Here is a 72089-nt window from a genome sequence, read left to right on the forward strand (position 1 = left end):
GCGGAAGGGTTACAGAGAGGTATCAGGGATCAAATTCCTTGACAGACCAATCTTGTAAAACACTGAATATGCTAATTAAAAAAAGAAAAATTGATACCTCACATATAACAAAGCGCATAGCTATCCATGAGAAGAGGACCTCGGACTTATGAATGCCAAGCTCCTCTGTAACCCCGTACCCTTTCTGCTGCACCAATCTAAACGAATAAATCCAGGAGCAATGGATTTCTTTGGACCTTCTCAGATCATTGAAGGTAGCCAACAGTAAGAACTACAAACCGGTTCAAACACATGTCAGAGGCCAAGACCTCTTGAGTTGCAAAGAGAAAACACCCTTGAGCGAAATGAATTAATTACTTAACAGATCGGATAGCATTTCAAACTGACCATCTGTTGGTCCCAGTGTTAAATACACACATAGACAGGCGGAGTTCAAAATACAAAAAAATTGACAATATTTGTTAGAAATTTGATACTAAATGGGGCTTAACGAATCTAGGGCTAAGATGGGTTTAGAATAGGAAACTTTATCAGTGTCAGGTCTGCCATCTTAACAAATGCAACTAGATCCAAAGCATTACAGACAGACAAACATGAAGTGTTGATGGAACCCCTACTTGGGCTGTAGAATGTGCTTTTCAGGTCAATTGACTTTGCAGCAATACAGATCCAAGAACATTTCTACAGTGGCCGCATACTTGGATACAAAATAAAATTTCTAAATGCCGCTAGCTTCTCCACCGATCAAAGAATCAGATCAGAGCAAATATTTATTCATAATCCAAAATTTTTAATACTGCTAGGCGCTGCATTAGATCAAAGCTAATATTACTCATGATGGGAAGACAGCTGCACAACTTCAACCCCAGCTTCCTGTACTACTCTTCAGCATCCGCAGCAACAGGAATGTGGATGTCTCTGTATTTGCAAACATAAGGAGCATGATGCCCAAGATAAGGCCCTGCCCACCTGCCTTCATCGATGTAGCTCGCATCCCATACAGATGCATAAAGAAACATGGGTTTAGATGGGAAGCTTTCTCCCTCCCTTGCCTCTTCGATCCTCACCAGCTTCCCATCAATCAGCCACTCGATTCGGGCAGGAGACCATTTGATCGTATACTCATGGAAATCCTGAGAGCAATCGAAACCCAGCTGATGAATCTGCTCTCTGTTTCCAGTGCCCACAGTGTAATAATTGGTCTGCACGGTTCCCTTGTCCTTCCCGAGGAATTCGAAGTCAATTTCATCTTGGGATTTATCTCCTTCGAGGGATGAGAGATATAAATTGGAGTTCAGTCCGCTGGTTTCCCCATCTGGGCATTTGATCTTCGCACTGAAAGTGCCGTAGCGGAATCTCCTCAGCGTTCTCCAGCGCGCACCGCCCCTCTCATCAAATGTAATTGAGATTTCGTCTTGTTCTTGATTATGATGGCAGACCTCGGGAGTGTAATCGACTGCGATCTCCTTCAGCTTCTTTGTTTCTATAACAAGATCTTGAGATGGGCAAGTGCCCAACTGGGCTTTTCCTCCATTAATGTCTTCCATCTCCATGCATATGGAGCTGGATTCTTCAGCTGCAGCGGCCATGGCTACGACGGATGGGGATGAAAACAAGGAAAAACAAAAACAAAATGAGACCAAGAGGCAGCAAAGCAGAGTTGTTTTAGCTCCCATCCAATCCCAATATCAAACAAAGGATAGAGGGCGCACCATATCCGGAGATATCTTGATGCCGAGGATTTCTTGATTTATTAAACCTGTAGTTGGTGTCAATTCCTTTCATTTCGATTGTTTTTAAGAATTTTGGGAATATTCGCAACATCGTAATTTTAAGCTCCGTGCAATTCGTTAATAATTTAAGTTCATAACTGGTTTATAATTTAGGTTTTAAAGTCGTATATTAATATTTAAAACTCTTTCTAATTGGTTAATAATTTTGAGGCAGAATGTTATATGTGTTATTTATATATTTCACCACGTGAAAATTTACATCGAAATAGAAACAAAAAAATAAAATAATTTATTTATTATAACTGAAATTACGTCGAAATAGAAACAAAAATAAAATAAAATAATTTATTTATTATAACTAATAATTAAATTAGTTTAGATTTATTTTAATTTTAGGTTTATTAAAGAATCAATTTTTTTGGTATAATTTTTTTAAAGTGAAAATAGATTTTATCTAGAAATTCAAAATTGGATAAATTTAGAATTAAAATGACTCTAACCTAATTAAGAAATTAATAATGTATATTAAAATTTATACCCTTAATTAGTGACTAAAACAAAGTAAAATCTGTGAAAACCCAAAAATCCAAAATCAAGATCCATCGATTATAAATTCCTCTACTATACAAAATAAATAAATTACTTTTGTTGATTAATAATTAAAAACTTGAATGTATATTAAAATTTAAATTATTTATTAATTGATAATTTAAAAATTAAAAATGGCTCAATTTTTTTATTATTAATTAATAATTAAATTATAATAAATTTTATTCATTTTAGTTAAAATTAAAAAATACAAAATTTAATAATTTATAAAGAGTATAGCATCATTTTTATTATATATTTTTTGTTATTAAAATTTATTTCATGCCTATTTGATTTTTTTCAAATTATTTTGTGTTTTTTTGTTTGGTTTTATGTTTTTATATTTCCCCTTTATAAAGTGGTAAAATTTATCTTAATTCATTTGCCAATTGACAATAAGGACATCAAATCTATTTCTGGTTTAGATCGGAAATTAAGATAGATCTATGCTAGTTTAATTTCCCCCTTTAAATAGGCTATATTCCACATGAATATCATGAAATTATTTTGATTTTCATGTTATTTTTTTATTAATTTTGTTTTATGTTAGACCAAATAAAATTGTTTTTTACGTAAGGTTATTTTTATTTTTATTTTATTTTCTGTGAGTTGTGAAAATGACTAATTTTATAGGAAAAAAATAAAAAACATTGTATTAAACAATAATTTATTATTTTTAAGTAAAAATATTATATTCAAAATCTAGAATAAAAATATTACATTTAAATATTATATTCAAAATTTATAGTCCAAAAATATTATATTACTTTAATTTAATTTTAATTGATAATTTTTTTTATATGTAATTTGACTAAATCAAAATATTAAACAGATAAGAGTGGACATGACTAAACTGAACCAGACAACAAATCTGCTCTGCACCCGGGATAACAGAAAGAATTTGTGTAGGCTAGATCTAGAGTGACAGAATTTCCTTAACCCCCTCATCAGATTGGGGAACACACGAAACAAGGACATCTCTCTGGGCTCAATTATTTGCAAACGTAAGTTGATTGATCAACATTATCCAAGAAAAATTAAAATCTTTAAAATTATTTATGGTAATTTATAAGAAGGTAAAAATGTTTCTAGATCTTGAATAATTAAGATATTTTATTATATTGAAAAAGATAACCTTAACTAATTAAATAATTTTCAAATTTATTTTAAAACTAAAAACTATTCAAAAAGATAAATTCTTAACTAATTAAATAATTTTCAAACTTATTTAAAACTAAAAACAATATATTCCATATTATTATAATTAAAGTAACAAAAATGAATTAAAACACTTTGTTTTAATTCTATATATACAATTAAATACTTACCATTTATCTTTTTATATATAAGAAAATTAATTCATATTTTTATATTATACTTAAAACATTTTATTATTATGGGTTGAAATCCCGTATTAATCACATTAGAGATAATTCATCGACAAACTAACCAGTGTGATCCATGGTCAAGACAAGATAGAGAATCACGAGATTAAATAGAGAAACCAATGCAGATACCCTTAATATCTTTAAAGACAAATGTTAAAATTGACTAAGTCAAATTTTGAAAAAGTCAAATATTTAGATGAAGACTAAGTTATTTTTTTTATTATTAAAATATAAATAAATAAGAATAAAATTTAACTAATAAATAATAGTTTATTATATATAATCAAATATTTATATTAAATTATATTAAAATTAAATTTATTAATAAGTAATGGTTATATATTTTTTTTTTCTCGGTGAAAACTATCTATTCTATTATATAATATTTACAGGTAATCTTTACAAGCAGAGAAACAGGCCATCCAGGGCCAGCTATGGCACCTTGGAAAACTTAGCATGACACAAAATGCTCCCTCGCAGGGGCAGCACCTACAGGACTTACTGAAACTCCTCCAGAACATAATAAAACAAAAGACCAAAATGACAAGACTAACCCAGAACTTGCAACAGCATTGAACTAAACAGTAACGAGACGCCCGCGCAGAGGCAGCTAAACAGTAACAGTGAACCTTGTCCATATATGGGACCGACATAAGTATGACAAAATTAAGAACTGAAGATTATCAAACACAGTAACGAGGAGAACCCAAATACCCGCTGAGACCTTTGACATGGACTGGCGTCGACGGAGAAGGGAGTATGCCGGAGTGTGCTTCTGGGGATCAATCTTCGGGCTCCTCCACAATGAAACAGCCCCAATCTTGGCTTGCAGAGTCTCCTGGCCCCATGTCCATAGGCTCCTTTGCAATGTTCTGAGGTTCCAGCTCCAGAGGATGAGAAGGGGCTTGCTGGAGCTTTTTCCCAGAGGTGCCAGCTTCGATTGGTGGCTGCAGCACTGGGCTTTCCTCCCCACTGCCTCCTGTGAGTGGCTCAGCCGAAACTGGTTGCTTTCCTCCTTCATTTCCTTCAGGTGCCTTAGTAAAGAGTACAGAGATATGAGCACTGATAGCTGCATTATCCTTCGAGCTGCCCAAGTTGAAGACGACTGAGCCGAATGCTGGAAGCTGTGGCTCTCCTTCACTTGAGCTGCCAACCTCCATGAACTGCCCAGTCGGAATTGGTGTAGCTCTCGCTCTCCTGTAGCAGTAACAGCAGCAGCAGTGATGGTGCTCATCTGCTGCAGGGGGGCGTGAGGATGCACCTCGCCCAGGTCCCCTTCTGCTCGGTTGCCTTTCTCGCAGTTTGGCCATAGACTTCCCGACGCCTTCCTCTCGTTCCAGAACTGTTCTCGTGGTTTTGAGGTCCCCGTGGAAACTGCTACAGGATGGCAGTTGGTAAGAACAAACACCAAGCAGAATTTGCCAAAGATCACCAACAGGACCGGCGACCTCAGAGCAGTCTTTGCCTGAGTGAAAATCTTCACTCCGCGCTTCCAATATACCCCAATAGCCCTCAGCGAGCCACTCCCACTTGTAGTATGCGCTTGAGTTACTGCTGCGATAAACTGAGACTGCGATGTGAGGTGGTGGAGCGCCCACCCGTCCAGAGTCCTTCTGAGTATGCACCCCCCCTGCCTCACCATAACAATAAACTGGTAGTGCTCCGCCTTCCCCTTGAAGACTCGCATTATTCCCTCGAACAGAGCGAGCATTAACTGCAATCTTCCGTCCCATTGCTTCACCCTGCTCGGCATTGAATGCCAAGAGCTCGGGCAACTAAACCTTAAACCTTGGCGGCGTAGAACCATTACGCGGCATTGTTAGCACGGGGCGGCACATGCTGGGCATGTGGCTCGTCCCTGTGTGACGTGCCATCACCCGCATCCGGGGATTCAGCGTCGCTGCGGAGAAGATTCTCACAGTCCTGAATCTGTTGATTGCTTGGGATGATGTCCAGATTGCCTGATAGGAGGGTTTGGTTATTTTCTACCCCAATATTGGCTAGGAGATCAGCAATCTTATTGCCTTCTCTTCTTGTGTGATGAAAGGAGAGGGCCTTGTGATTTCGCATCTCATGAGCTATGTTGTCTAGCCTTGCTTCTAGTCTCCAGCTGTTAGCAACTTTTCTGGCTTGAGAGCCATTCTGAAGGCGCGTGGCCATGTTGATGAGGATCTGGGAATCGCCTTCCACCATCAGAGGTTGAAAATTGAGTCTCCTGGCTAAAGAGAGCCCTTGCCAGAGTCCCTCCAACTCGGCTGAGTTATTGGTGTCCCAGCCGATATTGCCGAAGTAGATCTGCAGGGGGTTGCCTATGTGATTTCGAATGATGCCTCCAAATCCTGCAGGTCCAGGATTGCCTTTGGAGGCTCCATCAAAGTTGAGTTTGTATGAGTTGATGGGAGGGGCAGTCCATCTGCTGTTTTCCTTGCTGTTGCAGTTCTTTGTCTGATGTATGGCATAATCTTGAGGCATTTGCAGCTTCCAATTATCGAGGATATTTTTCTCATTGTCTGTAGTAGGGAGGTCCTCTTTTGTCCATGATCGAAGAAGCATGGTTTCTCTGAGATTGCTATGCAATCTGCTCCATATTTCCTCAATGGGGGAGCTTTGGTTTTTAAATATGCGCCTGTTCCTTTCCTTCCAGATGTTCCATAATACTGTGCTCGGGATGATGTTCCAAAGGTGATTGAGTATCTCACAGCCATAGGGGCTTTTCGACCACTGTCGGATGGTATCAATGATATCGCCTTCTCCTTTACACCTTTTTTGGCATCTGAAGCTAACCTTTTCCCACAGCTGATTGGCGAGTGAGCAAGTGTCCAGGAGATGTTGCAAGGTCTCCTCATTTTGAAAGCAATTGTGACATATTGAGGGACCGTGGAAGTGGCGTCTCCTTAACCTGTCCCAAGTGAGAATCTTTTTGTGCCCTACCATCCATAGGAAGTGGGAGATTTTGGGCCATGCCTTGAAGCTCCAAATTCTCCCCCAGAGAGGATCCGGCCTATTGGGGAAGTCGCCTATAAGATTGTAGGCTTCGGAGGTGGAGTAGGAACCTTTAGGTAGATAGCCCCATCTGAGAATGTCATCGCTATCCTCATACCTGATGCTTCTCTTCCTTAACTCGTTCTCAAGATCTACTCCCTCCTGAGTGCTTGTGTTATGGGTTATCTGATTGCTCGGCAGCCATTTCCTGAATCCATTTTCCGTTTCCTGTGTCCAGAATTGATGGACGGTTGCCTGCTGCTGCTCCTGCCTGTTCGGAATTATCGCTGGTGGAAGAATATTCGAGAGTTTGGGCATTTGGTTCCAAGCATCATTCCAGAATCGGGCAATATGACCATTCCTAATTTCCCAAAAGCTATGCTTTTGAATGAGCTGATGATGCTGCTTGGCTGCATTCCAGATAAGCGACCCTTTGTCTGTGGGTGTGAGTCTAATGAGCTCTTCTTGGGGCCTGTTGTTGGCATATTTGGCGGTCCATATTTTAGCCCATAGCTTGTCTGGATTAGTCACCCATTGCCACCAGATCTTGGCGTTCATGATGGTATTGTTGTATTCAGGATCTCTCAATCCAATGCCTCCTTTGATTTTGGGCATGCAGACAGTATCCCACTTCACAAGTGCCCATTTGCGGTTGGTGGCTGAGCTTCCCCACAAAAAGTCACGCTGCATATTCCTCAACCTTTTTAATACCCATTTTGGTGCTGCCAGGATAGAAAAAAGATAGAGGGGCATGGCTTGGAGGATGGACTTGATAAGCACCACCCTACTGGCTAGATTGAGAGAGCGGTGAGTCCACAAGTTGAGTTTTGAATCGAGCTTCTCTAGCAGGATGCGCCATGCAGGCTGCTTTAAGGCCGAGGCAGTGAGGGGAGCTCCAAGGTAAGTGGAGGGGAGAGAGGCTGTGTGGAAGCCAAGGATACGGGAAACGGCAGTTTTAACCGACGGAGGGGTGTGGAAGAAGAAGATTTGTGATTTGGAGCAGTTGACCTGGGTGCCTGAGGCTTCAGAGAAATCGTTGAGCAAGGATTTCAAACAAGAGGCTTCCTGGACTGAGGGGTAGCCATATAACATGGTGTCATCAACAAATTGCTGATGAGAGGAGGCAGGGGAGTTGTGGATAGAGATTCCTCTGAGCTGATGAGAATGGAGGGCATGCTTGATGTGTCTGCCAAGTCCTTCAGCCATAAGCACAAAAAGGAAAGGGGAGAGGGGGTCCCCTTGTCTTATGCCTCGGGAGGGCTTGAAAGGGCGGGAGGGAATACCATTGACCAGGATGGAGAAATGAGTGGAAGTGATAAGACTCATGATCCAACGAACCCAGGCAGAACAAAAGCCAAAAGCTTTCAACATATGTTGAATATAGGACCAGCTGAGCTTGTCGAAAGCTTTAGAGAGATCTAGCTTGAGTAACATACCGGCTTGCTTGGATTGTTTGAGCGAATGAATGATTTCATGCGAGAGGATAATGCCATCCATTATCTGTCTGCCCTCGACATAACCCGACTGCTCCGGAGAGATGAGCATGGGTAGGAGAGGTTTTAACCTATTAGCAATGACTTTGGATATGACTTTATAAATGACGTTACAGAGAGCAATGGGCCTGAATTTATCTGGAGTAATGGAGTTCTCCTCTTTGGGAATGAGAGTGATGAAAGTGGAGTTGAGGGAGGGGAGAAGCCAGCGCAGTGCCCTGGATTCCTCTACTATCTGCCAAACCTCCATTTTAATCAAGTCCCAAAAAGCATGAAAAAACGTTGTTGTGAAACCATCTGGGCCAGGGGCCTTACCTTCTTTGAGCTGCGCCATTGCCTCGTCTACTTCCTGGATAAGAATAGGGCGCATGAGTAGCTCGTTGTGTTCCTCTGTGACCAGCTTAGGTATGTTGCTGGTTATTTTTCCAATCGCCCGCTGCCGATCCATTGCCTGCTCTTGGTGTACTTGCTGGAAATGATGGAGGAGTGTCTTTTCTATTTCCTCATGCTCCTCAACTTTTGCCCCTTCTTGGTTCTGGATGAAAGGAATGTTATTATGCATCCTTCTCTGCACTGTAGTTCTGTGGAAGAACTTGGTGTTGCGCTCTCCTTCTTTTAGCCACCTGACCCTTGACTTTTGCCTCCAATAAATTTCCTCCTGTTTCCTCCTCTCTTCAAGCTGATTGTGTATGCGTCGTTCCTGATCCAAGGTTGCCTCCGTGTGCCCTTTATTGATTACATTCTGGTGGAGATCCTTCAATTCCTGATTTAGCTCCTGTTGTGCCTCAAATATGTTCCCAAAGGTTTCCCTGTTCCAGCGTTTTAGGTGACTTTTTAAAAACCGCAATTTCTGCTGAAGCTGGAACATTTTTGAACCTTCTGGTGGGATGAAGGAGGCCCATATAGTTCTGACGAAGTCCTTGAAAGCAGGATGTGTAAGCCAAAATCCCTCGAAACGGAAAGGTCTTTTGGTTCGATCCCCTGGACGCTGCCATTGCAAAGCGATCGGCCAGTGATCCGACCCAGTATGGGCCAAGATTGCAGCCGTGAGATCTCCTCCGAGATGCACCGCATTATCCGAGATCAGAAAGCGATCTAGTTTAGAAGCAATCTGATGCTTGCCACTTCGCCGATTGCTCCAGGTGAAGGTGCCATTACAGAATGGCATATCTATGAGAGAGGCGTTTCTGATGAAGTCCTTGAAGCGATCTACCTCTGGATCCAATCTGGTTCTCCCTCCAGTCTTATCCTCTAATCTGGTTATCATGTTGAAATCCCCTGCCACGATCCAAAGTGGATGTTGCCTGTTTGTGCTTAGTGCTTCAATGGTATCAAGGAGCGCCGTTTTACTTCCAGTATCCTGCGGAAAATAGACATTGGATAGGTTACCATGAATGTTGGTACCTAGAATGTGAAATGCTGCCTGTATGAGGTGATGGGAGGCGTGGAAGTCTGTGAGAGATACAGCTTGGGTGTTCCATGCTATTGCTAGCCCACCCGAAGCTCCCGTGGCATCTACAGCAACAGATCTGCACCCTGGCCAGGCTTTGGAAAGTATGCGACCCAGCGTAGTGCTATTGCATTTGGTTTCCTGGAGGAAACACATCTGCGGTTTTTCCAACTTGATCATGTTTTTTAACATCCTGAGTTTTCCGGGGCTATTAAGCCCTCTTAAATTCCAGGATACAAGCTTCATGGTTCAACTATTTTGGGCAGGACTGTAGTACTTTGTCAACTTCGCATATCTACCTGAATCCACCAGGATTTTTCCAATCTCTATTGTTCTCTGGAGATCTGTCTTCCGTCCTCTCTTTTTGGAATCCTTTGGACGCAGGCTACCATCCCAAGTGCTACCAGGTTGTATACCCAGTTGGTGTTGGTGATAGGCTCTGGAGATGACAACCTCCAACTTTTCTAGATCTGTCTCAGAGATAGATTCATATGCTTTTTTCTTGCAAGCTAGTTCCAGTTCTATAATGTCCAGACCATGCAGATCTATGCTTTCTGGCTCTTCCTCCATTTTATGAACATGACTGGTTTCCTCTTGATTGTTCTCTGAGTCCTGCGGGAGGGATGTTTTCCCATCCACCTCCATTTCCTTGGGGATCTCCGCCGATTCTTTCGGAATCCTGCTGAGGATGGTTGGGATGATAATGGGAGACTGGGACTTGGGGGGAGGGTCGGATGGAGGGGGATGGGTGGAAGAGGAAGGGCGTGCATGGATATTGTCAGAGTCAAGGGGCTGATCTTCAGAGAAATCGCCTAGAACGTCAAAGCTATTCTTGGAAGCAGGATGATGGGGTTTGGTAGGCTGGGGTTTGGACCCATTCTGAGGCTTTTTATGCGAGCGCTTTCGACTGGGGACTTTGGTGAAACCATCCTGAGTAGGGGATTCAGAAGGATCAGAGGAGCTGGTTTTGGCATTGAGGGGGCAATCCCTGAACAGATGTCCCAGAGCATGGCACCTTCTGCACCTGAAGGGTACATGCTCGTAGTCAAGGGGCTGGATCCATTCCTCGTCGCGATGGGCAAGGGTAACAGACTCTGGTAACGCTTCATTCAGACGGATAAAGACACATATTCTTGCATAGGAGATATACTTCCGGGATTTGGTTTCTTCTGCTGCCCTGATGTATTCTCCCACTCCGTTTCCTATGCGCTTTAGGCAATCTTCTTCCCAGTATTCATCGGGGAGTGAGTATAAATGGATCCATACTGGTGCCCAAGTGAGATCTTCCTTGTCAGGGTTGAATCTGGGCACCCAGTCCCTCATGTAGAGACCCGCTGAGTTGAAGAAGTACGGTCCTCCCACTAGGATCCTGTATTTGTCCTCGAGACAGTAAAAGATGGCAGTGAAGAAGCCCTTCGGGCCAAGCTGGAGAGTGACGTCTCCCTTAGGTTTCCATTTTGCCGCAATCCAGCCATTTAAGGCTCTCTCAGTAGGCCAAAACCCTATGAATTTTCCAATGATAGCGTGATCCTTCATGAACTCTATCCTTCTGTCGATCTGATCTCCGGGCAGTTCTATTCGCGGCCTTTCTTTGGCTACAGGTCGGCAGGTAGAGGAAGTGACCTTCGGGTTGGTCTCCTGCGTTTCTTGTTCTTCAGGCGGGTCATTGTCGTTTCCTTGTTGCTTTTTCCCTTTGCTGAGAATGTTCGGATCAACTGATCCAAAGATGACCTCAGGCTCTTGACTGTGCAGTGAGGGGGAGGGCTTTGACGCCCCCCCCTGAGGCGTAACCATTGTCCTTCTCTGATTCCCTTCAGCTCTGAAGCGCTGCAGAGAATCCTGTGCAAAGTCTGGACGCGTACCTCTGTGCTGTCGGCGCCGTCAAGGGTTTCAAGTAATGGTTATATATTAAGTCAAATATTTAGATTCAATAATTAAATTATTTGAAATAAAATAATATAAATTTAATTATTTAAATTTAAATTTGAAAATAATAAATTCAAATCAAACTTAAAGCAAAGCTCAAAAAATAAAAATAAATCAATAATAATAAAATTCTTTGAATAATAAAAAAGAAAGCCTACACATTAAGAATAAAATCAAATAGATTTTTTTTTCCATATATTAAAGAAATAAAAATAAAATTATTAACTAATATATTATTTAATTTAATTTAACTTATTTATTAATTAATTATTATATTTATTCAATTTTTTTTTAAGTAAATTTAATGACTTAAAAATTAAAACTAAAATAGATAAAATTTAAGAAAAGAAATAAAGACTCAATGATAACTAATTTTCTATCTATCATCATTATTTAGATTGAAAGACTTTTTATCAATCTCAATAGCCTCATTTTTATTAAAAATATTCAATCTTTGTATGTCATCATAATTAAAAACTAATTATAATCTTTAAATAAAAATACCATATTTATTCTTTAAATATGGAAATAACATATTTATAGTATACACACTCGTCTTTAAATAAATTAACATATTTATACACTAAACGATTATACTCTTAGAACTAAATAGCATATCATGATAATGTGTGGATGGCCTTATCCAAATATAACATATTTATACACTAAACAATAGACTCTTAGCACTAAATAGCATATCATGATCATGTGTGGAGGGCCTTATCCAACCAGTTTGGGAAGCTTTTCCATGATAAGTTCCCATTCAATGGTTATGGGAGGTTTATAGGTGGATATTTTCCAACCATCACCAACATAAGAGGCTAGAGTTTGACAGTAGTTGTTATCGATAGCAGAGGCAAGACGTGTTGCATTTGTTCCGGTCATTCTTATCTACCAACTTGCTCTTACTTCTTCAGTGAGATTGAAGTAAAGTGAGTTGAAGCCCTTAGTGACTCGTTATACCTACTTGTTCAAGATTAATCAAACTAAGTTGAGAAGGGTTTAGTGACTTCCAACTCATTATGCAAGTATCATATTTCAGAAAGTTAGGATAAATTTAGTGGCAATTTCTTTTATTTTTCATTTTTATTTCTAAATGTGATGATATAATTTTTAGTTAGATTAAATTCTTTTATTTAAAATGTGTTTTTATCATTAAAAATAAAAATTTTACAACTTCATTCTAAAAATATCTATCAAATTTATATTAAAATTGTTTTAAAAAATTAAAATTTAATTTAATTAATTTAATCAATTTTAAAAATCTTTAAAGTATTTGGATTATCTAATTTTTACCATTCAAACTTGTACTTTCCAACAAATCACTACAAAATTTTAAATAAAATTAACAAAAAGGCTTGCCCCATCAAAAAATAAAAATAAAAAATCAAGAACTTATCAATTTATGTTTTCATCCATATTTGTTATTAAGTTATTTACTATAAAAATAACTCAAATTTCACATTTAATAATTTATGATAACAAAATGCAATAAAGAAATAAATATAATTTTTCCCATTTAAATATTCTTTAAATTTAACGAAAAACTAATAAAAAATCATAACTCTATTTAATTAATGAAAATTCAACTATAACCAACAAATTAGAGACAATTTAAATCAGAGAGGAATCCGGGAACCTAATCCAAATAACTCGCTCTGGTGCCTTTGGAAAATTCAAGCTCATGATTATGCAAGGACTCGTGAAGAAGAGCACCAATTGTTGGCCCCTGTTCTGGGAACAAGACATAGCATCACATGCTGACAATGATATTGGATTTTCTCAAGGAAAAGTTGAATTGGACAAGTTATATTCAACAAGCAAACATGATTGGCAGAAAAGCAGAAAATGGAAGGGATAGGCATGTCAGAGTTTCATTAAGGGACATAGAAGACAAGTTGGTTATCCTAAAGAATAGGGGGCTACTCACATGATGACTTGACACTTGAACAACAAGATGAGCGAAGGAGGGAATGGGAGAAAGTGAAATCAGGGAGAGAAGCAGAAAAATGGGTGTGGTTGAAAAATGGGAAAGCCCTAGTCAGTGAAGGCTTAACAAAAAAAATAGGGATGATGGGCTCCCCGGAGTATCTAAACATGGTGAGTTGGAATTGTAGAGGCTACCCATGGAGGAGAGGGGATTGGGGTCTGTTATCACTTAAGAATACTAATGCCAAAATTTCTCAATTTAGTTTGATGCATTACACAGGGATTCATACAATTGCAGACAGCAACACCGTGGCAATGGTTATTATCAATCCAAGCAACCCATGCGGCACTACTTTTACCCATGATCATTTGGCTAAGATTGCAGAGACAACTAAAAGTAATTACTCTTGGGAGAATATCAAAGAAATGGATGGTTCCTGATTGGCACAACAGATATTCCTGATTGGTGTTATGTGGAGGCATATGGAAAGAATGGGAAAAATGTTCACACTGAAGCACCTTCAATAGAAAATACCGCCCTTGACCGCATTCTGCCTTGTGTAGATGTGGCAACAGCTGAACAATCTTTAAATCAGAGCAAAATAGTGAACATTTAGTAGACCTTATGAGGAAGATGTTGTCTTCATTGCCAATGATTGGCATACATCTCTTCTTCCTTGTTACTTGAAGATTCTTTCACAAATGCCAAGGTTACATATTGCATACATACCTTGAAGAATGGGGTCTATATATATATATATATATATATATATATATATATATATATATATATATATATATATTCAGTTTGAAAAGCTTCAAGGCACATGAAAAGAGACATTTGAAGATAGCAAAAGGCTCAAAATGAAAAATTTTGGTTCAAAGCTGTGTTTTTGTAATTACACAGCAGTTTCGTAGCGCGCTACGAAACTGCTGTAAGTGATGCCTAATGATCAGCAGTTTCGTAGCGCGCTACGAAACTGCTGTAGGAGCATATTATGAATTAGTGGACCAATTTTGAGAGACAAAGGGAAATATTTTCAAAGGGGAATCTCTGCAAAAGATCAATTACAAAGTGTCAACATTCAGCAAGGGCAAAACAAGTAGAAGGAGGACATTTTTGTTGAATTCTAAGCTACATGTTATAAAAGTGGAAATTGTTTCATAGCTAGATGATGCTTCAGGCAGCATTAAAGGAGCTATTTGTCTTAATTCAAGTGTGGGATCAGATTTCATGGTTGATTTAATGCATTTCATATGATTAAAGAGACAACATGGTCAGCAGAAGGATTCGAAGATGAGCATAAGAATGAAACTCTAAAAAGGAGGAGTTTTGTTTCCCTGCTTTTACTAGTCAACTTCTAGAAGCGTTTCTGAGCATTTGAAAGCTTATCTCTAAAACGTGAAAGAGGTTTTCATTCATAAGATACTAAAATACAAAAACCTCTTCCACTTTCTTCAAATCCATTATGATTTGAGAGAAATGAATGATCAAACTTGCGCTACGAAACTGCTGTAGGTGCAAGTTTTCCACAGGCATATTTCTCTGTTTGACACATGTTTTTAAAAGAAATATTCTGGACGGTAGGAAAGGTGTTTCAAAAAACCAAGAGAGGTTTCTGTTAAGCATGGATTGGTTCACAAAAGCCTCCTTCAGTTTTTCCAAATACATTGTTTATGAGAAGTTATGAGCTCTGTCCCAAGACCTATTTTTCAGCCAGAACATAGCAAGGGACAATTTCCTAGTTTCTAGGAACAACAAAAAGATGAGTCATCAAGGGCCAGCTGGAAGGTTATTGGCTTCATCAAATTCGACTTCATGGAGTTTTATGTGTCAAAAGGAGTGTTTAATGCTTAGATAAGGTTGTTGTAATCATGATAAGGAGTTACTCCTAGTTGTATTAGGTCTCTAGGACTGGTAGTTAGGTGTCATTTGAATTTAATAGTTAGCTTTGAGTGTCATTAGGTGTCAGGTCAGGTAGAATTCGAATTTTCATCTTCCTAGAAGAGGAATATAAGCATGTAAAGAGCTCTATATATAGCAGAACATCTGATGTACAAAGGGTTGGAAAATTTTATGGAAAAGCTTGTATTTGGCCTATGTAAGACTCATTTTCAGTAATACATGCTTGACTTTACTTCTCAGGATTCATGAAGGATTTTTTATGTTCAGAATATGTGATGTTGTCTTTTTCTTAATTCTTACAGTGGTATGGATGTATAATCACTCAGAATTCACTGAATGTGCTCTGACTTCCTGTATACATTTATAAACTGTGTGGTCCCATATGAGTTTATGTTCTGAATGTTTAAATGCTGAATGCCCTGACTTCCATGTAGGGTTGAGTTCATTGTTATATTGAGGTGTTGTTGACTCCATAAGCCCAATGGATAGTTTTGTTTAATGTGTTTCCACCATTCATATTTTTCACAATTGTTCTATAAGAGTTAGCCATCTTATCTTTAATCAAATCATTAATCCATCAAGAGAGAGCCCTCTCAGGTTGAGGAGGCTAAGCCTCAGCCTAAAGTAGGTTGAAATAGTTACTTAGAGTCAACCTGACCAGCAGCCTATCAGGATCTGATTGTGATATAACATTTTGGTGCATCTGCCGGGAGCCTGAAGTCTATTCATTCCCGAAATTAAGAGGTTGAACTTCTGAAGGTAGCAGGAGCTCAGACATCTATTTGAGGCTGCAAAACTACATTGGCGACTCCACACATCGAATAAGAAATTGGAAGGTGACTCAACTGCTAGAAGATCAGTAGCTTGATGAAGTTTCAAGATGAATTCCACTGCAAGAATGAATGCCAGGTATGATCCTATGAATCGGTCTCATATCCCTGGTTTTTCAAATCCTATGCCAAAGGTTGATTGGTTAGAGGATCTTTTGATATTCAAAGATGAAAAGAAAGACAATGATGCTCTTCATTTGGTTAGGTTTCATATGCATGTATGCAATCTTAAGATTCACTTTCCTGAGGATTGTCTCATGAGGATGTTTATGACCACTTTAGAAGGAAAAGCATGGTCTTGGTATAAAAGTTTGGAAAATGGTTTATTATATTCTCTTGCTGATTTCCATGATGTGTTCTATGACATGTATAAAGAGTGTCATCCCTCCTTATTGCTGGTCAAAGATTGTTGTAAACATTCTACGAGTTTTATTCAATATTTGGAGGATTGTTATGATGATGATGAATTTATGGATGAAGAAATTTTAGAGGCTCTTCATAACAACGCATTTCAACACCAAGAAGAAAGTATAACATCTCATGAAACGCAGCATGAAGATCAGCAGGGGTTTATTTGTGAAAACCATGTTTCATCCTTTGATATGAATGAAAAGATGCAGCAGATTTGTCAGTCTTTTGATCATAAAGAATATGAAATTGATTGCAAACACCAAGAAGAAATACTGGAAGAAATTTTTTATAATCCTCAGGCAGAAGAAAAGGTTGTTCATTTTTGTGATTCCTTGCAGCAGCTTACATCAAAGAATGATCACAATAGTGAGGAAAATTACATTGTCTATGGGAATCATGCAGAAAGGCAGTTGGATAGCACATCAAAGGAATTTTGTGTGGCTAAGGATCAGTTGTCTAAAGAGATAGAATGTTATGATGATTATCAAAATAACCATGTTTTCTTTGACCCTATAAATGAATACATGGCAAAGTTTTGCACATCAGTGTTTCATTTTCATTTGCATTATGAAGATCATATACATTATAGGTTGATTTGGTCATCTCACTACCATGGTTATTTTGAGGTTGAATGCAGTCAAGAGCCTCCAATATCAGAGAGGACAATTGATTGGTTTTATTGGAAATATCATGTTGCTTGAGCTACAAGTGGAGCTTGCAGTTAATAGGGTAGGTAGGTAGAAAAATGCAAATAAGCTCAAGGTTGACTGAGCATTTTTTTCAGTAGTGGTAGATTTCTTTCTCTCACAATGATCATCAAGTTTAAGCCCGAGGTGAAGGCCCAAGAAGTTGGAAAGGAATGCTCGTCAAACAAATCTATGTTTTTCATAAAATGGACAAAGCACTGGACCTACGAGTTCTTAGTGTACTACAGGGGCACACTATCCCAAGTGGAGCCACTGTTATCACTTAAGAATACTAATGCCAAAATTTCTCAATTTAGTTTGATGCATTACACAGGGATTCATACAATTGCAGAAAACAACATAGTGGCAATGGTTATTATCAATCCAAGCAACCCATGCGGCACTACTTTTACCCATGATCATTTGGCTAAGATTGCAGAGACAGCTAAAAGTAATTACTCTTGGGAGCATATCAAAGAAATGGATGGTTCCTGATTGGCACAACAGATATTCCTGATTGGTGTCATGTGGAGGCATATGGAAAGAATGGGAAAAATGTTCACACCGAAGCACCTTCAATACAAAATACCGCCCTTGACCGCATTCTGCCTTGTGTAGATGTGGCAACAGCTGAACAATCTTTAAATCAGAGCAAAATAGTGAACATTTAGTAGACCTTATGAGGAAGATGTTGTCTTCATTGCCAATGATTGGCATACATCTCTTCTTCCTTGTTACTTGAAGATTCTTTCACAAATGCCAAAGTTACATATTGCATACATACCTTGAAGAATGGGGTATATATATATATATATATATATATATATAGATATATATATATATATATATATATATATAGATATATATTCAGTTTGAAAAGCTTCAAGGCACATGAAAAGAGACATTTGAAGATAGCAAAAGGCTCAAAATGAAAAATTTTGGTTCAAAGCTGTGTTTTTGTAATTACATAGCAGTTTCGTAGCGCGCTACAAAACTGCTGTAAGTGATGCCTAATGATCAGCAGTTTCGTACCGCGCTACGAAACTGCTGTAGGAGCATATTATGAATTAGTGGACCAATTTTGAGAGACAAAGGGAAATATTTTCAAAGGGGAATCTCTGCAAAAGATCAATTACAAAGTGTCAACATTCGGCAAGGGCAAAACAAGTAGAAGGAGGACATTTTTGTTGAATTCTAAGCTACATGTTATAAAAGTGGAAATTGTTTCATAGCTAGATGATGCTTCAGGCAGCATTAAAGGAGCTATTTGTCTTAATTCAAGTGTGGGATCAGATTTCATGGTTGATTTAATGCATTTCATATGATTAAAGAGACAGCATGGTCAGCAGGGGGATTCGAAGATGAGCATAAGAATGAAACTCTAAAAAGGAGGAGTTTTGTTTCCCTGTTTTTACTAGTCAACTTCTAGAAGCGTTTCTGAGCATTTGAAAGCTTATCTCTAAAACGTGAAAGAGGTTTTCATTCATAAGATACTGAAATACAAAAACCTCTTCCACTTTCTTCAAATCCATTATGATTTGAGAGAAATGAATGATCAAACTTGCGCTACGAAACTGCTGTAGGTGCAAGTTTTCCACAGGCATATTTCTCTGTTTGACACCTGTTTTTCAAAGAAATATTCTGGACGGTAGGAAAGGTGTTTCAAAAAACCAAGAGAGGTTTTTGTTAAGCATGGATTGGTTCACAAAAGCCTCCTTCAGTTTTTTCAAATACATTGTTTATGAGAAGTTATGAGCTCTGTCCCAAGACCTATTTTTCAGCCAGAACAGAGCAAGGGACAGTTTCCTAGTTTCTAGGAACAACAAAAGGATGAGTCATCAAGGGCCAGCTGGAAGGTTATGGGCTTCATCAAATTCGACTTCATGGAGTTTTATGTGTCAAAAGGAGTGTTTAATACTTATATAAGGTTGTTGTAATCATGATAAGGAGTTACACTCCTAGTTGTATTAGGTCTCTAGGACTGCTAGTTAGGTGTCATTTGAATTTAATAGTTAGTTTTGAGTGTCATTAGGTGTCAGGTCAGGTAGAATTCGAATTTTCCTCTTCCTAGAAGAGGAATCTAAGCATGTAAAGAGCTATATATATAGCAGAACATCTGATGTACAAAGGGTTGGAAATTTTTATGGAAATGCTTGTATTTGGCCTATGTAAGACTCATTTTCAGTAATACATGTTTGACTTTACTTCTCAGGATTCATGAAGGATTTTTTATGTTTAGAATATGTGATGTTGTCATTTTCTTAATTCTTACAGTGGTATGGATGTATAATCACTCAGAATTCACTTAATGTGCTCTGACTTCCTGTATACATTTATAAACTGTGTGGTCCCATATGAGTTTATGTTTTGAATGTTTAAATGCTCAATGCCCTGACTTCCATGTAGGGTTGAGTTCATTGTTATATTGAGGTGTTGTTGACTCCATAAGCCCAATGGATAGTTTTGTTTAATGTGTTTCCACCATTCATATTTTTCACAGTGGTTCTATAAGAGTTAGCCATCTTATCTTTAATCAAATCATTAATCCATCAAGAGAGAGCCCTCTCAGGTTGAGGAGGCTAAGCCTCAGCCTAAAGTAGGTTGAAATAGTTACTTAGAGTCAACCTGACCAGCAGCCTATCAGGATCTGATTTTGAGATAACAGGGCCCATAGCAGAAGGGAAAGATATCATTATCCTTACGGAAACCCATGAGCATGAGGATTGCAGAGTTCCAAAATTCAAAGGTTACAATAAAATTTCAGTGTGGAACAAAGAGACTAGTACAGGGAAAGGACATGGAGGGATCACCATTCTAATAAGGGATGGGTGGAGTGGAATAGTGAAAGTGGAAAAAGTGGATCCAAATAAGCAATTTATATGACTAAAAATAAGAGAGAACAAAGTAACATTCAGATTGGTAGCGTGTTACTTTGCCCCACAAAACTCGAAGTTCTACAAAAAGACAAAGTTAGATAAAGAAGACCCCTATGCTACTTTAAAAAGAGATATTTCTTCTTTCAAGAGCTTAGGAGAAATAGTTCTAATTAGTGATTTTAATGCCAAGACCACAAACAATCAGTGTATTCAGTTGGGAAGTGATGATAATTTGGACAACAATCCTCTTTGGTTAGAAGAGAATGAAGAGCACATGTGGAAAAGGACTTCCCAGGATGGGAATGGGAGTGTGTCACACTTTGGCGCTGAGTTGCTAGGCTTATGTAGCCTATATGACATGGTAATTTGCAATGGCATGAAATCTTGGCCAACATTCGAGGGCATCATATGTAAAACATACAATGGTCAAAGTGTGGTGGACTATGTAATATGTTCTCAGAGCTTTGTTTGCAATTTGTTAGAGTTCAATATTGAGGCATGTCCTATTGAGATGAATTCTGACCATATGCCTCTTTGTATCAAGTTGGGCATACACACAAGCGGGATACAGGAAGGGCAGACCCAACAAGGTCATAAGAAAGTGCATGCAATTGGAAAAATCCTCATAAATCAAGAAAACCAAGAGTTATTTTCTACTGCCCTAAAACAACACTTTCAGTAGGAAAAAAACAAAACTGAAAACAAGGACGATAATGCAGAAACATAATACATTAGCAATAGAATGTTGATCCCTCTAATCCACAAAGCTTTAAAGGTGTGCAAAAGATCACGACCTAAGAAGAGGATCTCAAACACTTTTCCAACTAATCCTTGGTATGATGAAGAGTGCAAGGCTACTAAAAGGTCCCTTAAGGAGAAGGAGACAAACAGGGAAAGTCGGAAAAAGTATAAAAATATTATAAAAATAATTCTTTTATATGTAATTTCAAGGAGAAATGAATTAATCTCTTTGGGAAAGCACAATCCCAAAGGATTCTGGTGTGAACTACAACAAAAGAGAAATCAAATAGATAGTAATATCTTAGATACTCATTAGTTGGAATATGCAAAGCTCCTCTATGAAAGAAAACAAGAGAAAAGTAGCCCCCTCGTGATCAACACTACAACAGAGTTATTTTTAGTGGAGGGTGTCAAGCGTGGTATAAAAAAGTTAGCAAGTGGTAAAGCCCAAAACATTGATGGGCTACAGGCAGAATTTTTAAAATGGGGTGTTGAGATCTTGGCCCCAATCATCAAAAGGATCTTCAACAACATCACACAAGGAAATTTTCCAGTTGAATGGACAACAAGTGTTGCTATCCCTCTTTACAAAAGTGGAGACATCAATAATCCCTATAATTATCGCACTATTATGGTCAATCCTCTTCTTGGAAAACTATTTGGGAGCATGATAGAGTGTAGAATCAACAGTTGTGCCGAAAAAGAAGGTAAAAGAGCAAAAGGACAATTGATCATTGCATCACTCTTAGGCACTTCATTGAAAAAGTATGGGACATTCATGGGGGGAAGCCTTTTGTTGCTTTGTTGATTTCAAAAAAGCACTTGACATTGTTCCTAGAGATAAGCTTTGGAGAAGAATGGAAGAGCTTGGAATCCCAAGTGAATATATGGTTGTTGTTCGTAAGTTGTATGAGAAAGTTAGTGCTAAAATCAGAACTAAAGAGGACTTTTCAGAGTGCTTTGGTAGTGACATTGGGGTCCCCTTTTACCCACTCTATTTGGTTTATATATTGATAAGTTCGAAGAATGGCTAAACAACACCAATGGAGAGGGGATTCAACTAGTGGGTTATGTGGTGAAGCTACTTTTGTATGCTGATGATCTTATCCTAATTGCAAAATTTGCTCAAGGTTTGAGAGATCATTTGAAGGCCTTAGAGCTTTTCTATCAAGAGGTTGGGATGCAAGTAAACACTAGCAAAACCAAAGTCATGATCTTCTCTTTAAAGTGGAAAAAACAGTAGGTTAGCTTTATATTTGAGGAAAAAACCTTGGAGATAATGGAAGAAGGTTTGAGAGATCATTTGAAGGCCTTAGAGCTTTTCTATCAAGAGGTTGGAATGCAAGTAAACACTAGCAAAACCAAAGTCATGATCTTCTCTTTAAAGCGGAAAAAACAGTAGGTTAGCTTTATATTTGAGGAAAAATCCTTGGAGATAATGGAAGAATACAAGTACCTAGGAATTGTTTTTCACAACAAGCTCAGTTGGGAGACATGCATAACTAAAAGGATACAAGGGGGATGGAGAACTTCTTACCTCCTTCAAAACAAATGCAAGAAAGCATAATTGTGGGACTAGAAAACCAAGAAAACTCTTTTTGGAGTGTTGGTTACCCTGGTTGTCCTCTATGGATGTGAAGTTTGGGGGAGCAGCATGTCAAATCACAAGTGGAGACAACTAGAAAGAATTCAAAAGCACTTAATCATTAGTAACCTCAAAGTCAAGTCAACTGTCGCATATGAGATCTTGCTAGCGGAGGATGGAATGTTCCCAATGGAGGCTTCAACAATCATCCATTTCTTAAGTTATTTAAAAAAGGTGGAAAGCATGGATGATCACCATTGGCCCAAGATGATTTCTGCAAAGGAACTAAAGCGTAGGAAGAAAACTTGGAGGAAGCAAAATTACAAGTGGATGGGCAAATAGGGAATAAATTGGCAAGATTGTCCTAACTCTAAAGAGGAGATAAAAAAGTGGGTACTTGAAAAATTTAGGACTATCATGTGGGAGAAACAATTTGGCAGAAAAAAAACAATATATGTCAAAAATTTCAACCCATCACAGTCGCATGATGAAAAGACTTATTTGAGTGCCGCAATCAAGGGAAAGGGTAAAATTTTAATAATGCAGCGGAGGACCATATCTCACCATCTTAGGTGTGAAACAGGTAGATGGATAACTCCCAAGGAAGAGTGGGAAGAAAGAACTTGCGACTTTTGTAGGAAATGAGCAGTCGAAATTGAATGGCACTTCATCATGGAATGTTCAGTTTATGAGGACATTCGTAATCAGTTTGAAAATCATCTAAAGGTGGACAGTTTGAGCACACTATTTGAGGAAGTAAGGCTTCACAAAACTGCAAATTTCTTGATCAAGATCCATGGCAAAATGGTTGTTTGAGAGAAACTTGAGACTGTGATGTTTTGTTTGGTTTGGAGTATAGGTCCCTTAGACCGCTAGGTCTAGTGGACATCATTATAATTCATTCAATTCAATTCAACATAAATTTGGTTGGAAGAAATGTTTCTAACTGAATTCAATTCTTACATGTAACCTATTGAATTTAAGTTTAACATAGATATTTTTGTATAAAATAAAAAATATTTTTATGATAAAAAAACAAAAAATTGTTTAGTCTACCATAATCTTTTCAATGACACTGATAATAATAATAATAAGTAAAGTAGAAGTGAAACTAAAACAGTGCCGGATGCCAATATACTCAAATAACGATTCTATCACTGTTCACCACCAGAAGAAATGAGAGCTGCCAAACATACCAAAAGACAAAAAAAATCAAAAGACATGAATAGGTCGTTAAATATATACCATCTTTCTTTGGAGCATTTTGCAAATAAAGGGCCAAACTGTTCAAGCCATGAATGCACTATTAACATCACAAATCAGAAGTTTTTTAATTCATCTCCTATCAATAGGCTCACACGTCAGGCAGTTGAATGATGTGCCAGCATTTGCAAATGAATACAGTGCTGATTGCCCATTACATTCTTGTTGATGTTTTCTGGGTTCAAAAAACAAAGTTATATGTACTTTGAAATGTGCTAAACAAGAAATGAAATGAGTCACGATACTCTCTGTAGCTAACTGCAATGTTTCAGTATCTCATTATATGTAGAGAGCACTCCTTGAAATTTTTATGTTTATACGATTTTGCTTGGCTAATGGATGCTTCAGTATGCGTGGAAATTCCACAGTCAGACAGTTCAACTAATCATTGAGTAGAATTCTGTACTTTGATGAAACCGTCAGAAAATTAAATCAAACACCATTTCCAGTTCTGTTTGTCCATAAATGAGTTTAGATATAAATAAGAAACAAGAAAAAGGACTGATTCGTTTCCATAATTATGATAAGATAATTTCCACCAAGCAAAGGTAGGAATCAGGCGAAGTGGTTCAAAGCATATGAAGTTCCATCTTCCTCCCTGGATCTAATATTGCTCTAGTATGACTTATAGTGTCAATAACTGCTACTTATCTATTGTAAATGTAATCCACACCCCTATACAGTAGTGCCAACCCACAAATAAATACTGTCACAAATCCATTTTAACCTCTATTCATGTGCAAACAGGTATCAGGTTCCTTGCAACACCAATCTTGTAAAACTTTGAAAAAATAATTAATTTCATATAAGATAAAATCTCACACTGACCATCTGTTGGGCAAATGATTACAGCGATTCAAGTTCCTTGAAACACCCATCTCATAAAATATTTAAAATGCTCATTTAAAATGGTACCTCACATAACAGATCAGATAAAACCCCACCCTGATCATCTGTTGGCCTCGGACTTCTGAATGCCAAGCTCCTCTGTAACCCCGTGCCCTTTCTGCTACACCAGTCTAAACGAATAAATCCAGGAGGAATGGATTTCTTTGGACCTTCACAGATCTTTGAATGTAGCCCGAAGTAAGAACTACGACCTGGTTCAGGCACATGTCAGAGGCCAAGACCTCTAGCCAGAAGTGCCCTATATTATCGGATTAAGCCCTCTGGAGAGAAAACACTCTTTGAGTGAAATGAATTAATTACTTAACATATCGGATAACATTTCAAACTGACCATCTGTTGGCCCAGAGTTACATACTTACACAAGAAGAGTACAAATTTGTAAAAAAATTGATATTAGTTGTTAGAAATTTGATGCTGAATGAGGCATAACAGATCTAGAGCTAAGATGGGTTTAGAATACCAATCTTTTTTAGTGTCAGGTCTGCCATCCTAACACATACAACTGCATACAAAGCATTACACACAAACAAACATCAAGTTTTGATGGAATCCCTACTTGGGCTGTAGAATGCGCTTTTCAGGTCAATTGACTTTGCAGCAATATGTAGATCCAAGTACATTTCTACAATAGCCGAATGCTTGGATACACAAGAAAATATTTAAATACCGCTAGTTGCTGCATTGATCAAAGAATTAGATCAGAGCAAAGATTATTCATAATCCGAAAATTTTAATACTGCTAGGTGCTGCATTGATCAAAGATTTAGATCAAAGCTAATATTATTCATTCGGAAGACAGTTGCACAACTTCAACCCCAGCTTCCTCTACTACTCTTCTGCATCCGCAGCAACAGGAATGTGGATGTCTCTGTATTTGCAAACATAAGGAGCGTGATGCCCAAAATAAGGCCCTGCCCACCTGCCTTCACAGATGCATAAAGGAACATGGGTTTGGATGGGAAGGTTTCTACCTCTCTTGCTTCTTCGCTCCTCACCAGCTTCCTGTCAATCAGCCACTCGATTCGAGCAGGAGACCATTTGATGGTATACTCATGGAAATCCTGAGAGCAATCGAAACCCAGCTGGTGAATCTGCTCTCTGTTTCCCGTGCCCACAGTGTAATAATTGGTCTGCACGGTTCCCTTGTCCTTCCCGAGGAATTCGAAGTCAATTTCGTCTTGGGATATATCCCCTTCCAGGGATGAGAGATATAAATTGGAGTTCAATCCGCTGGTTTCGCATCTGGGCACTTGATCTTCGCACTGAAAGTGCCGTAGCGGAATCTCCTCAGCGTTCTCCAGCGCGCACCGCCCCTCTCATAAAATGTAATTGATATTTCATCTTGTTCTCCGTTATGACCGCAGACCTCGGGAGTGTAATGGACTACGATTTCCTTCAGCTTCTTTGTCAACTGGGATTTTCCTCCATTAATGTCTTCCATCTCCATGCATATGGAACTGGACTCTTCAGCTGCATCAGCCATATGGCTACGAGGAATGGAGATGAAGACCAGGAAAAATTAAAACAAAATGAGACCAAGAGCCCGTAAAACAGATTGGTCTCAACTACCATCCAATCCCATTATAAAACAAAGTACAGAGGGCGCACCACATCCGGACGGGTATATCTTGATGCGGACGGGTCATCGATTTAATAAACCTGTAGTTGGTGTCAATCCCTCTCATTTCATGTTTTCTTTGAGAATTTGGGAATATTCGTAACATCAATGGATTATTTTATTCATGCATTTGTACTTAGATTCGTACTTACTTAATAATTTAGGATTTAATTTTATAATGGTCTGTGACAAGTAAATACTAGCAATTGTATAAAAGGTAAAGATAGGCCCATTAGATTGTTAAATTCAAAAATTTGTATTTTGGTTTTCATAGTCAAGCAAGAGATAGTTCGCCTTATATATATTCAGGAAAGAACATAATGCTATTTGGTCAAGTTCATCATATTTATTCTTAGTGAAATTGAGGCATATTCATTATGGTATTTTTCATTTACCACTCACCACTATTAGTTTTCAGCCCGTGTTTAGGCAACTCAATCAAAATCAGAACAAAGATGTCGATGACACTAATACCATATGTTTTTACATTTTGAATTTTGGGATTATAGTGTATCATGTTAATGGCAAAGTTAATGTTCATTGATTGCAAATCAAACTATTATTTACATATAAATATAAACAACTTAAGAGCTTAAATACAAGTTTAACAACATAAAATGAGATATACATTATTTGTATCAATAAATTGTTGATGTAAAGACAAACATTCAAAACTTGATTCATTAACTTGATGATAATAACTGACGTGTAAAGAGATTTAGTGAAAGTAACAACATTAACAAGTATTTATACATAGAAATCAATTAATGGTTGTTGTCAATAGTAAGTATGTGTGTTGTCAATGGAAGATGAGACATATGTAGGGTTGATCATCATGAACACAAAAGTAGCAAAAAATGTATACATGCTATACAATGGCTTTGTTTGAAACTATATAGAATGGCTTAGTAGTTTAACAAAATAGGACTTATATGAATAGAGATGTATTAGATGGTGAATAACTAAACATATCTACAAATAAAGCATGTGTTGTCATATAAATGTAATTGACAGGGAGAAACTTATCATATATACATGATGAGGCATGACATTAGAAGCACTGATTGATGTTTATTGTGTTTCCATGATGTGAAAGTTGTTCTTTCCATTCAGCTCGTATTTTCCATTTTTCATCTCTTTCATGGATGTGGATTTATTTTTATTTTTATTTTTTATTTTTCAGTATTTTCTTTATCTTCTATAGCAAGATAATAGTTGGACACAAACAATAAAGAGGCAGTGATTGTGGGGGCAAGAACCTCATTTGTTTATGTTGCAAGATAAGTTCTTGCTATTGAATTTCTCCACAATATTAATAGAGAATGTTTAAGTAGTTTGTATCCATATCTCATGGTCACCAAAAAAGAGATATATTAATTGTTAGTAAAAGTGTCTTGAGAAAGCATTATATATATAAATAAAAATTAAAGTCAAAGTAAACATGAACATTTTTTTCTAAATAAGAGCAAAACAACATGAGCATAATTGTAATAACAAGCAATTGTATTTGAAATTTGGATATATAGCGAGTGATGCTACCATTGGTAGATTTGGAAGAAGCAGTGTATGGTTGGATAGAGTGTATTATGTTGCACAGATTTTGATGTGAGCAATGATTCCTCTTTTTTTCTACGTTTTAGATATGGATTCTCCTTCATGCGTCAGATGTGTGATAATGGAAACGCTAGATTGATTCGAAGGTCTGACGATGACCTTACTCTGGAAATGGCGGTAAACGTTAAACCTTGGTGTTCTTTGCGGTTAATGTCTATTGTTGCTTTGTCTAATGTCATTCCTTGTAATTTGTGTATTGTTAAAGCCCATGCCATTCGAAGTGGTATTTGTCAGTGTCCACCCATTGTGAAAGGGGAAATGGGTACATATGTTGGGTGTGAAATGTCCCATGGTGTTCCTTTTTATTGGTTGAAGTCGACTACCATGAAGGATGGAAATTCTAGGGGCTTCGAGCCAGGTGCATAAAAGATTGAAATGACTTTGCCAAGTGCACCATTAACAAGGCCTGCATGTACCCACAAGTTGTTGGTGAGTATAAATTTTTGTTCATTGCATAAGAGTACCTTTGCGTCTAGTTGTTCATCTTCTGTTGTAGCAGGATTTTGTTGCCTTTGTTGTTCTACAGAGCAAAGTGCTACTGGCATGTTTAATTTTCTTAACATTATTCTATTATGCAAAGAAACTAAGTTGTTTGTAGGTTTTAATCCCGTACAGAAATTACCTGCATACGAATTCTAAAAATAGAAAATAAACAATGGCGAGAGCATAAAACATAAAACAGATATACACAACGATTTTACCATGGATCCCAAAATTGGGACTACCAGATTGATTTTTCATATATTCCTTTCAATGTTACAATACATATATATACATGATGAAGCATCCATAAACCCCAATCCATTAACCTTGGATTAGAACTTAACGTAGTTCCCTTGATTGGATCTACAAAATACCATGGGAAAAGAACCATCATGCCCAAAACCATGTGCGAAAACCACGCACAAAACTATAAGTAGGCCCGCCCACCTAATGTAGGGCCAAAAAAAAAATTCCCCAAGGCGTTGCCTTGGACCCCATACAGGGGGACTACCACCCCCCTCAAACCCCCCGATGGCAGGGGGGGCTATCCCCCCCCGCACGTGGGGCTAGTCGTGGAAAGAATATAACATACACCCAACATTCTCCCACTTGTTGTTTTCTTTCCACAAGAGAGCTTAGTCGTTGGTCCAACCCTGCAACGCCCATTGTTTCTCTACACCAAGAGAACTTCTCAGCGCTCACAAACTATGGCAATGCATCTGCAGTATTCTTCAAAGTGTCCACCTTTACTAGCAACACCTTTTTGTCCTCAACCATATCCCTTACAAAATGATACTGAACACCAATGTGCTTTGTCTTTGAATGATAAGCAGGGTTCTTTGCCAAGAAAATTGCACTTTGGTTGTCATAGTCTATCATTATATCTCGTTGTGCTAATCCCATACTTGAACACAATCTCTGCAACCAAACTGCTTCCATGCTTGCATGAGTGGTTGCCATGTATTCTACCTCTGTAGTTGAAAGTGCACCTCCAAAAAGGTTAAACACATACCCACTTGTAGATCTTCTCTGATCCAGATCTCTAGCCCAGTCTGTATCAACAAAGCCACGAATGTCCAAAACTCTGTCCAATCCTGGTCTTCCTTGGTAGCACAGACCATAATCACTAGTGCCATGCAAATACTTGAAAACCCGCTTCATTTTTGTCCAATGCTCCTTCCATGGTTTTGACATAAACCTACTCAATACTTCCATTGCATGTGCAATGTCTGGTCTAGTACAGACCATTGCATACATCAAGCTACCGACTACACTTGCATATGGAACATGGGACATGTCCTCTTCCTCTTCTTATGTCTTGAGACACTGTTCAACATATAACTTTACACCTACAAGAATAAGAATCTTCACTAGTTTACTATCCTGCATATTAAACCTTTGTAGTATTGGCTCGACATACATCCTCTAGTTTAACCAGAGCTTCTTCTTTGGCCGATTGAGTTTAATTTCCATGCCCAAAATATAGTTTGCAGTGCCAAGATATTTCATGTCGAATTTGGAGGACACTTGGGTCTTCAATTCCTAGATAATTTCTTTGTTATTTCCAATCAACAACATATTATTCACATACAAGACCGAATAAATAACATGGTCACCAATTAATTTAAAATACACAATGATCTGCTTTTCTTCTGGTGAAGCCAAGTCCCCGTATATATGTATCAAATTTCTGATACCACATCCTTGGTTGACTGTTTTAACCCATACAAAGACTTTTTAACCTGTTGTTGAGCATGGAACGCCCATAAGGCATGTTTTGGGGCTTAAAACCTAAGTTTTGGCCCAAGTCCTTTGTAAATACTCCGCGATTTGTGGGCGTGGAGTGCAAAGTCATAACAGAGTCATAGGGTTGGCCTCCCTTGTTTTTGTGAATGTAATGTCAGCTTGAAAGATCCACAATATAAATAGAGCGAGGCTCTAAGTATAGAAGATATTGAAGGGAATAAAGGAATAGAAAGGAAGCATGATAAGTCTAAGAGATTGATTTGAAGTGTAAAGTGTGTCTTGGGTCGTAGAGTAGGAGAAGGCTCTACAGCTAAGTGCGCAGAGGCCTAGTAGTCCATAGCTGAGTGTGTGGACCCCTGCAACTAAGTGCGCAGGGCAAGTTGAGTCTTTAACCGTGGAAAGAAATAATAAAGAGAAGTTTTATCATATTTCTGTGTATCTTTTCCTGCTTTATGTATTATTGGGTATAATTTGCAAGTTTACTATTTATTTGTTGTGTAAACTTATATGAATGTGTCATATAATTAAATATAATACAAGGCTCTTGTTTACGTGAAGATAACTAACTGGTGTAAGAAGATAGGTATTATATCTCTGGAATGATTTAGGGGAATAATACAGAGTGCTGCTCCAACAGTGCAGAAGCCCCACAGCCCCTGGTTAGGGTTGCGCGAAGGCCAGGGAAGTGTGCAAAGCAACCTGTGTGGAGGGACTAGCAGTTGGACCAATTCAACCTCTCAGACATCTCAAGGGTGTGGAAACCTGGTTCCAGCACCCCCCCATACTACTTCGGTGAGACCTCATTCCGCGCTCCGCAAACTGTTGCCGAAAGGGCCAATAGTACAGGGATTTTCTTGACTAATTAACTCTGAACCTAGGTTAGGCCCCAACAAGCCAACAAATGGTTCCGTTGCTGGGATCGGGATCTGCATAGAGATGTCTGATGTTGTATCACTGGAATCCAACAAAGAAAGGAATTGAAGATTGGTTGGATAGGAAGATTCACGAGTTCGCGGTGCAGGAGAACAGGAATCCATGACTATCAAAAGAAGAGTGGTTAGAATGCTACTTATATACAGAGATCCATGAAATTTTCTTCGCATCTTTCCCTACTGAGCTATATGAGTGGATCGCGAAGCTAGCAGATAGCCAAGGAAGGTGTAAACTCGACAGTCCTATTGTGTGGACTCCAGAATTGGTGCGCAGATTGGAAGCATCAGAAGATAAGATCGCGCACGTTGTTGATCACTGGCTCGATCGAATTATAGGAGGATTCATCACTGAGTTCGCGGTAGATACTTCAGTCAGCTATAGCGAGGCAGAACGACGCTTCCTCAAAGGACCACGAGGTAAGTACGTTAAGTCTTTGAACACTTGGATTAAAATGCTACTGTGTAAAAAGCGGGTGATGTGAGTAAACTGATGTTTGGCGCTACGCGAAGTGGGAGAATCTATAGAAACGAAGGTAGTGCAAAACTAGAAACTAGCCCCTTGATTTCACCTCCATGAGAGGGAGAAGAAGAGCTCGCGAAGATCTCACCAAGGAGTGTGATCAATTTAATAAGGCAGAGGATTCCGCGGATACAACCCCCACCCACACCACTACTAATTTCACCGTCTTCACCCCCATCTTCGCCCATACCACCTCCACCACCACCACAAGTCAATATGGAAAGCGTGATAAAGTTGTTGATGTTCAAGGGAGTACGAAGTGAAGATCCAAACCAATTTTGGTTCGTGATAAAGGCCGTATGGGAAGCGAAGGGAGTCATGGATGATAATATAAAGAAGGCAACGTTGGTCAGTGCTCTGTAGGACCACGTGCTGACCTAGTACATTAAGCATTCCAATGACAATCCAAATGCAGGGATCGCAGATATCTAAGTTGTGTTGAACAAAGAATTTAGTAGGCTAAAGTCAGAGACGCAGTCGATCATTAGGTTCAAGGAGATCGTGATGCTTCCAGGCGAGACTCCTTGGGAGTTGGATTAGAGACTAAAGTGTACAATTCACGAAGCTAATATGACATTGATCAATGGACAACACCACGCATGGTTTGTAGCATCACTAACGCCGTATCTAAGGAATGCATTGTCACAAAAGAGGCTAACCACTCAGGCTGAGGCCTTGGAGATCACGATGAGGTTGCACGAGACCCAAATACAGGATCCTAACCTGGGAGTTCAGCAAATCCACGCGCAATTGAAAATCTTGTGCCTTGAGATGCAGAGTTTGAAATAGGACAGGACATCTCGCCCAGAGGTGCGTGACGAGGTATGGTGTGTTAAATGCAAGGGTTAAGGGCATGACAAGGACCACTGCTCGGTGTTTGTGAGTTACCTTGCGGGAGGAGGACCAATGCCGTTGAGACCAAAGGCATAAGTAGGACCGAGCGCGGTGCCTGCATTGTGGTGCACGATTTGTCAGATAGGAGGAAATCATGCCACGGAAAACTGCTATTTATTGTAGAAGTACACACAGAATTCGCAATAGTTGTTCTGTAATTTCTGTAGATTAGTGGGAAATTATGAGTGCACTTGTAGAAGTTATGAGCTGATGATGGATCAGACTCCTACTTACATAGTTCAGGCTGAAACGCAGCCCCTTGACCAAAACATAGGGATGGTGCGAACTGGATTTGAGGGGCACGGACGAGGCCAAGGTGAAGGAGGACCAGGACGAGGTCGCAGACAACTGATATGTTACAATTGCAGAGGGCTAGGGAATTATGCCTGTGATTGTACGAATCCAACGTGTCTATCGTGTCTATATTGTACATTGTTTGATCATGAGATGGAGGATTGTCCTACACTGATAGCGAGGCTGCGCAATAAAGGAGCACTCCAACCTCCCCCGATTCAGAACCTACAAATGATGAAGTCTAAGCCGTGCGAGGAAGACCCTAATGTGAATATTGTGCTCCGAAGTGGAATTACAACAGGGGATGACAAGAGCAAGTAGCTTGAAGAAAGTACTTGGGTTTGTAAGGCTCCAACGAAGGAACCAAAATTTGATTTGGAGCGCGCTAAGGAAACCTTCCTGGAAGCTAAGAAGAGTTTTGTAGATGCCTCCACTTCAGGAAGCAAAGACAGACTGAAGCTGGAAATGGACCCATCCATGCTCACAACATTCCTAGAAACATGCATGAAGCTGTTATGCGATAGCAAGGTTGTAAAGGGACTGCAGGAACTCATAAATAGATGCGTTGGGACCGTGCCAGGAGAACCGTGCATCGTTCAGAAGCTCGGGAAGCACACGACGCGAACAAGAAGGAAAATGAGATTGACCGTGTAGATTGGAGAATATGAGATGGACCAAGTGATTCTGGACCTAGGGTCGGACGTGAACGTTCTGTCGAAGCAGACATGGGAGTGCATGGGAAGGCCTACACTGCAATGGTCTCCTATCCAACTGCGAATGGCGAACTAGAAAAATATCCTACCTATGGGAAGATTTCAGGGAATCACAGTGGATATTGAAGGAGCAAGCGCACTAGTAGACTTCGAAGTGATAGAGATTGTTGATTACAACGATCCTTACCCCGCTTTATTAGGAATAGATTGGGCCACTGACATGAATGGGGTAATAAATTTGAAGAAGTGCAAGATGATATTTGAGAAAAACTATATGTGCATAGTTGTACCTTTAGACCATGCAGAAGGATCGTGCTACACGGAGCCGGTGTGCGGCTATGACATAGATGACGATTTGGACTGCATCTACAAGATAACCGTGTGGGAGCAAGACTAGGTAAATCCAACCATGGATGGTCAAATCTCATGGGACCATGAAAGCTCCTGCACATCGGATTCTAATGAGGAAATAGAATGATGGTAGAACCAATTACACGAGGCAACCACACTGAACTGTAACATGATGACAAGATCGTTGCATTGTGTATCAACAGAGGTAAGGGATCTGCCTATGTATGATGGGTTAAGTGAGGTGGATGACTTCTTGAACAGATTTGAAAGAGAGGTGCTAGAACATCAATGTTTCGAAGCTTTGAAATGGGTGTTGTGCACTACGCTTGCGAGGTGGTTGGGTACACACCAAAGAAGCTTTGAGGATTGGCACAAATACAGGAGGATGATGCACGTGTGGTTTGGGAAGCCTCAGTTGTGATTAACATACAAGATTTCTGGATGAAACGATTTGTGCGCCCACCTGTCCAGATGGATACAGGTATATAGGGTGAAACTTGTGTGGGTGCACACAGTCTTCATGTTAGGAGACCCGGTCAGTAAGCCTGTGTGGGTGAGGCAATGGCGCAAACGACCACTCTGGTTGGAACCACGGAGTATGGAAAGACCCAGTGCCGAGACAGTTATCCACGCAGAATCCTTTAACAAAGCATGCGGAGCACTGAACAAGGTCCACAATGTGCAGTGGACTGACTAGGACTTGCACGTACCTGTGGTTCTGTGGGCTTATAGGACTACGTGCAAGAAAATGATGGTGCAGGCACCTATGAGGCTGGAGTATGGCCCGAATGCTATAATCTCCATAGAACATAAAAGGTTGAGTCTGCACATGGCAGCACCAACAGATACGACAGTTCACGGAACCTTGGAAGAAGGGGTAGCACAACTGAACGAAGCAGAATACTTGGGACCTGACGATGAAATCCGATAGGGTGACCTTAGGCTCCAAGAAATTATGAACGATAGGGTGAGATTAAGGGAGAAAAGTGCTCTATTGGAATCAGAAGCCAAGAAGCTGGAGGACAGAATCAAGAGGGATTTTCTCGATAAAGAACTTAGGATGATAAAGCAAGGTGTGCACGATCACATGGACACAATTGGGGACTATTGTCGAGAGTTAATCAGCCTGATGCCTTGGATTGGACCACATATCACTAAATGGATCAACCATGGGGGCGCGATGCCAATGATCAAGTGTGCAACAATGACAGATGGGTACATTCCAAGGAAACTGGGGGATGATCGGATGAAACCCTATACAGGTGGTGCAACTGCCTAACTAACCATGGGAAGTATAGTCTTAGCACTCCAAGCAGTTGAAAGGAGGTGTGGGACTATAAACTACTATGCCTGGGAATTGCACAATGTTGGAGCTGCGCATGGGAGTAAAGTGTCACAAGGTCTGTGATTGTGCAAGGAGGTTTGTGCTGCCGCGCGGGTTGGCTGGAAAGTGACTGTTGGAGTCACTATTCATGATGTGATGCTCCACTTTAGACCAAATGGAGCGGGTGGTAGGCATTTAAGATGTGATTTATGGGCAAGATTTGGGAAAATCTGCCACCAAGGGAGCATTAATGAACCAGATTTAGGGGGAATGGTCGAATTCAAATTCAAAAAGTGCTATAAATTACAAAGGGTTGCCTAGAAAACAACACTTGGTCATTTGTGAATTGAGTTGTTTTGTACCTTGCACATTCTGAGCAGAGCCCTGTTTCACCTGTGTAGAGCATTAATTGAGCCCCTGATTCCGCAAGTGATAGATTTCTGGATGGACACAATGACAACATCTGAGGAAGTTATGGAAATTGTAGAGATGACTGCTGAAGAGGCCACGCAAGCTCTGACTGTGGGGGGTGCCCCTAAAGGCATCAGGATTGTGGCAGAAATCCCTAAATTGCCATGCACACTGAGGCTGAAGAAAGACAAACAGTTAATGATTCCTGTATATATGTGCCCACGAAACCTGTTGCGTGGCAAGTTAATAATGGAGGAGAAAGGGAAAGCTGTTAACGTGGAAACCAACGAGGATGAGGAAAACTTAGAGGACCTTATCATTGAAGAATACGAGGACGAAGGTATGGAGGAAGAAACTAAGCCTGCACACCCTCCAACAAAGTTGCCTGTCTATATCCCCCCATGGAAGGGGAAGGCAAAAGTGCCCAAGGACCTTGATGAGAGAAAGAGCTCACTCCAGACCCCGCTCCTCCTGGACGACATCATTTTTGAGGGCACGCACCTGGGACGGGTGCCTAGCTTGAAATTTGAAGATTTGGATCTCGCTGACCATGAGAAGTTCCCTCACCTAGAGACCGTGCAGCTCATGACGCCTAAGCAGAACACCACGGTGGGGGTTAACGAATTGTAGCTGCGAAAGTGGTTACATGGAGTGGAAAAGGTAGGATTATTAAACCTTCTCTAGGTGTCGCATTTGTACCGCACCCCAATAACAATTTTCGTCATCAGGCAACTGCTCTACCTGGTGCATGGTGGGTGTTTGTGGCTGTAGGAGCCTGTACCCATCATGAAACACTTGATTCACCACATTAATCGGCTTCTAGGCAAAGGAGAGGACCCCGCAAACACCTCAGAGGGGAAGAGCAGTGACTTGGCCATCGCGGAGGCCATGAAGAAGAAATACAAGCTAGCGAAAATGAAAAGAGGCTACACAATATCCAACATCAACAACAGATCCATCAAAGTAGCAACCCAAATACTAGCAGGTAAGCTCATGCAGAAGTGTCGCGCGAATGAGGTACCCACGCCGGTGGTGGCACTTGTTGTGCAGTGCGCAGAGGGGGTCCAATTTAATTGGTCCAAGTTCCTTTGCAACGAGTTCCTGGAAAATTTCCGCGAGGCCTAGGAACAAGGCAAAACATTCTACTATGCATGGCTTCTACTATTCATAGTGCTCGTGGCAGGGGAATTGCCAAAGGACAGTCAGTTCCCCACAACCGGAGGCTGCGAAGTATGCTTCGCTTTGGGCCATGAAGGACACAAATCAGATCCACAATAGCAAGATATTATGGGTGTTCATGGAAATGAACCTCAGAATGGGGATTAACCACAAGCCGCGGTTATCACCGACTATCTACAACAGCCTGCAAATTTTTGCAGAGTTTAAAGCGGACATCCACAGGATATACATCAGAGCACGTAAGGACCCAACTAAGAAATGGAGTGAGCTACTCTTCGTAGCCATAGAAGATGTAATTTTAACTGTACTGGAGACATGGTCACTGGAGTGGCGCGCCTCAGACATCGCAATGATGGAGAAGTCTGCTGCGCAAAAGAGGAAAGAGGAAGCCAAACTGTGCATGGCGCAGTTGGCAGAGAAGAGAAGGCATGAAGTAGTGGCAACAAAAGAGTAGGAGGCACAGGACACTGCGCAGATAGCCACGGATCAGAAAAAGGCTGCAACAGCAGTAGCACATGAGGCATCTGAGAAGGTGCGTGAGGGCCAAAAGCCACCTTTGCATGAGCAGGAGAAAGAAAAGAAAAGAGAGGAAGAGGAGGGCAGCGAAGACCCACAAACAACTTCAACACAACTAAAGCGCCAACGCCCAAGCGAGCGGACGGGGCCGTGCAAGAAGGTTAAGGCATCAAAGTTGTCTATTGACCTGATCACCCTTAATGACGGTGATCTATACGACATCGGCAAGACGGTGCGTGATGTCACCTTTGATGCCCTTCAAAACTTCACGCAAGAGAACCAGATTGTGTTGGGGGCCCTTAGAGCGTAACTGCAAGACTTACAGGTGCGCACTCCTTAGGCTGGAACCCTCTTGACTAGCTTCGTAGTAGGGACAAATGTAGCAAAGCAGATGGTGTGTGCCCGAACAACAAACACCATCTTGCTGCCAGAAGGGGCACTAATCACCCCAAATGAGGCCGACAGGCCTACAATTAGTGCACTCAAAGGTTTCGGGATTAACATGGTTGCGCTCCCACTAGAGATGTTATACATTCTACAGGATGGGATTACTGCAAAGCTGCGGGCTAGGGACAGCCGCGTGCTGCACGTATTAAGTGAGTAAAAGATCAACATGGAGCAATTGAGCTTGTAGCGTGATGAAGTGGTGTTGTAGAACCGACAGATGGTACTGGTACTAGAAGAAGCATGTTAGATGGTCCCTAAGCTAGATATCCTAGCAGATGCACTGGCAGAGGTGCGCATCCATTGACTAGCAGTAGGGGTGCATGAGGCATGGGAAGAAATGACTAAGGTTCAAGTAAAAGATCAACATGGAGCAATTGAGCTTGCAGCATGATGAAGTGGTGTCGTAGAACCGGCAGATGGTACTGGTATTGGAAGAAGCCTGTCAGATGGTCCCTAAGCTGGATATCCCAGCAGACGCACCAGCAGAGGCGCGCATCCATCGACTAGTAGCAGGGGTGTGCGAGGCATGGGAAGAAATGACTAAGGTTCAACTAGAGCTGAACCTTCAGATAGCAGAACTGCGGTTGAACGCGCAACCGTCCACCCCTCTAGAAGTACGAGAACATCGCGTTGGCGCTATTTCATCAGGGTTGGAAGAGATCAACAACGCAGTAAGGGATTACACCAGAATGATGGAGGAGTCACTTGAGGTCCTCACGAATCTGCAAGAGGACCCCAACATCCAGCGCTTAGAGACAGAAGTGCGTGAGCTCTAGCAGTAGTATGACAACGTCAAAGGGACTGCATAGACAGTGGCCCTCGCTTAGAGGCTTGCACGTATGCAACAGGCTAAAGCACTGAAAGAGCAAGTGGACGCAACACGGCACAAAGAAGCAGTCTTGAAGGTGCGCGTTCAGCCTTGGATCGACGAGGCCTTCACTATCACAACAACAATTGAAGGCAAGCTCACACAAATGCAAGGGACGTAGGAACAGGTCCAGGGATGCAGTTCCGACACCACAATCTCGGAACAATGGGTACAGGAGATTCAGCAGGGAACCACTCAGTGTGCTGCCAACCTTGCAGTGGTGCGAGCAGAGTTGGAGGGACTCCGTGCAAAGATCTCTGCGCCGATAGAGTGACTTGAGGGAAAGTCATGATGTTTGTGTTGGGGGCCTGTTGGGCATAGAATCCCCCCCAAGGCATGTTTTGGGGCTTAAAGCCCAAGTTTTGACCAAGTCCTTTGTGAAGACTCCTCGATTTTTGGGCGCGGAGCACGAAGTCATAACAGAGTCATAGGGCTGTCTGCCCTTGTTTTTGTAAATGTGATGTCGGCTTGAAAGATCCACCCATGGTTCATGGACCATGGGATTGTATAAATAGAGCGAGGCTCTAAGTGTAGAAGATAGTGAAGGGAATAGAAGAATAGAAAGGAAACATGATAAGTCTAAGAGATTGAGTCGAAGTGTAAAGTGTGTCTTGGTTCATAGAGTAAAAGAAGGCTCTACAGCTGAGTGTGCAGAGGCCTAGTAGTCTGCAACTGAGTGCGCAGGGCAGGTCGAGTCTGTAACCGTGGGAAGAAATAATAAAAAGAAGTTTTACCATATTCTTGTGTATCTTTTCCTGCTTTATGTATTATTGGGTATAATTTGCAAGTTTACTGTTTATTTGTTACGCGAACTTATATGAATGTGCTGTATAAATAAATATAATACAAGGCTCCTATTTATGCAAAGATAAGTAACTGGTGTAAGAAGATAGGTAAGATCTCGGGTGTGATTTAGGGGAATAATACAGAGCACTGCTCCAGCAGTGCGGAAGCCCCACATCCCCTAGTTAGTGTTGCGTGAAGACGAATCTATCAGAGCGCGAAGGCCAGGGAAGTGTGCGAAGAAACCTATGCACAGGGACTAGTAGTTGGACCAATTCAACCTCTCAGACATCTCAAGGGTGCGGAAATCTAGTTCCAACACCCCCATACTACTTTGGGTGAGACCTCAGTCCACGCTCCGCGGACTGTTGCCGAAAGGGCCAGTAGTATAGGGATTTTCTTGGCTATTTAACTCCGAACCTGGGTCAGGCCCCAACAAGCCAACACCCGCATACCAGTTCTTTCTTATTCTTCATCGCAAATCCTTTAGGTTGTTTCATGTAGATCTCTTCTTCCAGATCCTCATGAAGAAATGTTGTCTTCACATTCATATGTTGTACCTCAAAATCAAAAGCAGAAGCAACATATAAAAGTAATCTAGTAGAATCTACCTTGGAAACAGGAGAAAAAATATCACCAAAATCAATTCCCGACACCTGGGAATAACCTTTTGCTACCAACTGATATTTGTATTTCTCCACCTTTCCTTCTGCATTAATCTTCTTCTTAAACACCCATTTTCTTCCAATGGGTTTCCTTCCAGCCGACAACTCCACCAGATTCCAAGCCTTATTTTTGTGCAAAGATGCCATTTCATCAACCATGGCCTCTTTCTAGAGTTTGCCATCCTCTGAATCTATTACTTCTCTTATAGTTCTGAGATCATCATCAGTAATAGATAAAGAAAAATTTGAATAGAAAGCAGCTAGAATATACCTTTATGGCTACCTTCTTTCTCAAATTGATCTTCTCACAACAGGGATTTGTGGATCTTCATATTTTGATTCCTCTTCTTTTGTAGAGTCTGATTCCTCCTCCTTTAGCTCAAACTCTATCTTCTCAGGTTCCTTTGGTAGGAATTCATGTTTAATAACATCTTTAACCTCTCTAAACATCACATTGTGGTCGTACACAATCTTCCTTATTTTTGGATTCCAAATCTTATAACCTTTTAAACCATCCTTATACCCAATAAAGATGCACCTTTCAGATTTACTATCCAACTTGGTTCTTTTCTCCTTTAGAACATGTACATATGAATCACATCCAAATACCCTCAAATGTGAAAGAGAGGGTTTCTTACCAGTCAAATACCTCTTGTGGAGTCTTATCCTCCAACGTTGATGCAGGTGATCTATTGACCAGGTAACATGTAGTCTCCACCACCTCTTCCCAAAATTCCTGTCCTAACTCGGCCCCACTGAGCATGCTTCTTTCCTTTTCCATCAACACCCTATTCATTCTTTCTACGACTCCATTTTGCTGAGGTGTGTACGGAGTAGTCTTATGTCGTGTTATACCACACTTCTTACATAAATCTTCAAATTCCTTCTTGCAAAACTCTCCACTATTATTTGTCCTCAACACCTTTATCTTCTTCCATGTTTGGTTTTCCACCAAACCCTTAAATTCTTTAAACCTGTAAAGATTTCAGATTTCTTCCTGACCAAATATATCCATGTATTCCTTGAGAATTCATCAATAAATGATACATAGTACAGATATGCACCCAATGATGGAACCAACATAGGTCCAAACACATCACTGTGCACAAGCTCTAATATCTATTTTGCCCTCTTAGCACTAGGGGGGAAATTCACTCGATTCTGTTTCCCATAGACACAATTTTCATAGAAATAAAAATCCAAAGAGTAATTAGACATACCTTCTACCATACCATTACCATGAAGTATTTGAAGGCCCATATCTCCAAAATGTACAAGCCTTTGATGCCATAGCATGGTATTTTCTCCAGAGACCACTAGATTTTCTGCTCCACTTTTAGGAACCACAAAACTATTGCGCCCATCAATAACAGTTCTACCTTGAATCTTGTACAGAGTTCCAATCCGACTCCCCGCTTCAATACTAATGCTCCCCAAATCATATTGCAGGTATATTTCTCGAACATTGTTTTTACACCTGCATCATCTAGCATGCTTACAGAAATCAGATTTCTAGCCAATGCAGGAATATGGAGAACACTCGAAAGTGTTCTAATCCTTCCTCCTTTCAACTTCAACTTGACTTTGTTGTGAACAATGATTCTAGCCTTCTCGTCATCCCCTAAGAAGACATCACCACCATCATATTTATCATACTCATGAAACCACTCCCTGTGGGGAGTGAAGTGAATGGATGCACCTTAGTTAATCAACCATGCCTCATGATCTACATGTGTACTTGAAGAAGAAGCCAAGTACACATCCCCACTTTCATTTGAGGTGGTGTTCGCCTTTGCAGGAGGAGCATCATCAAATCCCTTTCCTTTCTCAAGAGCCTTAGATCTACAATCCTTTTTGAAGTACCCTTCCTTTCCGCATTTCCAGCACACCTTTATAGCTTTTCCTAGAGATTTAGATCTCCCTATAGATTTAGATCTCCCACTCAAGGATTTATATTTGTTTATGTTATGGGATTGTCCTCGTACACACAAGGCATCACCATTCTCTCCCTCCATATTATTTCATCTCATCTCCTTTAACAGCAAGGATGAGATTATTTCATCAAACTGCAAGGCAGTCACATTGCTACCTATTGCAAAAACCAGACTATCCCATGAATCTGGTAGATAACACAACAAACTAATGCATTTATCTTCATCTAAAATTTTTATATCAACATATAACAACTGACTTACCAAAGTATTACAGGCATTCAGATTCTCTGTCACCAAGTCTTCATCCTTCATCCTCAAGTTAAACAACTTTTTCTGTAGGAACAGTTTATTCACCAAAGACTTAGATTGGTACACATTCCCTAACTTGTCCCACAAAGCCTTCACTGAAGCTTCCATTGATACATTTAACAATACTGAATTTGAGATACACAACCGTATTATTCTCTTTGCGTTCTGATCCAACTTCGCTCAATCTTCTGTTGACAGTGTCATTGGTTTAGTACCTGGATCTACCGCGACCCACTGATCTTTATCCACCAGCAGATCCTCCATATTAAGTATCCACAACTCAAAACTTTGACCATTAAATTTCTCGATCTCTATCTTTCCACTGCTCGCCATCTTCTTTCACCATAAGAATCTATCCCGCAGATCTCCCATTGAACAGGGTCTACCATGTGCCTGAGAAAAACCCCTCAACAACAAAGGCATCCCCTTGAAACCAAAATAACTCTGATACCAAATGTAGGTTTTAACCCGTACAAAAATTACCTACATACGAATTCAAAAAACATAAAATAAATAATGGTGAGAGAATAAAACATAAAAAATATACACATATATTTTCCCTTGGATCCCAAAACCGAGACTACCAAATTGATTTTTTCATTATATTCCTTTCAATGTTACAATAAATATATATACATGCCAAAGCATCCATAAACCCCAATCAATTAGCCCTAGATTAGAACATAACAGTAGTTCCCTTGACTAGATCTACAAAATACCATGGGAAGAAAACATCATGCCCAAAACCATGTGCAAAAACCACGCACAAAACCATAGGTAGGTCTGCCCACTTAATATAGGGTCCAATTATTTTTCCTTGGGGTGCTACCCTGAACCCTTTAAAGGGGTCTACCATCCCCCTTAAACCCCCTGACAGGGGGGCTACCGCCACTGTGTGACCCCCTGCTACACCTCACGCAACGAAAAACCTCACGCAACGAACAAGGAAATAATATAACATACACCCAACACTATTGGTTGAATATAGGTGCATGAAGTCTTGAAATGTTTGCTGCTCTTCATGTGTAATAGAGGGATTTTTCCTTGACATTAGGAGTTTCCAATATTCAAGTGTAGGTGCTCCATTTCTGAGATTTGTGAGGATTTTGCAGAAATTGTTGGCAAAAAATAGTTGAAAGTGTTATGAATGTGTCGAAGTTGTGCCAAGGTGCAATGCCACGTGATGTGCCAACGTATAGAGGAATGTCCTTCACAGGTGGTAGCTTGCCTAAATCTTTGATAAGAATAATGGAGTGATTACCAAATGGTGCATTTCGATAAAGGGGGAATGAACCTCTTAGGTGATCATCAACGTGGGAAAGAATTTTTGGATTGATGAAGCTCATATCATCAATTAGGATGTACTCTACATGGTAGAGCTTCTCTTTCAAGTGTAAGGGCGACTATCCTTCAGGAGGATGCATTTATTGGATAAGGATGTGAAGGGAATATTGTATTGTAAGGGAATTTACGTTGAAAGCTGCAATGTCGGTGGGTGCAAGTAATAACAAAGGGTTTGTGCTTGTTGGGGAGTCTTTCATAAATGCACATTGAAAACATTTAATTAAATAAGATTTTCCTGTCCAAATTGACCCTTGTATGATGATTCTCAGTGGGGGTTTGGGTGAAGGGCTTTTGAAGTGAGAAATAATAATGGCAAAATTTGTTTGCTGGGTGGGAGAGAAGGTGTGATCTTAGGGGAGGGTTGAAAAAGGATGATGGTTGTTTTGAGTATTTGAGCGTTGAATTCAATGAAATTTATAGCAGTTTCTTGCAAGTGGAGAGGGATAGAAGTATGCGACCAATTGTGGTTAGCATCAAAGTCGCGATGGCCAATCATTTCAAGGTCATCAATTTCAATGTTGTAGCCTGGGTGGAGGTGAGAGATAATTTTCCATTCATTCATTTTCATGGGGTCAGGAGGGGGGTCGGGAGGGGTAGCCACATGAGTAGATTGATCTTTGGGCTGTAGAGTTTGTGGTTCTTGAATTTCTCGAGGAACATGCCATGGTGTATATGTCCATTTCTTTTGTTCCTAGTGTGCAATTATTTCCTCATCTGTGGATCCATTATCATTGGGGAGTGTACGGAAAGGGAAGTAAAATAGCAGTTCCATTGGTTTTGTTTTTGATGAGAAGAAAATGACCAAGAGTGGGCAACTTCAAGGAGGGGCAATGATTCCAATGATGCAGGTCTATTCATGTATGCAAGAATGAAGGTTGGTGGTGAAAGGGGATTTTCAGAATCATGAGAAACACGTCTAAAAATAGTTCTATTAACATTCAAAGAAATAAATGTGCGATTGCAGAGTGAGAGGGGTAGTTTTTGTAACATATGGCATATTTCTTGTGCACCAATGTCTCTATCTACAATGGTTTTTGTAAGGAGTTTCTAGATGACAGTAATAGTAGGTGCATTTGGAGTGACATTGTGCGAGAGACATGATAACATTTGGTGATAGCTCTCTGATCTTGTTTTTTATTTTGCTACATACTTTGAAATATAGCTTAACATAACATGGTGGGATAGAACTAGTTGAAAATCAACATTTTCTCTCTAGATAGAAAGTAGATCGACATTGTGTATATTCAATCTATCATCATTGTGAGCAGGGACGTAGGTTTTTTTACCTTTATGGTCAATGAACAATGAATATGTGGAGTTTAACTCCCACAATACTCCATATCGACAACTAATAACATTTTCTTTTTTGCGAAGATAAGAAGATTCATGACACTTTGTGTGACATTGAACATAGTTGACAAGCTCTTCATAGTCTTTAGACTGGGTTGACCTAAAGATTGATGTTGTGTCAAGAAGACATGGGTTATGAATTGTTGATTGGTGAAGCACGAGATTGGATTTTGGGGGTGTCATGGATTCTAGATAGTTACATAGTGATCAAAATATTTCTAAGCATCAAAAATTTTTGTTTCATTGTTCCAATCGAGAGTGTCCATATTTGGTGATTTTTTCAACCAAAGGAAGCCATGTATGTGTGTAGATCCTCTATGCTTCCATTCATATTTGAATATAATATGAAAGTCAAAGTTGGTTGAGATATATTTGTAATGTATAAATTAATGCAATGAGAAATGGTTATTAAAAAATACAGGCACCAAGAATCAACTGTGTGGAGGGATTTTTGTAGGACTTCTTTGAGGAAAATTGTAAATCTACAATGCATATATTGGGATGTTAGATGTGGGTTTTTAATTATGTTTTAATTCTCCATTGGAAGTGTTTATTCGAACCGAAGGGAACAAAGGTAGGAATGACCATGTGCAAGTCGTTCCATTTGGTATCAGCTGTACTGAGAGTGAAGAAAAATGTTGGGCTTCCAATTTGTGTGATCATTTCAGTTAGTTCACACCATTGCTTGTTCCAAAAATATTGTGTTCCTCGTAGGCCTGAGTTGAAGCACATGACTTGCTTGAGAAATTTTGAATCTGGGAAGTGACGAAGACATTATTGTAGATCTGAAATAGTTGTTGGCAAGTTGTTCTCAATGTATCTCTTCACAAAAATAGTAGCAGTTTATTGGCAACCATGGCTCATTAGAATGTTATAGAGGTAGTAGCAAAATATTGGATATTGGCCAAATCGGTTATCATGGTAGTGAAACAACTGAAAAGCATATTTTGTGTGATCATGGCAATTATTGTAGGAAAGAATGTGGGGAATTCCATATCAAAGAGGCCCTCGGTGATGTATTCATTCATAGCCGATAGAGATATTACAGACTAGTCACCCGAGCTTGTTGAATTTGGACGGTTCAAGTGAAATAAGCACAAATGTGTTCAAGTTCAGTACATGAATTTGGGAATATTGGAACGAAAGAAGAAGGTTGGATATCTAATGGAGGTAGCATGACATCAACATCGTAAGTAGAATCAACAATGGTTTGATGGGGTTCAAAAGAGGAGGCGGCTACATTATGAAGAATAAAAGAAATATCTGTAGGTTGATTTGGAAGAGAATAAATTTCATATGGGTTGACTTGGAAATCATTTTAGTAGGGATCATTAGTTAGTTTGTATTCAAGTGCCACAAGTACATGTGACTTGCAAACGAAGAATTCATCAGCCTTTTCAGAAGGATTATGTCTTTTCACAATGAGGATGTCTAGTTCAAGAACCATTCGAGGTAAGTATTTAACAATAGTAATTATGTCTTGAGGGAAGTTGATTGTATGGCCACTATATTTGTATTGACCACCACGAGCATGAGTGACTTGTAGAATGGGGTTCACACGTGCAATGATCATTTCCTCAACTTGTGTTAAATTTTGAAGGACATATGGTTGTTTTTTAGGGTCCATGTTGTTCAGATGAGAAAAACAATTAGTAGACTTAGATGATGCACAACAAAAGTAAGAAAGGATGCCATGTAAAAGCCTTGTTTTTGTACTTGGGTATGGTTCTTTGCATATTATGCAAACATGCATGGTAGAAAGTTTATCTATCCTTTCACAAAAGTGACGGTGTTCATCATTAAGGGGGGGTTATGTTGGTTTTGATGAAGGTGAGGTGAGCTTGTTTTCATAGTTCAGACAGCACTTGAGGTGGGAAGGGATGTAGTGGAAGTAGTAGGTTTTTTTCACTTTTTATAAAGAAGTCATCATCATGCATTTATTGTATCTTCATGTTGTGCATAAAGAAGATGCCTTCATTCGTTTTTATCCACATTTTGGCTGTTTCTTGCGTATCTAAGCAAGTAGAAATAATTTATTATTAGTTTGGAGACATAAGCAACTTAGAGTGAATCATAAACAAGTTTTTTATTCATAGAAAATGTTTTACAAGTTTTAGAATTCCATCTTTTTATTTGAATACCATTGAATGATATCAAGAATAGGTAAATGGATAAACATGCAATTTATAGACACATAAATGGTGGAGTAAGAATGAACTTACATTGTTGCAGATATAGATATATAGGTTATGTAAATTTTTAATGGGTAAGAATACATATTTTGGAATTATTAAACAAGATTATTGAAAAAAATCAATGTATAGACATATAAACAACGGAGGAAAAATACTAAATTGAATTTGCTACAGATGTTGATATGTATATTATGTAAATTGTGAAGGGATAAACATACATATTTTGGAATTATTGAAAAAGAGTATTGTCAAAGAAAGTGTGTAGCACAATAACATGGACATAATTTACAATATTATGGAACAATGAGCTATGCAAAAATGATACTTAATGTACAAAACAATAGTGTTCCTTGCAACCATGAAGAAAATTCAAAGGTAGCGAATAACAAGTCATTGTGAAATGGACATTGCCTGAATGTCCTTGGGGACCTCCTTGCATGCAGAGTCATATTGAATTTCTTATGAATTAACCAATATTGGTTGCAAGCGCTCAACACCATTGTAGGAGTCTATTTTGATGGAAAGTGTCAGCACGAAGCAATGACCTAAAACCCAACCACAAATTTCTTGGAGATCAGTTGGTTAAATAGAAAGAAGGAACAAGTCTTTTGTTGTGATGCCCATGAACTCATTTCTTGTGCCATTGAAAGTTATGATGTTTTCTAGGTGCCCGATGTGGTCATGTAACTCAATTAAAGTTTGTAACAGTAGTCACATTCTGGAAAGTCATCGTTACACTTTGAACAATGAGAAAGATTGTTAGAATTGTGCATCACTTTTTTCATGCATTATTTTCCATTGAAATATAATGGACATGCAAGAAAGTAGAAGTCATCCATGTGAAGAGCAGTCACATTTGCACAAACTGAAACCCATATTGCTTTCTTGGAGGCTTGCATGCAAGTAATTTCATGAATCGTCTTTTGTGCTAGGGCTCATTTGGAAGAAACATTGTAGTTTTTACTCAAAGATGGAGAGGAAGAGATATAGGCTATTTCATGGAACCATGTATGGAGTTGCTGAGTTTCTTCAATTTTTAGATTTATGACGAGAGTGCTAGTTGATATTGTCCCTATGGTGATTCCATTAAATTCAAATACACAACCTCCTTTGATTGCAAGGATTGGTGGGTTGTCAAAAGAGAAAAATTCAGCAAGGTTCTGTCTTATAGAGTCACAATGATCTCCCCATAGTGTTACATCAATGCTAAAACCCGAATTGTCCTTTAATGTGAGTGTTTTCCTTAGTGTTTCAGTTCCATCTCTTCATCAAATTTTCGAGGCAGGTGAGGTGGAGCTAACAACACCAATGAAATCTACATTGATATTTGGGCTTGCCGATTTGATTTCAGTGATAGTTTTGAAATGAAAGCTCTGATAAGAAAAGGTTGGATCATCTACCAAACATGGATTGACAGTGGATGCAATAAACAAGTAAATCTCCCATTTTTTATTTAGGTGGTTTTAGTTTGGGTTTGATTCTTTAACTGTGCCATTTGAAACGATGTATAATTGCCCAACTTGGATTATATTATAAAAATATTCAGCCAATTCAAAAAATGTGGAAAGGTGGATCTCCTCTCTATCACGATCAATAAGGTCAAATTCAAAGACTTTTCGAGATACACACGTGTTGTTGTAAGTCTTCAATGTTGTCTTTGCAGATGCTCTACCGTGGATTGACCAATACTTTCGTTAGGGATTGAGCACCTTGAATGAGATAGTTGTAGTTGTGGACGTAATTGTTGGAGTCACAATATAGGGCAAGCTCTCTTATGCTAATGAAGAGCTAGATTGGGATGTGCCTGCCTTTGTGTTGTAAATAATACTGAGAGGGGGGGGTGAATCAGTATTAGAAAATCAATAATATTGTCATTTCCTTTATCAGATTCATATACGCTACTTCAGTTAATGATACCCGCGTGAATACGCAACTGTGATTAATGCAACTAGCATATATCTAGTAAACTTATGATTCAGTTAGTTGATCTTCAATGAGTGCATCAGAACATTATTAACCATATGAATAAAAAACAGGTGCATTAACATAGAAAAAATCATCACACATAAGAAGCACACATGAACACCATGATGTAATGTGGAAACCCAATGTGGGTGAAAACCACCTGCTGCAATTCGTCTCTATCTTCCTTTAATAAGAAACTTCTTTTTATAATATTTATGTACTGGTGCAGTCTTATACCTGTATGCAGGCTTCTACCTGCATAAGGCTACAACCTTCTCTCATTCTCCGGCTTCTCCTGGAAGGGAGCTACAACCCCCTTAGCTCTTGTACTAGCCGATCCATTTACTAGTACGTAGGCGCTGGCCTACTGAATGCTCGAACCTTCACTCGTTTTCCAGCTGCTACTGGAAGGGAGCTCCAACACCTTGGATCTTGTACTGACTGATATGTTTACCAGTATGTAAGTGCCGGCCTACAGAAGGCTACGATCTTCTTTCTTCCTCCAGGGACCACGTTTCATAAATTTTCATACTGGATACTCCTAAAGCACAACACCATAATCTGAAGGCCACGTTTCATCCAATTTTCATACTGGACCTATCAACAACATTGAAGCACAAAATAAATCACCACTACAAAACACGCATATCTAAATCACCCAATACTGAAACACTGAAACCCTGTCAACAACGCAGTCACCAGAACCCAAAACAGACAATAGAACTCTGCAATAACAACCAGATCCAACTGCAACTTCAAAATATCATACTTCATATTGTATACACCACTATAATGAACCCAACCTGCATGTATAAGTGCTTTTACCAAAGAAAACCCGCATACAGATCTGCAAATTCTAACTTATAACTTTGCAGCTATTCCAGACATCAATTATACCTAGAACATAACATTTACAGAATAAACATGCGTCAATAATTCAGATCTAGTCGATCCATGATCAAACCATATAATGATAAAACATTCCAAGCCTTAAGATTTCGATCCATCGTTCATCATCATCCACATGGGTGCATCCTTGGTTTAGATCAAGCAAAGCATCACAAACCCATAACCAACATACTAGATATCACACTTCATCAGATATTCATTACTTGCACACTTGCTCTTCCTGGCCTAATGATCTTCTCCTTATATAGGTTTAGGCCTCTCTCAATACCATGGTCCAAAACCACGTAGAACCAATACCTTGGACTCAATAGCTAGGGTCAACACTTCGGACCAAATACCATGGACCAATACTAAAATACCACAGACCAATACTAAAATACCACAGACCAAAACTTAGATTCCCAACATGTACGTGCCTTTCCTTCTGTGAAACTGCGTGTGTACATATACGCATCTTTTGTTATGCTAACCCACGTGTATACACAGTTTCATCAAAGTTAACCTGCGTATACCTCTCTCTGATCATTAATTATTTTCTCTTGACCTGCTGCACTATGATCTGTCATCTGAGTGAGTTGTCATCAAGGACAACACCTGTATCATACCTCTGAGTGAGTTGCCATCAAGGAAAATACCTATATCATAATGCCAACACTTTGCATGTAGTAGTGTTGATGAGTCCTTAGTCAATGATTCTTTACGCCTCACAACCTCAAGTTCAACAAATTGAATGGACCTTATGTAAATGCACAAAAAATGAATTAATTTAGAATCCATTTTCTTTTTTATTGTTGTAATGTGGGTTGAGTGTAAAAAAAAAAACTAGAAGAGGGTAAATTCAAATGTTGGGCCTTACGAAGAGTTTTGAAGCACTTTGCAAGGTACGTTTTTAAGAAGAATGATTGAGCCGACTTGGATTTCTTCAGATGCAACTTGTGTACTATATGCAGATGGTAAAAAAGTCTTGCATTGACGTGTTCCATCGGAGAGAGTAATGTGGAAGTGTGAGGATGTAGTTTTTATGAGGTAATAAAGCCGATGTTGATTATTTGGAGTAGTGGTTGAATATTAGTGGAACCATTCAACAACAGAGGAATGGATTTCTTAGTCAAGTCTAGCTCCATGATATTAGCACAGGAAGTTTTTTTTGTGATGGTAATACATGTAATTCATTTTAATGCATTGGAAGAGATATTAAAACATAAAATGATGACGTATGTAAGGGAAGCATGAATTAGAATTGCAAATTTGATTGTCTAGAATGACTTGCTCAAAATGCTATGTAAGCAACACCCCAACTTTGTAAACAAGTGGACCAACAATGTAGTTTCTATCACCCTTCATCATGCATATGGATTTTCAAACATGGACACATCAGTCTTGAATTTCGTACACACTTGAAGTTGGGTTAAAAATGATAGGTCATGTTTTGCACTTAAAAATAGTTTTGCATCTTGATAGATTTGATCCCTCTTGCTTGCTAGAGTCAGAGTTAGATGGATCTATGTTGGTTTAAAGGGACATTGTTATCATGATTATATTGAAGGCATACATTGCCTTGAGGAATTGAATCATTAAATTTTAAAAATTTGTCATTCATCAGCGAAATTTGTTTTGATTTTATAAGAATGTCTTGCTATAGGTGAATCCCCAAAATGTGAATTCACTGAACCATGCTATATCATACTATATCCATGCTGGAATATAGTAAAAATTGCTTGTGTCAAGAACCCATAGAGATGTATCCCCGTGTTCTTCATAAAATATGTATTCATTGACAAATGTGTTGCATGCATAACACTCAATTTCCTTCACAATGCTCAAAAGGGCATCTTCTATGACAATGGACAAGGGCACTAGCTTTCTTTTCATCCACACTTGTTAAAATATGAATGAGCACTGAAAATCATTGGTAAAAATATGTACTTCGTAAGTTTTAAATGATAAATTTGAAAAAGGTTTTATTTTGTATTATAAACTTATTAACTCAATTAAAGAAGTTTGTTGGGAAATGGGGTGTTATAATGTTCAAAAAGACATCCTCTATTACCACGAGCAAGGAAACTTGCTGTTATTGCAACCACACTTGTTAAAATGTGAATGAGCATTGAAAATAATTGGTAAAAATATGTACTTTGTAAGTTTTAAGTGATAATGTTGAAAAATCTAAAGAGGCATTGGTTGTGGAAGTTGTTGTTGTTGATTTCATGGTTGTTAATCCAAGATCGGTATTTGCATTACTCATACTTAGAAGAGGCATATTTGGAGATAATGCTCACATCTCTAATTTATTAAACACAAAACTTTATATACAAATATTTATTTGATCTGAACGAATATAATCAAAGACCCAACTACTAAATAATTTTAATATGGTTAATGATTTAGAAATTCATGAAGATGGTAGTGTAGAGTGTCATGATATATGAAGTCTATGATGTATGCCAAGTGTTGTAAGTAGACAAGTCTATCAAGAATAAAAGGTAATATAGCAGGGAATGAAAGAAATAGTTTATCCTTTGTAACCATTTTATAATGTGGTTGACACCATTTTAAAATTATTTTAATACACATAATTTTTCAATTTGGATGTGTCAGCCTATGGCTTTCTAGATTAAAAAAATGGAACATAAAAAAAATTCTAGAATTGATTTAAATCAAATATATATCTAAATATGCATGCTAACTATATAGAAACTTAGATTGTGAGATAAAGTATAATTAATGAAACATATCTCTAAAGTATAATAATCGTTTTATTTATTTATTAAATTGTAACTTTTATTGATATAAAATATTAATATTTTATTAATATAAAATATTGAGAAAAATATAATCACATTTGTTTGTTTTCTCCTACTACGAATTCAACTACTACACAATGAATTACAAATAAAATTTATTAACACAGGGGTAATTCAAACAAATTTCCTCTATTCTTACAACATGAGTGCTTGCATTATCCCATTGATGCAATCCAAAATATGTTTGTAATATTGCAATGATCCACATGAGAGTAGGGTGACTGCACTGCTTCATGTAAGTGACTTAGCTAACCTTCCTTTTTTAGCTGCCACAACTCCTGAACTTGTGGCAGCTATCATTTCACTTGAGGTTTGTGATACATGCAATCTAATCTACAATACTAACAATATCCCTTTTCACTAGAAACTTTGTGTTGTTAACTAAAATACTTCACTAATATGAACACTACACATCTATATTTTCCCATGATAGCATCCTTAGAAGGAAATTGTACCTTTTGACGAAAAAATATAAATTTCCATACAAGTCTATACAAATAATATATTAAAATGAAAAAATATTGTATCAAAGTTTATAAAAAATCATCCATAAATAATGTTCGTATTATCTCTACCTACACAGACATAATGCAATCATTAATTATATTTCTATTTTAATTGTAATTTTTATTAGTTTTGTTATACTTGCCGTAAGTAGGATATATTGTGCTCAGTTTTTTTTTCATTGCCTATTAGTTTTTTTCTTTTTAACAATAATGAGTACTCATTATATTAATTATGCATCTGGTCACAACAATATACACAAGTGAGTTACAATTTGAATTTTCCCATGGGCTTCAATTTTGTCATTTCTAGACTGCCAAGCCCAAATGTTCATGATCACTACAAAATTATACAATTGATACAATACTCTTATTTATCTTACTAGTATATATTCGAAAAAATTGAGACAACTGGATTACACAGAAAAAAATAGTCATTACAAATTGAAGCTAAGCATTAGGATCAACCAGGCGATTTAAATCTATGCCAAAATTCTGAGCTTCAAAAGGGTTTCTTTGTTCTTTCGGAGGGGATCTCGACTTTGACACCTAGAGTTGAAGGTCTTCAATCATGGTGCGTAACACTCCTATCTCATCCTTAACCTTAGAAACCTTCTTACTTTTGGCATCAATAGTCTCTAAATTTTCGTTTGCCACCACCCTATGATGATACATCAAGTTCTTTATGTCCAAGAACTATGATTTGATCTCTATGAGCTCCTATGCGCACTGCACACAAACAACCAGAGTTGGGGAGGACAAAAAACTCAGTTGGTGACCCATTGCTTGGCATGATGCCTCCTTCTCTGTCGCCGAGCCAATGTGTGGACATATTCTTCCCCATGAACCTGAATCCATCCCCTCAGAGTGCCACCGAATTACGGAACCTGACCAAGAGGCGGTGCACTAGTGAGGCTCTTCCTAAGTTAAGCTCCATTGAGCCGGTCAAGGAAGGCTAGAGCACTGAACAGAAGGGAGGACGCATAGCCAGTCCCAGAGAAATAATGCAGTCCCACACCTTAGAGAGGCTTTTATATTCTTCTCACTAGGCGGATAGAACCCAATCCAACCTGGAATAGAAATCACCCGCAGAATAGGAAGTGTCAGAGAACTCATTTGCAATTTATAACAGTGGCTCTACAGATACAATCCCGAGCCACCGGGATCCCAATACGACATCAATCATTTCTATGAGTGGAGATAGAGCGACCATTATTCGCAGACGATAGCTTGAGCAATTGGTTTGTCTATTTTGGGCCATGAGGAGTAAATGTAACACGTAGGGAGAGAGGGCTTATATGGAAACCAACTTCACATACCTGCAATGAACCTTGAACCTTGAAATCGACATGAGGAATCCCATGCTTAACTGTAGACTAGGCCCAAATGGCTTCATATAGAGGGGGTAATGGAGGTCACACAAGACGAGAGTCGGGAGGTGTATTATCACACCGATGAGTGAAGAAGGACGGTCATATATCATGTTGCAGATGGTTAGGGAGTGATAAGGAGTGACGGGGGCAACGAAAATATTCCATATGTGGCAAGGATAAGTGGGTATATAGGGGGGGCGAACATGAAGGGGCTAATCATGGGGAAGGGTTAGGGAATAGGGTAAAGACTAGAGACTCCATTTATTTCCAAATTTCCTTCAGGTAATCGACATGATTTTTTTTCCATCGGGTCTTTCTATGAATTAAGGTTTCAGAGTATGTGCCAGGCTTGTGAGCTATCAAAGGAAGGAAGAATAGTTTGAGTAAGAAGGAGAGTCTGGCTTAGGTGATTGTCTTTGGCAAAGGAAGTGTTTCTTAAATGTCTAATAATCATATAGGAGTGACCTAGAATTGTGATATTTTTAACTTCCCTCTTCTTGGCTAGGAGTCCCATATAGAAGTTATAAACTTCTACTTGATTGCTGGTCTTGATGCCAAGTCCCCATGCATACTTGTCCACTATTATTCCATCAGAATTAAAGAGAGTACCTCCCCCTCCTACCACCCCTTCCTATTAGTTTCTTTTGACATTTTTTTTTACAGTCGTTTATATAGTTTAACATTACAAATTTAATTTTATTACTTTTAATATATATATATATATATTAATTTGTTTGGTTGACCTATTATTTTCTCTCATTACCTTTGTACAATTAAAAATGACAGATTTGATGGGAAAGTACCAAGTTTTAATTATATATTTATGATCCATCTGAAGCCCAACGTACCTAAGTTGTAAACTTCCTCTTGAAGATTAAATATTTCGCATGATGTTCTAGTGGAAAAAGTGATAGATCACATATTTAAATGAGAATGCTAATACACAAGGTTGACTTTTCAGTACATTTAAATCCTTGATGCATGACAAAGGACATGTCAACTACTAAGTGAAAAGCATTGTCAATTCCACTGTCAAGCATGCCCCCCTCCACCATGGTTGTAGGCATACTAGAATTTCTAGACCACATGAAAAATTGCATACTGCAAAATATCACTGACAGGAAGACAAGAATTAGGAAAATAAATAGGCATTGTCTCCCGATGCCACAAATTCGCCTAGATGAATTTTTTTTTCTAGAATCCGGTAAATTTCTTTTAGTAAAATAAGAATGTTGGAGTGTTTGAATCATTTTTTTTTAATGGTGGAAATGGATTCAGCATCATCAAGAAAATCCTAAATTTTAGTTGAGTTAATGCTTCCTATATCTTAGATTTTGGTTGAGAAATTCTCTCAACCTCTCTTCCATGAGAAACCCTATATATTAGAGTAATATCTGAATGTAATTTTGTTTGTGTGTACGCATACATACCTTATGAAATACTATAATGTGAGATTTCAATCATTCTTTCTTGGTATCAGAGCGCAAGGGTTGATCCGTGTTTATTTAAACTTCCATTGAGGTTGTTTAGAAACATATCGCCCTGGCATGGAAGCCGCCATGTGTTTGAAGAAAACATGTTGCATTGGAAATATTGAGATCCATTGAGAGCTACGGATCATAGAGGTCTGCTGCGCTAGGGTGAAGTGATTGTGAGTTGGAAGGGATACGTTGATTCAAAGAGTCACTGCCTATGTGAGGTTCCAATTATTGGACAACAAAAACCACTCACAGGGTGACAATTGTGGTTATTTCGTCGAAGGATGACTCAACAAATGGCAAGTTCTAAGTGTAGAATCAAAGTACTTATTACAGTGAGATGAAATAGATGATACGATTAGTTTTTTGTTTCCTGGATGAGGCCACTATTCGTAAATAAAAAAATTAGTGAGGCCTGTGCATTGACGGTTGGTGTGGCAACTTGCGACAGTCAAAAATATTCAGTATCACATCAATGGACACATGATGAAAGATGTGGAATTTAATTTATCTGATGCCTATCTCAATGAAGCATCCCACGAGTTGAACGATGCTCTTGATAATTTCTTGTGTTATTGGTGGATGTGTGTGTGGAGAAGACCTCTACATAGTGGAGCTGGGTATCGGTCAGAACAAGTGTTGCCCAACACATTTTGGAGTTTCCATGGAGAATGTGCGCAAATTGAAGAACACTGCAGTCAAGTGTTGTTAGAACTTTGTGGACGTGGTGTGCATAAGGAGCTTGTTGTTAGCCTTTATGAGTTTTTATGGCTTTGAAATTCGTGGTTTGGCTGCTAGTATAGGGGCAAAAATAATTGCAGAGAAAGGTATTTCAATGTTAAAATTTAAAGAGTATTTTTTATGTTATTTTCCCAACCCATGATAGTATGATGGACCCAGGGGTTTGTGCTCGTCTAATAGGTCTTGACAACTTCCATAATGAAATGGTTATTAGTTCTGTGACCCTGGCTCATGGAGGGTTGCGGTTGAGGTTGACTCCTTCCATGCCCATGGCCTCCTCCTTGGCTTCAAAATCCCCTAGGATTTCTCCCCTGAAGTGAGGGAGGTCGAGCCATTTCTTGTTGATGATAGTAGTAAGGATGGGGAATACAAATCAAAACTAACACCAAAACCTTAACAACCAGAGATCTCATCTAGGAAACAAACCAAAGAACTAGAAGACAACCTAGAGGGGGCTACCACCCGACTAAATTAAAGTGCAATCTTGCAGATGTTAGAAAAACATGTGTAGTAGAATAATGATCATTAAACCAAACCAAATGAGTGTTTCCCACCCTCTTGACAGGGTTTCATCCATAAATTATAACATTAGTAGTCCATAACCCACCATAATCCCATAGATAGGAGACAATACTAAAGAACAGGGTTATCCCCTCAAATCCTCCCCAAGACAAGCTAGATGGAGGGTTCTTCTTAAATACAGAGGAAGTAAACATAACACCCAAACACTTGATAGAAAATTTAACTAAATAGACACTCCAAATATGCATGAGTGAAAAATTTGGCAAGATACTAAGACAAATAGACGGGTTTTTGGGTAAGAGCCATAGGACCCTAGGAAACCCAGCTAAAACACAGACCCCTACATTCCATAATTCCATAGAAAATTCTGTTCTAGACTAGAAATACACACCAGTAGCCTCCATCCACAAACTACTGAGACACAAGTAGAACATAAGGAAAATGGTATATGATAATTTGACAGTGTGAACATACCTGCGAAAACAATGAACATGAGGGTGAACTATTCCAACATCGACTAGGTTTTGAGCCTATTCTTTACCTTTCATTGTCATCCAAGTGTTGATACCCTTTTTGGGAAGGCCTGTAATACCAGGGACAATTCCAAAACACTTTGACGCTACTTGTATTGAAACCAAAGGTCTTGTCTACGAGCCTTTCCAAATATCGTCGATTGGAAATATTTAACCTCCTTGCCACCTTTTGCATAGGAAAACATGAATGAGGGTGGCCACACACCCACCCACTGTGCCCTATCATTATTATCATGACAAGGGGACACAAATCCCATTGATGCCTCACAATGAGTTCTCACCCCAATCAGGGAATATTAGATTATTAATATTATTGAAATAAGTTTTTAACATTTATACAGATATCTTGGATTTTCTATATTTGAAAGTAAAATAGTCTTTATGTTATTGAATCTATACAGTTTAAATGGTTTTTTTTTTTTTTTTTATATGAATAACTTTATATTTATAATTTATTATATTATTCAATAAATAAATAAGTTTTTTGTATTTATAAATTAACTATTATTATTATTATTGTTATTAGAGGAATGACTCAATGACTAAGAAAGAGCCGATATGTCTAGTATTGAACACAATTGGTGATCAGGAGCTCAAGTCCAAGCCATGGAAAAGGCTAAAAAATTGAAAGTGTTCAAAAACACTTGCAACCTGAATGACTGGATAGGCCTCGTCGATATGATCCTGCTGCCATGAATGACACTCAAATCTGACACTGTATGGAGGAGTTATCGCATTTTGAAAATGCCCAATAACTTGCAAAATTTGAATTTAAAAAAAATATATATATTCTGAAGAATATTCCATTAAATATTTGTGGGAATATTCTGTTCTGGCTGGCCAATAAATGAGTGCCACGTGGCCTGCCCGGAGGCTGCCACTTGGACCCTAGAACACAAGTTTGTTTTTGTAAAAAATTATGGAGCGCCCAGGATTCGACACCAGGAGGTGTGGCAGCCAGCCCACAGGCCCGCCTACAAGATATTTATGAACCAACTATGGAGTCAATGCATATTTAAGTTTTATTTAAGGTTCAATTTGGGCGGAAAAGGGTCGAGCCCCTATTGGCCAGCTCCCTAACCACATGACCTGGGGGCGGAACCAAAGGCTTAAACTCGACAGTCACGGTTTTAGCGACGGTTACGATATGTGGTCACATGCGCATAGTTAGGGCCAACAGTTACGGTCTATCTGGCAGTAAAGTTGGCAGAGCATGCCATTTTGGCGGATTTTCCAAATTTAGTGGAGTTAACTACAGTCCCTCCACATTTAGTGGAGTTTCTTTAGGGGAAACTGGACAAAACTTCAGTTGGTCATAACTTTGGCATGGAAGAACCTTTTTGGATGATTTTTTTTTTTTGGATTTTATATCTTCTCATCATTCTGGAGCCATTGGTATAGGTTGTAGGGCCATTGAAGTTCATCTTCAGCCCCATTTGCTTCAAGGAAGGCAAGAGAGCCATCAGGGCCAAGAGGGAGTTGGAGCTGTGTTAGGCTATGCTTAACCATTTGAAGTGAACCAATAGTCATTTTTAGCTATTTTCAGCATTCCAGAGCTATTGGGATAGGTTCTAGAGGCAGTAGAGGTGTTCTACAGCCATTTTAGCTTCAGGGAAGCTTTTTGAGCCATAAGGGCCATTTGGGAAATGGAGCTGTTTTGAGTTGTACCTCTCTGTTTGAGGTGAACCAAAGATCATTTCCTGCTATTTTCGACCTTCTAAGCCTATTAGAAGAGGTTTCAGATCTGTTTGAAGACTTTTAGAGCCTGAAAATCTTCAAGAGAGTTTTCAGAGACTGTAGGGCCATTTGGAGAAGGCACTGTATTGGGTAATCCTTCACTGTTTAGTGATTTTGGAAAGGCATTCTTAGCTTTTTAATGTCTTCTGAATCTATTTTTGCATTCATATTTTCCTATTGCGGCACTTTAAACTTGTATTTCATTTGAGAGCATTATAATACAAGAGGACAATCTCATTTTGGGAGGTTTGATCCAGCAGACGTGGCCTAGGAGGGGTGAATTGCTCACCAAACATCTGTGGCATGTTATGCTGAAGTTATCTTGCTGTGTATTTCTTATTTAATATGTTAAACAACAAATTAAATTAACTTTCCTTCACACATAAACTCATAAAGAACTACCAAAAATACTTTGTTTAATCAACAAGACATGGAAAACTTTGCACACATTTAATTTAATGGAAATGGATACCTTGCATACATTTTCAAGTACTTCCATTTTCAGATTAGATGGTATCAGACCTTGGGTTAAGGATTTGCTTGTGCAAAAAGTGTTAAAGCAGTGTAAGAGATTGACTGTTTTATTGTTTGCAAAATGGTTGATTTTAGGAGTTTGCTTGAATTGAAAGGATAGCTGATGTTAGCTAAGTCTTGGAAAGGGTTGAAGACTATTTTCCTTACCACAATTTACCTCAATATTATCTTTGGAAAACAAACCCATTTGATTTGTGTTTGCTACAAAAGCTATTGGAGTTTGTGTTTTATGGCTACTTTAATAAAAATATGGCTATAAAGACATTTGGTCAAAATCTTGTCATTTTCTTGAAAGCTTTGAGAACTTTTAGTTGGAAGTTTGTTTTGTTAATTGACCATTTACATAATGTCAACTTCTTCCACAAGTGAAGTTTCCTCCTTCACGAAATTCTTCAATGAGGACATGAAAAATGAGTTCATTAAGGTGAAGGACATGGTGTAGATTCTCATTGAGGATCAAAGAGAAAGTGTTAAGCTTCATGCACAATTGTTGGCTATGAAGGATGAGAAGGAAACGATTATCCAAAGACTTCATGACATGGAGAAACAACTCCTTCAAGCTCAAGAATCTTTGTTCAAGAAAATTCATGAGGATGAGGTAAATCATTCAAACTTGTCTTCAATTTCCTCAATTGAAAAGTGCGTTGGTTCTTTTGGAAAACATACAAGGGGTATAGGGTCCAAATTAATGTTTAATATGGGATATCAAGAAGGCAAAGGTTTGGGCAAGGATGCACAAGGCATGGTTGGTCCTATTTCAATTGTGGAGCGACCTAAGAATGTTGGTCTTGGATATGTGCAGTCTAATGGTGAAGAATTCAAATCTTTGAATGCATGTGATGCAGATTTGAAAAGAACTTTTGTTCCAAGTTCTAATACACAAACATGTCAAGTTTGTTTTCAAGTTGATTTCCATTGTGTTAAGCCTTCATTGCAGCAAAAGAGGTATAAGCATTCACATGATCAATTTGATTATGTTTCAACAAAGAATGATAATTTTTCTTATTCAAATGAAAGAAAGTTTTGTTGCACATTTTGTGGTGGATTTAACCATGTTGCTTCAAGTTGCTGGGTGAAAGAAAAAACATATGGAAGCAGAAGATGCAAAGAAAAATTTCACAGAAATTGATGGAAAGTTTCACATTTTGTCAAAAGAAGGGACATCATGTTTCTCATTTTTGGACTTTGTATCCAACTCATCATCCAAAGCACATGCAACTAGAGGACAAAAATATTGGTGCAAATGGATCTATGGATGCCATTATTGATGTGGAAATGAAAGATTCACATGAAGAACTGTTGTTACAACAGAAGACGCCATGGAGTTGGCTTGGTAGGAAGTGGACTAACTTCTTAATTAGTAATTCATACTCATTTTGTACATGAAAATTTCAGATTGGTATGCATGTATTTCAGTTGAAAAGTTTGATGCAAAATTGCATGTAAAAGCAGTTTCAGTTGAAATTCCTTCAATTGAATTTTCCTTGCTGTTGCAAAAGTTCACCATGGAGGTGTAAAAGATGGGTATGATACTCACTTATATTGCAGCAATGTCATTATGGGTCAGCTCTTAGTCACCCACATGTTTTTGGGATGATGTACATGTAGTTGGTATTTGAAAAGAAGAGTTGAAGTTGCACATGTTTGTCGACTTGTGTCGATTGTGGGCACACTTTTTACATTGATGGTTGTGTCAATTGTATAACACATTTCATTGTCAACTTGTTGTTGATGTCGTATGTTGCACAAGGTGCATTTGGTGTCGATTGGGGTAGAGAACGAAGTGTCGATGCAAAGCAGTGCAAGATTCCATGCGATGGAAAGGCATGCAAGCAAAGAAGGCACAAAGTTCAGCAAGTGTCATTGCTATTTTCAGAATGTCAGATTTGTATGGTGAGGAAACTTGGTCAGGATTCGACACCAGTACATGGCTCATTCAACAAAATTCGCCATGAGGACAGTTAGCAAGTCAGGAAAATTTTTGGAAGCTACACAGAAGAGGATGATGTTGTTATTCTCTCATTTACTGTTTAGTTCAGTTTCATCACTTTAGTGAGCTTTTGGGGTCCAAAATCTTCTCATTTGGGAGGTGTGATCAGGTGATCAAGTCCAAGCCATGGAAAAGGCTCAAAAATTGAAAGTTTTCAAAAACACTTGCAACTTGAACAGCCAGATAGGCCTCATCGATACGATCCTATTGCCATGAACGACACTCAAATCTGACACCGTATGGAGGAGTTATCGCATTTTGAAAATGCCCAATAACTTGCAAAATTTGAATTAAAAAAAAAAAATCAAAAAGGAATATTTCAAAGAATATTCCTTGGAATATTCCCTAGAATATTTGTGGGAATATTTCATTCTGGCTGGCCAATAAATGAGCGCCACGTGGCCCCTAGAATGCAAGTTTGTTTTTGTAGAATCTTTATGGAGCTTGCAGGATTCGACCCTGAGTCGGGTGGCCGCTAACCCACAGGCCCGACCGGCCCACCTACATGATATTTCTTAACCAACTATGGAGTCAATGTGTATTTAAGTTTTATTTAAGGTTCCATTTGGGCGGAAAAGGGGCCAACCCACTAACCACATGACCTGGGGGCGGAACCAAAGGCTTAAACCCGACAGTCACGGTTTTGGCGACGACTACGATACGTGGTCACATGCACGTAGTTAGGGCTGGAATTTATGGTCTAACTAGTAGTAAATTTGGTGGAGAGTGCCATTTTTGGTGGATTTTCCAAATTTAGTGGAGTTAACTACAGTCTCTCCACATTTAGTGGAGTTTCTTTAAGGGAAATTCGACAAAACTTCAGTTGGTCATAAATTTGGCATGGAAGAACCTTTTTGGACGATTTCTTTTTTGATTTCCTATCTTCTCATCATTCTGGAGCCATTGGTACAGGTTTCAGAGCCATTGGAGTTCATCTTTAGCCCAGTTTTCTTCAGGGAAGCCAAGAGAGCCGTTAGGGCCAAGAGGGAGTTGGAGTTGTGTTAGGCTATGCTTAACCATTTGAAGTAAACCAATAGTCATTTTCAGCTATTTTCAGCATTCCAGAGATATTGGGATAGGTTCCTGAGGTAGTAGAGGTGTTATACATCCATTTTGTCTTCGGGGAAGCTTTTCGAGCCATCGGGGTCATTTGGGAAATATAGTTGTTTTGTGTTGTACCTCTCTGTTTGAGGTGAACCAAAGATCATTTCCTGCTATTTTCAACCTTTTGAACCTATTGGAAGATGTTTCAAATATTTTTGAAGACTTTTAGAGCCCAATCATATTCAGGAGAGTTTTCAGAGCTTGCAGGTCCATTTGCAGAATACACTGTATTGGGTAATCTTTCACTGTTTAGTGATTTTGGAAAGGCATTCTTAGCATCTTAATGTCTTCTATATCTGTTTTTGCATTCATATTTTCCTATTGAAGAACTTTTAAACTTGTATTGCATTTGAGAGCATTATAATACAAGAGGACAATCTCATTTTGGGAGGCTTGATCCAACAGACGTAGCCTAGGAGGGGTGAACTACTCACCAAACATCTGTGTCATGTTATGCTGAAGTTATCTTGTTGTGTATTTCTGATTTAATATGTTAAACAACAAATTAAATTAACTTTCCTTCACACATAAACTCATAAACAGCTACCAAAAACACTTTGTTTAATCAGCAAGACATGGAAAACTTTGCACACATTTAATTTAATGGAAATGGATACCTTGCACACATTTTCAAGTACTTCCATTTTCAGATCAGATGGTATCAGAGCTCGGGTTGAGCATTTGTTTGTGCAAAAGGTGTTAAAGCAGTGTAAGAGATTGATTGTTTTATTGTTTGCAAAATGGTTGATTGTATGAGTTTGCTTGAGTTGAAAGGATAGCTGATGTTAGCTAAGTCTTGGAAAGGGTTGAAGGCTATTTTCCTTACCATAATTTACCTCAAGATTATCTTTGGAAAACAAACCCATTTTATTTGTGTTTGCTACAAAAGCTATTGGAGTTTGTGTTTTATGGCTGCTTGAATAAGAGTATGGCTGTAAAGACATTTGGTCAAAAGCTTGTCATTTTTTTGAAAGCTTTGAGAACTTTTAGTTGGAAGTTCCTTTTGTTAATTGACCATTTACATAATGCCAACTTATTCCACAAGTGAAGTGATCCGAATTGGATCCTAAACACTCTAAGTTTTCATGACTGTTTCAAATTATGCCAAAAGATTCAAGTCTTAGAAAATTCAAGCTATCAGAAGGAATCCTCATGACAGTTGCAGTTGTGGCCAGAGCGAAACAATGAGGACCCTTGGTCGAGCGCGCAGACCGTTGGCCCATGGTAAAGCACGATGGCACAAATTGGCAAAACCAGAGGCTAAATCGAGAAACGAAGGTAGAGCGCTAATCACGTATCGTAGGGAATCCCCCTCAGTGAAGGAAAGCACCAAAGCGCCCAAACCTGAAATCGCTGTGAAATACAGAAAAGTAACTGTTTCGGTTACGTAGCGCAAGATTCCACAAATTGGAAGGATATCAGAAGGCTTCAAGGCGGTAAGCAGATTTGACTGAGTCTCGCCCGATGCCACACACCAAGCAACATGCGTCCAACGGATGAGAGAGAAAACCACCCGCATCGGACGGGTAAACGTCATGCAACTTACCCGCCCGATATGAACGACGACCGTAGGATCTGGGGGGCCCAGATCAATGGCGGAGGTGCATCTAGATGAATGACCAGATTTGGTGAAGTTATAAAGCAAGATTACAGGGGATTTGAAGTCCGACGTGGATGATGCGTTGGCAAAAGAGTCATGATTCACAGGCAATCTTGAAGCAAATGGAATTAATGGCCATTCAAAAATGATTCAAGGAATCTGACACTCAGTTCGTTAGGAAACAGGTGGCCACCTCCCTGCAAGACGTTACCCTGTGATGATGACGTAGAGCAAAGGAATTCGAACGGACAGAGGTAGGGAAACCAGAAGGCCGGGAAGCGGAAACGAACACTCAAAGAGCATACTAGCCTTAAATCCATAAAATGACAGAAGCAGAGAACAACAACAACAACAACAACCAGAGGAGTTAGTTAGACGAAGAAAGCTAAGAGTAGAGAACAAAGAGTAGAAGCCGAGTTGACTTGAAGGAAGCATCGAGCCAGACACAGCCAAAGAGAGAGTCAGAGTCTGTGTACTCCATAGAAGGCTTGAGAGACTCAAGTGAACTCCTCGGCATAGGCCTGTCATACCACTGTGACCAGTAGAGGTCGTATTTCAGTAAGGAGAGTCTGTGAACTCTAGTCTTACAGATTTTTATATGTTCAGTGAGACTTGAATTGAGGTCACTGTTGTAAAAAATCTGCTTGAAAACATAATAGAGAGGCCACCACTGAAGGCTGGACCAGGAGACGTAGCCTAGGAGCATTGGATGAACTGCTTATTAAACTTGTTGTGTTTACATGTTTGCCTGTTATGTTTTCTCTAACTGCCTCAGTGTATGTATTATAGCAATCTTATCGGTCCATTGCATAAATAAACATAGGCACATCCATGCACATGAGTCTATAATACCTTTAATTCTTTGTCCTAGATAAATCCTAGATCATGAAGTTTCCTCCTTCATGAAATTCTTCGATGAGGACATGAAGAATGAGTTCATTAAGGTGAAGGACATGGTGCAGATTCTAACTAAGGATCAAAGAGAAAGTGTTATGATTCATGCACAATTGTTGGCTATGAAGGTGTTGTGCCCTACAACAACCCCCCATTTCATATCATATTTATTTACTAAATCAATATATGAAATGGGTCCCTTTAGAAGTTAGTTGGTATCAATACTTCTTTATTTGAAAAAGGTCTGCAAACCAAATGAAGACATTATATAAAACCTTTTAAAAACCCCTTTTTGGTCAAAGCAAACAATCTTTTACCATTGCGATAAAGCGATCGCAAGATCTGGTACATTGGTCTCCGCCGATGCGATATCGCTATCAGCTATCGGCAATACTCCATGCACATGTTAAAAGCGCCCCATGCCATTAGCCCCGATGCGATGCGCAATCGGCGATCGGCCATCGGCCGTAATCTTACACAGTCTTAATACACCCCAACTCTTTCACCCCGATGCGATGGAATATCCCATGCACAATAATAAGGCGCCAAGGTCATACCCCCGATGCGATGCGATATCGCAATCGGCAATCGGCGACACACTATTTATGCACATTATAATGCCCATTCACCCCGACGCGATGCGATTTCGCTATCGGCGATCGGGATTCCGAAATTGTCAACGGAAGGATTTAAAGTGCTCCCGACGCCCGATTACGATATAGCGCGGATTTCGAAAAAGCCGTTAAATGGAGGGATATTATGATTTGTTCATATTTAAAGCTTGATCTTTTAAGCAATCATTCACCCGCGCTCAACCGCCAAAACGTCCACAGCACGCTTAAACGGGCCATTCGGCCGAGTAATGGTATAATGAGCATTTAAAGGGTGGCAGGTCTTAAACGGCCATTTAATGTATCTGTAAGATCTTCCCATGAATTGGATCCGCAGCCATTTTTAAGAGTTAATCTCCCTGCACGCTTTGATTGATATATCTTTCCTGTATTGGATTTTCATTAGCATATCTCTGTGTTACGTTTATTTTCGCCGCTGTGCAGAATTCATCCAAAGGAGAGAGCTCAAGCAAGATGGGGAAGAAATCCAAGAAGACCACAGGCGCTTCCGCCACACCAGCTGCAGGGCAAGCTCTCGTAGACAAAAAGAAGGGCTTAATATCTGATACTACATGCACTGGTCTCACCAGAGTTACTTGGCAAGGCACTTACAACCTAATTGAAGTCGAAGAACCATTAAAGACAGTAACAGAAGCTACTGCGGATCCTACTCAGAAGTCTGAATGTACTCTCAAGGATTTAGCCGACTCTTTCCTTCACAGAATAGCGGCCAGGGAGCAAATTCTCCCATACACAAACGTAGTGCGGTGGGTGATTCAAGAAATCCCAATCTTGGATAGAACTCTCAGCACTAGAGATGGAAGAATCTTCGGATCGTTGAGGCCGGATGATCTAAGGCAAATGTATCATTTGCCCGAGCCGGAGAAGATATATAATAAAGCGTTCCTGGAGAAGTTTGCAAGCGAAAATGAAGTTGAATCCGAACCCATTAGGGATTGGAGACAAAATCTAGCCAAACACAAACATGAATCTTCCGGTAAGTACTCGGTTGATTCTCTTGCTTCTCCTTATTGCTATGCGGGAATAATGATGTGTAGATTATGGGGATTGCATGACTCTGCTAATTTTACCATAGAGATGGTTCCTCTAATGGAGGCAGCTGTAAATGGTATAATTATGGATTGGGCCACCATCCTTTCTGACAAATTAGCACAAGCTGTGCGTGATTTTAGACATCAGACTGTCGTCACTGAAAGGAAAATTCCCCCATTCTATTACAGTGCATATATCTTAGATACACTATGTTTCAATTCTGAATTTCCCGTGCTCGGCTGGAGGTGGACGCCACAAGATCCCACGGCTATCCACATATACCATCAGAAACTATGGAAGTCCTCTTACAAGCACCATCTGTACCAAATTTGCAATGGCTTTATGGTGCCTATTCATTATTCTATTTTTGATAAACCCATTCCCAAGATTTCCTATCAAGCTTCGTTTGATATAACAGCGGTAGCAAGTTGGTTTGGAGAGGAGAGATTTACCTACATAAGAGTTTTCGGCAGCCAAGCCAACCCACATGTTCTCCCTTTGTATATACCAGATAAACTGCTAGCAAGAGAAATCGCTTATCAAATTATGGCTGAAAGTGTTACACAGACTCTCAAGAAAGAAAAGAAGAGGGGCTGGCCCTCTTTTCCCTTGAGGTGTGGTGTCTATACTTTGCATGATCTCAAACATGCAGAAAAGGAAGCCACAAAGATTCAATCCTTAACTCTGGCGACTATCCCAAACAGGCCATATGATCCAAAGAAAGTTGCCTACAATGCACTAGAATAGGCCAAATTGACAAAATTTGAGCATAAAGAAGATATGTTTGACGACCTATTTGTTGCAGCCGAAGCAATAGGTCAAGCTAAAGAACTTTCTCAAATGAAATATAATGATGAAGGGCTGACTGAGTTTAATAAGCTTAGAGAACAGAGGTTGCAAACTCTGCCTCTAGATTTACTAGCAACAACCCCGACGACATCATCAAGCGAGCCTGTTCGGCAACAGTCAAAGGAACCTCTGGTTGTAACAAAGGATCATAAAAAGGAACAGGAGGAAAGGCAGAGAAAAGAAAAAGAAGAAAGACAGAAGAGAGCACAAGAGGAACAACAAAAGAAAGAGCAAGAGGAAAGGCAAAAGAAAGAACAAGAGGAACAACAAAAAAGAGAGCAAGAAAAGGTGCGGAAGGAGTCCCAAGCTGAAAAGGAACAACAAAACACCACTGATGTCAATATAGATACTACTATTGACCCTAATTTGCTTCAAGAGTGGAAGTAATTTGACTCTATCATCAGTAGGTTGGAATGTTCCAAGGATACATACACTTCCAAGACAAACGATATACAAGACATCACTTCACCTTAGGTTCTAAGTGGAACCAGCGGCCCACCCATTTCCAAGGATGTTGAGATAATACCGAAAGACCCCTCCGACCAAATCATTCTCCAGGTAGAAGATATTCCTCCCCTGGATGTTTTCTATAGCCCGAGGCATAAGGCAGTGGTAAAAAGACAAAGGAAAAGAAGGAAGATTGATCAACCTCCCCTTTTTCCAGAACAAACTGTAACGGGCAACGTGGTTTGGAAGGAGGAATTCGACCCCTCCGATGACCTAACAAAACTATCACAGTATGCAGGAGCCTATTCGGCAGCAACAATCGACAAGGCATCGGAGGTAAGTCTTTTACTGAAGACTAAGGACCAAGAAATTTTCGCATTACAAGCAGAGTTGGCTGAATCAAAGAAGAAGGCAGAGCAGCAATTGTCGACACAGCAACAAGTGAACAGTCAATTAACTCAGCAATTGCAGGCAGAAAAGCAAAGGATCGACCAAAGTGCGATCCAGAAACAGAAGGAATTATCGGAGGCATTGGCACAATTGAGGGCAGCAAATGAGCAAATGATGAAAACAAAAGATGAGCAAATCGCTCAATTGTCATCGCAGCTCGAAATAATAAAGGGCGCTCCACAAGTGGATGAGTTCAGAGCAGAAGCATTGCAAATAAACACTGCATTAATATCACAAATTAGGCTCCTGTGTCAACAACTCACTGAGGCAGAGCCATTGTGTGAGCTAACTACATCCATAAATCAACAAGTAGAGAAGGCCAAGAATGAATTAGACCAAGCTGAAGAGATCATAACCGCATATCTTGACTGGCAAGATTCTGATCAAGGGAAAGCAGCAAATTTGCCCAGGATCCTAGAAACATATAAGGATATACTCTTCACAGAATGGAAAACTCAGGTGATGAAAGCAGAGAGGGCGGCTTCAAGATGTAAATCAACTTCCAGCAATCTAGTTGATCTGGTTAACAACACTCTCTACTTAGCAAATATGATTTCCCAATGTACACCAGGAAAGATGACAACAACAAACATGTTGGAGCAATCATGTTATCCTGACTTGGAGGAAAAGGGGAGATTAATCGCCGGGATTAACAGTTTAACCTTCGACGCATATTGGATTTTCCTGATTAAGCCGCACACACAGCGAGCCGCCCTTAAGTGTTTAACAGATGCAATCGGGTGTATAATTCCCGATATTCAGGATGCCACCTATGCCGCCCAGTTCGCGCCTCAACAAACCGCCTGAAGTAGAGCCAATGCTTGCGATAAGTCAGCTCAGATTTAAAGGCAAGCAACCTACTTGATGAGTCATGCCGCCGATTTCCAGATCGCTGAGGGAAATAGGATCAAAATTTATTGATACCAATTTAGTTGCATTTCAGTTTAATAGATATTTAGATTAATTTAATATTTATAGATACTTTCATTGTTTTGGAAAGGGTCGTAAAGTTTTGTATCAAACTTAATAGACTGAAGTTTGCACTATTGTGCTTCAGTCAATATTATATTATGAAACTGGACCAGTTATTCTTAATTCAGCAAGGAGGCTTTTATGAAATTGTGCACTATTGTCGTTGTTGAAAATGTTTCTGTGTTGAACGAAGAATTACAAGTAGCGATTGATATTGGGAGTGTCAAAACAGCTCATATGGTATTTTTATCTATGTCTGAATTCATTCCTGTTATGTGAATTGTTATTTGATTATCCTTGCTATTGTTGATTATATGTATGCGCTATAACAGTAGATCTGTATTCATTCCACTATTGGATGTTTTATGAAATGCTTTCCTTTTAATCATGTATATGTCAATAATATAAATGATGAGTGTGGTAATATCGCTTTAATCGCTCTGTTTAACTATTTATGCACAACAATCTTGAATAAGTTAACATCTATGTCTGATAAATGGAGTCATCTATATGCCTGTCTTTAGACATAGACCATCAAACGCTACACTTTAAAGCTCAATAGATTCCCAGGATAGGTTATAGTTCTTTTTATTCTTTTCAATAGATTTAGTTATTCACCCATCGCTAGCTTAGTTTTATAAATCACCCATTCATCCCGTTTATCTACTTTTGGGAAATTGGTCCCATTATCCCCAGTCGGAGCCACTATTCCAAACGGAAAAGGAGCTGTACTAAGGTCCGGACCAGGTGGTTATCCCCGATGTTGTTGCAGCGATTTTCGAGGCTTCAACAGAAGGATGAGAAGGAAACAATTCTCCAAAGACTACATGACATGAAGAAAAAACTCCTTCAAGCTCAAGAAGCTTTGTCCAAGAAAATGCCTGAGGATGACGTAAATCATTCAAACTTGTCTTCAATTTCCTCCATTGAAAAGTGTGTTAGTTCTTTTGAAAAACATACAAGGGGTATAGGGCCCAAATTAATGTTTAAGATGGGTTATCAAGAAGGCAAAGGTTTTGGAAAGCATGCACAAGGTATGGTTGATCCTATTTCAGTTGTGGAGCGACCCAATAATGTTGGTCTTGGATATGTGTAGTCTAACGATGAAGAATTCAACTCTTTGAATGCATGTGATGTAGATTTGAAAAGAACTTTTGTTCCAAGTTCTAATACACAAACATGTCAAGTTTGTTTTCAAGTTGATTTCCATTGTGTTAAGCCTTCATTGCAGAAAAAGAGGTATAAACATTCACATGATCAATTTAATTATGCTTCAACAAAGAATGATAATTTTTCTTATTCAAATGAAAGAAAGTTTTGTTGCACATTTTGTGGTGGATTTAACCATGTTGCTTCAAGTTGCTGGTTGAAAAATAAAGCACACAGGAAGCAGAAGAGGCAAAGAAAACTTTCACAGAAAGTGATGGAAAGTTGCACATTTTGTCAAAAGAAGGGACATCATGTTTCTCATTGTTGTACTTTGTATCCAACTCATCATCCAAAGCACATGCAGCTAGAGGAAAAAACGATTGACGCAAATGGATCTATGGATGCCATTATCGATGTGGAAATGAAAGATTCACATGAAGAACTGCTGTTACAATAGAAGACACCATTGAGTTGGCTTGGTAGGAAGTGGACTAAATTATTATTGCAGTAAGTCATACTCATTTTTTACATGCAAATTTCATATTGGTATGCATGTATTTCAATTGAAAAGTTTGATGCAAGATTGCATGTGAAAGTAGTTTCAGTTGAAATTCCTTCAATTGAATTTTCCTCGTTGTTGCAAAAGTTTGCCATGGAGGTGTAAAAGATGGGTATGATACTCACT

The 72089-nt window shown here is 39.1% G+C and overlaps 1 protein-coding gene and 1 pseudogene across 1 annotated transcript in view; both read right to left on the bottom strand.

Moving 5' to 3' along the window:
- LOC149199298 (xyloglucan endotransglucosylase/hydrolase protein 31-like) overlaps positions 1–1758 on the bottom strand; it is a 1945-nt gene extending 187 nt beyond the window's left edge. The window contains exons 1-2 of the mRNA XM_089402370.1: positions 618–1758; positions 1–310 (exon numbers count right to left, since the gene is read on the bottom strand). The exon at positions 1–310 is cut by the window's left edge and continues 187 nt beyond it. Of these exons, the coding sequence (XP_089258496.1) occupies positions 879–1676 (798 nt within the window). The 5' untranslated portion in view covers positions 1677–1758 and the 3' untranslated portion in view covers positions 1–310; positions 618–878. The remainder of the gene's footprint in view (positions 311–617) is intronic.
- Positions 1759–25516: 23758 nt separating this feature from the next.
- LOC149199299 (xyloglucan endotransglucosylase/hydrolase protein 31-like) lies at positions 25517–26214 on the bottom strand (annotated as a pseudogene).
- Positions 26215–72089: the final 45875 nt, after the last annotated feature.

This window comes from Pinus tabuliformis, chromosome 2_1 (genome assembly GCF_031772625.1).
Source record: "Pinus tabuliformis cultivar Carrire ecotype Pingquan chromosome 2_1, CPIR1, whole genome shotgun sequence".
Lineage (NCBI taxonomy): Eukaryota > Viridiplantae > Streptophyta > Pinopsida > Pinales > Pinaceae > Pinus > Pinus tabuliformis.